Source organism: Anopheles marshallii, chromosome 2, assembly GCF_943734725.1.
Source record: "Anopheles marshallii chromosome 2, idAnoMarsDA_429_01, whole genome shotgun sequence".
Lineage (NCBI taxonomy): Eukaryota > Metazoa > Arthropoda > Insecta > Diptera > Culicidae > Anopheles > Anopheles marshallii.
The window spans coordinates 56518407-56590495 of record NC_071326.1 but is presented as its reverse complement, the minus strand read 5'-3'; the positions used below and the strand labels follow the sequence as shown (position 1 = coordinate 56590495).

At 42.1% G+C, this 72089-nt stretch overlaps 6 protein-coding genes across 6 annotated transcripts; 4 read left to right on the top strand and 2 right to left on the bottom strand.

The window, feature by feature from the left end:
- The first annotated feature begins 21637 nt into the window (after positions 1–21637).
- Positions 21638–25088, top strand: LOC128708108 (CD151 antigen). The gene is made up of 4 exons (XM_053803066.1): positions 21638–21700; positions 23910–24149; positions 24223–24618; positions 24717–25088. Exons 1-4 carry the CDS (start codon positions 21638–21640, stop codon positions 25086–25088), a joined length of 1071 nt encoding a protein of 356 aa, XP_053659041.1.
- A 135-nt stretch (positions 25089–25223) lies between these two features.
- Positions 25224–26494, bottom strand: LOC128707817 (elongator complex protein 4). The gene is made up of 3 exons (XM_053802775.1): positions 26344–26494; positions 26133–26248; positions 25224–26063 (listed from the first exon to the last, which is right to left on the bottom strand). Exons 1-3 carry the CDS (start codon positions 26492–26494, stop codon positions 25224–25226), a joined length of 1107 nt encoding a protein of 368 aa, XP_053658750.1.
- A 599-nt stretch (positions 26495–27093) lies between these two features.
- Positions 27094–29411, bottom strand: LOC128707430 (origin recognition complex subunit 3). The gene is made up of 4 exons (XM_053802382.1): positions 29385–29411; positions 28710–29308; positions 27269–28642; positions 27094–27190 (listed from the first exon to the last, which is right to left on the bottom strand). The coding sequence occupies exons 1-4, from the start codon at positions 29409–29411 to the stop codon at positions 27094–27096; spliced, it is 2097 nt and encodes a 698-aa protein (XP_053658357.1).
- Positions 29412–30213: 802 nt separating this feature from the next.
- On the top strand, positions 30214–30927 carry LOC128719789 (transcription factor MafK). Its single transcript, XM_053813425.1, has 3 exons — positions 30214–30252; positions 30430–30465; positions 30562–30927. Exons 1-3 carry the CDS (start codon positions 30214–30216, stop codon positions 30925–30927), a joined length of 441 nt encoding a protein of 146 aa, XP_053669400.1.
- Positions 30928–33369: 2442 nt separating this feature from the next.
- On the top strand, positions 33370–36687 carry LOC128718207 (glutathione S-transferase). Its single transcript, XM_053811874.1, has 6 exons — positions 33370–33520; positions 34431–34598; positions 34977–35119; positions 35226–35390; positions 36090–36306; positions 36377–36687. The coding sequence occupies exons 1-6, from the start codon at positions 33388–33390 to the stop codon at positions 36685–36687; spliced, it is 1137 nt and encodes a 378-aa protein (XP_053667849.1). The 5' UTR covers positions 33370–33387.
- A 607-nt stretch (positions 36688–37294) lies between these two features.
- LOC128718206 (enoyl-CoA hydratase domain-containing protein 3, mitochondrial) lies at positions 37295–38271 on the top strand. Its single transcript, XM_053811873.1, has 3 exons — positions 37295–37321; positions 37402–37820; positions 37890–38271. The coding sequence occupies exons 1-3, from the start codon at positions 37295–37297 to the stop codon at positions 38269–38271; spliced, it is 828 nt and encodes a 275-aa protein (XP_053667848.1).
- Positions 38272–72089: the final 33818 nt, after the last annotated feature.

Sequence of the window (72089 nt, the reverse complement as noted above, 5' to 3'; positions counted from 1 at the left end):
TGTGAAATAAAAATCATCTCGAGCGCAACATCTCTCTAAACTATCCGGAAGATACAGGGTTTGGCAATAGATAGAATCTGACGAGTGCAACTTACTGAATCGCGAAATCTTATAAGATAAACTGGGAGCTTGATAGTGAAACACAGCACAATTTACTGAATCGGAAAAGCTGGATATGGAGTCGCGGGCACAATTTAGAGAATGTCAAATCCGGCCGGGCCGTTTCCGTATCTGCCGGTTTCATGAGTTGAGATAGAATATTCAAAATTAATGTATGACATTTTAAACAAAGCATGTGCAAAATGTCGATTAAAACATAGGATTAATGATGATTGTAGTGTAGAACACGGATTTTCGCAAACAGCACTATGTTTAACGAAAGTTTAAACCTCGTGGTCTTCTGGATTGTTCGCAACTCCTCTTTTATTTTTCATGTAACTGTTAGCCCGTTGGCTCTCAACCCGTTTACGTCATGCGATCGACGAGTTTGACGTATGCGTTTACACTGACCGATCCAAAGCGTAATAATTTACACAACAATGATAAATACTTGTGATTGATTTCCAACTTCATTTTGTAGTTCATCACTTGAATCCGCCTGTACGTAAACAGGCTGACCGATTTGGCACTCACTAAATTGCGCATGCGATTCCATATCCAATTTTAGCGATTCATTAAAGTTTGTAGTTTTTGTGTCTATCTTGTCTGTTCATGTGATTCAGTAACTTGGATTCGCCATATCCTATCTAATGTAAAACCCTGTAATGTGTAAGTGGCAAGTGTAAACCTTAATGTGTAAGTGGCCCTCACGCTATCATAGTTTCAACCAATGTGGCCCGCGGACTGAAAAGTTTGGAGACCCCTGCTTTAGAGTATCGTTACAAACAAATAAATACAAAAACGCACAAACGGCAAGGTTCAACTTCTGCTGCAAGTTTTTGTAATTTTACAATAGTCTGCGCAACTATATCAGCTCAACAGATTGCACTGATCGAATCGCTATCATCAGAAGCTCCAACAGCTAAAAAGCTAATGCGTGCGTGCAGTGCCCGTCTCCGAATAGCTTCCACGCAATTATCTCGTATCAACTAAACCATCAAAATCAAGCGCGCTCAAGTGTCGATAATCCCCCACGAAACCCCAACATCGTCGGACACTTCATGGCACATTCGTGCTTTGTTTTCAACAGCGCTACCGCTACCGAAGCAAACGCAGTGAGGCTCTTCTCATCCCAAACGGAAATCCAAACAGCGCCTCTACTCGTCTGTCCTGGTGGCCCCACCGCTACCATGTTAATCATAACTCGTCGCGGTTGCATCGCATTCCTTTCTCGCTTTTCCTCGTAATGTTTTCGATGGTGTTCTCTCCTTCTTCCGTTTGCTTACTCACTTGTTTAACCGAGCTTATCTCTCCGGCACGCGGCTATACGCGATCTTCTTTCAGTACCACATTCTAACTGTTTTAACCGGCGAACTTCAACGATCATTATAGAATCTGAAGCTTTTAAAACAGGCGAATAATTGATCGTAAAAACAATACCAGTTGTCACAGCACGGACATATTGTGGCTTGTGTAATCACATAACCGTGAGCACATGCACTTTATATTACGAGTACATATTTTTTGGGAATGATGAGAGTAGACGAGTAAATAACAAATATTTAATTCGAACATTTCCACACAAAATCGAACATTTTAATCAATGCATCTTAGATAACAGCAATAATTACTAATTTAATCATGAACTGTTAGTCGGATCAACAGTTTCAATTATTAGCTTAAAATAATATTCACGTGTGTTTCTACATTCTTAACATGTCTTCGTCCAATTGGAGTTCCTAAATGTCAAAAAAAAAATCTATTGTTTTAATAAACACTCCCGCATGATCATTTGAAACAACGTTCGTTATTAAGTTGTTCGTTTTTAAGATGAATGTGGATTTTGTAGCATCGATTTTTAAAAACTTTATTCCATTCACGACATCAGAACGACAATGCTTTGGTGCGCACGTAATGATCAAATTTCTGCAAGATAATTGAACCATACCAAATTATTAATCCTGCCATGCGAGCTTGCGATGTTTCCATCGCTTCAGACCGTTGGCTTGCGTAAGCCTTGCGGCCGGTAGCCGACCTCGCGGACATCCACCCGCCCACTGCGATCACCACTCCCGTACCTACGCCATTTCATCTACACTTCGTCCAAGGAACGTTGCCACAAAATATCCCTAGCACACGTTCTGTTGCGTACCAATCAGCACTCTACTGCACTACTTGATTGCGTTTGGCAGCGAAAACAACACATACAGAAAGGCCACACACACTGGACACCGTGGCACGAGTTTCTTCCACCACCTCAGCGGCCGCGCAATTATCGACTGAATCGGCACAATCTTTCGTCGCTGCCGTCGAACAATTTCTTCGTAATTCCGCTTCGTCGTCCATGCCGTCCCGGTTGTACGCGCTCACTGTACAATGTACATTCCGCTCGGTTCATTCGGTCGTTCGTTTCTCGTCAACTCTACGCTCATCAGCTCTCTCGTTTGTTGGGGATGCCTGTCTTTCTGCCCGCCCGTTCCACCAAACATTCACCTCACATAAGCCACCCTTCTATTCTGCCACCCCTAAAAGTGACTCGTGCGTTGCGTCCACTCCATCCAAACCAAAACACATCTGCTGGTCTGACGCTGCCTATATGCTCTCGCACTGTACAAAAACTGCTGTTGCTGGTGCTGATATTGGTATGAAGTATGGAACGTACGAAACGTTTCGGCAAGTGAAGGGAGCTGGACGCGAAACGACGATGAGATATACCGTCGTATTTTTTTGTGGCTCCTCTGCAGGGTGTTTCAAGCTGAATCGGTAAGCGTTTCTTTTTTCCCCGTTACGTGTAACTCGATGGTCCTAAAAGATCATTGAGGAGAACTGAACCTTTCTAGTAATTGTAAGTAATGTAATTCTTGCCGCATTCAAGCCATACTGTATTCAATTCTAGTTTAAAACATTTTTGTTATTATCTTTGTATAACAATAGTGACAGACTTATGAAAATTAATTCACTATCATTGTTTTATCGTTGCGAACAGAACTAATTTAAATCGTTATACCGAAGTTATACCGAGAGTTATACCGAAAATATTCAATGAACAAAAGGAATGAGAACAAAAGATTACTTATTTGCATTGGGCAAAGTTGTTCGTTGCAAACATTTTTCATATCATTTGATGTTTCTTGCTCAATGTTAAGTGAATATTTTGGACAAATCGTCACTCTACTATAAATAAAATTATGAAATATCAAAGACGACCTTAGAAGACAACCATAACTCAGTAAAAATAGGAAATGGAAAAATCATTACTAAAAGTAAGCCACGATTCGAATAATTAGTACTTTCTTAATATAGCTCACATATCAAATAATAGTGTTTGCATAGGCTAAAGATTAAATTTACGATGGCATCTGACTCAAAAAAACAGATAGTCCAGCAGTTAGTTGCAACCAGATTGTATGTAGCATTATGAAAAAATATATGATCTTTACAAAATATGTGATCTGCTATTATGCCCTCAACCGTGTAATTCATTTTAAAATTTCCATGAAAATATAAAGTAAATTACATATATTTTCAATGAATGCATAATGAATGTTCATTTGGAACAAACGCTTGTTAATATTTCTAGGATACGGGAAACATGAGCTAACCTTGTCAAACCACTTTGCCCATTCCCTTGATCTGCATGACGAACCCTGCACCTTACACTTTGCCATGAATTAAACTTCGGCTGCTCTCTAAAAACAGTCTCCCCGAGGAGAATTTAAGCTAAATTCGCTCAAAAACTGTGGCTCTTGTTGCTCGATACGTGCGTCCAACTGAACGAAAAGGGATAGCAGCCCCAAACCCATTAGAAGAAGCAAGGTGCTACCATCCACCGTGGCGGACTGTAAAGGATGGTTCGCTAGCTAGTAACAAGAAACGAAACATTACTAAAAAAAATAAGAGAGAAAGAGAGAATGACAATGACAGGGCAGCAAGTGCGACATTAAATAAATGTGCTGAGCACAGTAAAACACACCCCACACCGTGGTAAAGATTTGGCATCCACACTTCTAAAACCTCAAGCTCACGCACTCAAAATATTTCACGGCAACAGAGGGGGCCTGTTGAAACCCTACCCGTGCCTGACACTGTTTAAAGGAAGTTCAGACGAACGGAAGAACCAAGCCACCCGGTGAACCGGTTGGTTGCAGACTGAGGCTCGCCAAATCGGATGTAATAAGATTGGGGCGACGTGGGACCATACTGTTTCGTTTTACTCGCTGTTGCCGGGAGATGGTACAGTATGTCCAGTCAGCACCAACGCTTTCCAACTGGATAAAGCATCTCTTTGCATTCCCACAAGTTAGGAGAAGCTACACCGGACATCCAGCCGGTGTCAGATTCGGCCGTTATCAATATTACCACTACGACGCGTTACAATTTATTTAACGCCTATTTTATTCTCCTAAACGCACCTTATCTCGTTCCGATCCGAAGTGCTGCTCGGTTCTTTATGTTCTATTATTCCTTTTCGTATTTGGTGCGGTTGGTACCGCGCTCACTCAATCGAATTCATTTGCAAGCGTCATTTCTTTGGCGTAATGTACTCATGTTTAGCTGCACTTCTACCAGCTTAACATGACATTCGTTTAGTTAAGATCGAAAAATACATTCAAACAAAGTTCCTGCTTCATAATAGCGACCGTCACGATTAATTAGCCAAAACGTTATTTTTAATCAGTCAGACCCGTTTGAACATCCTCATTCACAGAAAACGTTATCAGTTGTATGAAGAAATTATAATCCTTGGTCCATCAGTTTAGAATGCAACTTGTTATTTGATCGAAAACTTAAATATTATTTATAAACTTTGTTGGCAAAAGTATAATTATTCGTCTATACTGTTTTTCAATATTGATTAGCTTTTAACATATGAAAAGTAGATGAAAAACAATATTTTGTCTTTTTTGTTTACACTGATAGTTAAGATACTTTTGATGTTATTCGTTTCGAGATTAACATTTTCGTTTTTCATTTAAATTTTTCCAACAGATCCTCGTAACCAAACTGCTATGGTAACTTTATTATATCTAAAGTTTACAGTTTATGCATTTCGGTCGAGACATTTTTTTCTCCGAACCTTAAAAAAGCACCTTATACCGGGTGCACTCGGCTCGCTGTGTCATAGTTTTTGTAAAATATAGTGTGAGTGTTTATACAGCAAAAGTACGGAGAGGGAATGAAGAATGGAGCTGTATGAAGTACAATATTACATATGGATAAATCTTGTAATACCATAAGTGATGAACTGATGTAGCATTTTGCTAAATTGTGAAAATTAGTACAAGAGTCGACAAATTTTTTGGGGCAGTACGGGTAGGCATGTAGACACGATTTTTAGCAAAAACACTTCTATCAATGCGTTGAAAAACCCTTAAAGCGTTTTAAATCCACCGAGAATAAATTGGGTGAGAAAATTGATCTTAAGAATCCGTAAAAAAGAATAGTATGACGGATATTACGTGTCCAGAAAAAAGACAGAGACAAAATCTCGTCCGGATCAAACCTCAGCAGCAAGGACTGACTATCCCGTTACGTGGAAAAAAAAATTAGATACGGTCGTTCTATCAAAATTTTAAAAAAATATGACATGTCTGTTCAGGCAAATTTTGGCGCGGTATGAATATTTTTTTCGTCTTTCTAATCCATTTAGGTGTTACAAATCATAATACCTTTCTTAACCTAGCATACATGTACTAGCATAATAAACAGTCCCGTCTAACGTCGAATTGTGATTCGTTTCTTAATATTTGGACTATTTCTTGATTGTTTTCACGTTGAAGTGAAGCATGTAGAAGAACCTATGACATCTTTTATTTTCTCTCTAGCTTTTGTAAGGTGGAATGGATTCTATAGAAAACTCTCAGAAACAGAGGCAGATCATCCAATGCGCGACCTAAGCAGCCGCCGAAGTCCTGGAGAACTAATAAGGGCCGGAATCATACTCTAAGCCAGATTTTTATATGCGTTTTGACGTTTTCAGGCTTATCCGCTTTCAGCTCACTATAAAGAAGACAAGCCAAGTGAAGCCTTGGAAAAAAGATTAGATTATTTTCCTAACGAAGGCTTCGGTCAGCAGATCAACAAATAAAAAAAAAAAATTTTGCTAGCAGGTCTGAACCAGATTAGGCCATGTTTCGCATATGCTAAACATGTAAAAAGAAATTAATGAAAACAATGTCCTTTACAAATCTGTACAGAATGATACAGCCCGGTACTTGGATTATTTGACAGATACAGGCTGAAAACTTAAGCTTTCTAACTTATAGTATGATCTGCCCCAATATCTGAAGATACTGCCACAACTGCCAAACGCTAAGGGCCTTAACATCCATTTCGCTTAGAACTTCCAAGAAGCTCGAACTAATTCATAATTACTGAAAAAATATTTTTTTACATTCATTGTTTTCATTAAAATTATTAGACGTGTCAACATTATTACGTTGGGCTATTCTTAGATAAGGAACAGGTTTACAATACAATTTAAATACCTTGCAATGGGTCTAAATGTTCCAGTTTAACTTTCGACTGTACCTCTAGCAATCTGATGCTCTTGTTTGCGGTGGTATTAGTATGTACAACCTTTTTCAGAATGCGATAGACTAACCTAGGCACCTCACTAAGCACGACGAAGAAACAAATACGCAAGTGGGATAAAACATCTCGAGCGTTACCGTTGGAAAAGGGTACTCTACTGGCCAAATGTGCCCGAAAACACAAGCACACACATCTAAATCACTGGACAACGAGAAGATTCCTTGTTATCCTTCTCCTCTGGCTGATCCTACGGTTCTCCCTCCAGAGCCCGGCACTGTTCTCGAATACATTTACGACACCTGTGCACTGTCGCACATTAATGCACACGTGCGAGACTTTTGAAACCAACAGGGACAACCAAGCACGCTAACGCACACATGCTTCAACACAGCTGCCCTATGCAACAGAAAAACTAACACAGACTATGGTATGCATTTATCGTGCTGCACCACGAACGCGTTCTTGCTGCCACAATAAGCATACAAAACGTTTTAAAAATCCAATTGGAACGAGAAAATGAACAGCAAAAAATAACCAAAATAATGACAGATGCATTTCTGTGGTTTCTTCCGCTTCTTTCTATATTACTGCTGGCAATTCTTCGCATATCTTTTTTCCCTTTTCTCTACCATTCTTGCACATTTGCTCATTCCAGAACATTAATCTTTCCGTCGTGCAGCACCTTATTCGTAAAAATCACATATCCTTCAAATTATATTTATATTAATAAATCATGGGGCAACCTGGTGGCTGCGGCGCGGGTCTTCATACGACAGGACTGGTCCAAAATCCCTTCCGAACCTATCCCTCGTGCGCAGGTCTCACTTTCCGGCTACGGGTAAATAAAGTCAAAGAAAGCGTAAAATGGCAGGTCCATAGAACCCTATTGAAGTTGTTGTGCCGTAAAACAAAGAGTGAAACATGAATATATCATAAGAGTTCAATGCAATGAATAAAATAAAAACCACACATAAATTCGATATGTTCAGATAACAACTTTAATGTATTGCATGTATGTAACTAATTTTCAATATTATTTTTTTATTTCACTTATTTCGATCAGATGGTAGCCTTTTTGAAACAATGATGATATATTATGATATCGATGATATCGAGATATCTTATTCAACATCCATAGATGCGATGCTTACTGAGGTATCCCAGTGAGAAAAATTGTATGCAAACTCAAAACTTTTATTCAATCGGCGGTGTGAAACGTATAGAAACGGTGGGTTTACATACAATTTTGCCCTCTGGGATCCAGCTTAATCACCAACGAAATGTCACTACGATTTTATCGTACTCGGAGTCGCTACTTGTAATAACTATTGCCAATTTGTGCCTACTGTTTGTGTACTGTGAACACTGATTTCAGGAACAAAAATTAAATTGGAACATTTTAACATAGTGCATTACTTTGTACCGCTGTAAGTAGGAACCTACCCTATACATGATAAATTTAAAGTTTGCTTGAACTGTAAATTTCAAAATCTGCGTACATAAAAACACCCAGCAATTTGGACGGGACTATTTATTCTTTTTTGTAGCACTAAAACTTCAAAAAGTTTTGACGTTCCTTTCAGGAATTCTTTGGCTTTATTTGATCATACCATTATGGACAGTTCTGCGTAAGGGCCTACGAGATTTTGTTCCGCTCCTGTGCTGTGAAGATCGGTGCCGCTACTACCTACACAGCTAAGACGCACGAATTGAGGAACTCTTATGCAAGTATAAAACGTTGCTTGCCTAGTCATGCTTGTGTATATTATGCAAATCGCAGTACAGATGGTAAATACTAGCTCAGCAATGATGTACCCCTGCAAATTGGTGCGCTTATGCGGAGTCGTACCCTTCGCGGGACATATGTCTCGAATTCAGCGGCGACAAAACTTGCGTTGTGCGCTGGCTCCTACTCATATTATTCCAAAGCTATCCCAAAACCGGACATCGATTGACCCCAACATGACCGGCCGGGCCAGCTTTGTCTTTACGAAGGTACAAATAGAGTGGATAACTGAAAATGTTCATTGACCGCCATTCGACGCTCGTTTGATTCGGTCGCGCTCTTTACCCATAGTTAATTCCAACATGACTACGAAGACCACCAGACAGCCATCGCAAAGAACACTCCCGGAAGTTGTACGCTGGCACCCAATCGAAAGGCGACCGATATGTACGACACGTAGGGTTTTGTTTGTACTTCTTTCCTAGGCAGAAACAACAGGGAAGCATCCAAAGAGCGTTGTGAACTGTGACGAAAGCAGCTGCATACGCCTGCGATCCCACTGAATCGTCCTATTCGCTCACACTTACAAACTATCTCAGCAACGATCTCTTTCTTGAATCATGAGGCTTTCGCCTTCCTGGCCCTGTTAGCGGGCTTGTGCGTATTTAATGCGTATTGTGTATCAAAAGCGTGCACCATAATGATGGAGTGTGAGTTTAAAAAAGTTAACACTTATTCTTCAGTGTAAAAACATACGAAAAATGCTCGGTAAATAGTATACTAAGTATTGTATCCAAACGTCTGGGCTGTTTTCCAAATTTATTACATATCCGAACATGTTCAAATAGTATGGAACATATTCTGTTTGTCATACACGTCATGTTCAACATCTATTAGATAATTTTTACAAATGTCTTATGCAATAAAACAAAGTCGATAAAAAAATTGCTGCTTTTTACTTTTAGTCACTTCATTTCATAAAATAAACTAAACATATCCTTAGGTTTTTTTAACAAACTATTTTGAAAATTACGAATATGATGACCTTAATGATGAATACTCGAGTTATCTTGTATGTACATAAAAATATGTGTGTCTGCATGTTTAAGTATATGTAACAATCAGTCTATATTATCTACTATTGTATGATAGACAATTAAATGTCAGTCTAAAATGTAGTAATCATACTGCTATTACTACTTTCGTGTAACTTAGACCTTTTCTCAGCGTAGTCCATAAGCGATAGAATAGTTTGAAAGCACTGGTAACTTCCTTCCACTTTCCCCTCAAGATAAAAATGGAGCTACTTTATTAAGCGCGTAGTTAACGTACATCTTCCACCCCCTCCCTCCCTCCCACTACCTCTTTTTCAGTCCATTCAACCCATCCAACCCACACCAGCAATAGCACATAGTAATAGAAAAATTGAAAAAAAAACCTCAAGAAAGAGAGCCTAAAATCATTACAACTTCAAAGAGATCATGAAACGTTAATACGCCTTATTGATAACGGTTAAAACAAAACGATCACGACTTACGTTTAAATGATTCATTTTGTTACTATGTCGCTTGACTTCATATTAAGTAACTTTTTATAGAAATTAAAATACAGGCTGTTAGTCTAAATATAAAACTATATATGGGCATGAAGAAATGTCTATACATAATTTTGAAAATATTCGTATTTATTGACAAAACCTGCAGCACATAACAATTACCCAAAATGGGGTATCGTAACGTAAGCAATATTGCGTCAATTAATGAAGTAAACTTGTGAAGATGAACAAATAAAGCGCAAGAGATTGTCCAGTATGGTGTTCAAAAATCAAATCTACTGTATCAAATCGCTATCCACGCATTAGTTTAACATTATTCCTTAGACGGAATATTGCATTTGGGAAATCCGTTTTTCAAAAATTGCGATATCGCCGTGTATCATTTTGTTTATTGTCAAACTATTATGATAGCAACCGTGCCCTCTGAAATTGTTCATGAATGTGAAAACTTGATGAAATCAACAAAAAATTCCCTGTATCTTTTCCTCTAGCCTACTAGTTTGGTACAAAAATAATTCATAAATATGTTACACTTTTTCAATTAGATAATGAGGGTCAAATTACGTCATAACGTCTAATATGCGTTACAGGCTAGTATCTATATAACTAATTAGATAAAGTTTCCATTACCGCTAGAAATGGCCGTCAAAACACATGGTACATTTGTTCCAAAACATTCATATTTTTATCATCTATTTTCATCATTCCAATACAGCCTTAGATGAACTGCTTTTCTTTTGCCCGCTTTACCTGTAACCTGCAATATAACCCACCGTTTACTACATATCTAGAGAGAAAAGTGATCAAGAAAACTGAGCACGAGACAGATGGGAGAGTGAAAATTCCCTTCCGGTAACGGCAAACGTACACCCATACCGGCCACTACTTTCCATTCTGCCTTTCCAGAGGGGTGAAAACGAGCTGTATTTGAGCTGAAAATCGTTGCTAATCCCTCTCGATGTGTTAGTACGGTTGTGGCACAAGCGAAGAAGCAATGCCACAAAGCGACTCTACACCACAGGCTTTCGTCGTGTATCGCCGACCATATGTAGCCTTTCAGTGCAACACAGTGCTTCGTTAAGTAAGGAGTTCGAAACAGGATTCCGAACACCATGCCGAAAAGCCCAGGAAACACCGGCAGCCGGGATGGCAGGATTTATAAATAGGGGACACATTGCATAGGAAAACTTCAAAAATACCCACTTGTTTTTTCTAACACAAGCGGCCATAGTCACCAATACATCAATATGCGGGCAAAAGAGGGGTGAAAATTATCCAAATTAATCTGGTATTGGTGTAAGACTCGTACCTTTAAAATCAATTCACTAAAACAAAAATACCAGTTTGACCTGTAAGGGTGGTAAACGATGCAGTCGATAAACGTAAATGCACTTTATCGCACTGAGGATGGCGTTTGAACAATGTTTTTTTGTATAAAGATAATACAGTCTTTTAAAATCAATGGGGCAACTAAAATTTCCAGATAATTAATTGGTGTTTTTTTTTACAAACTAGTTCATAAATTTATATTTGATTTTGAAATTTGGCATCAGGAGATTTGACCAGCAGAACCATAAAAATTATCGTCCAAGTTTACGTTTTGTTATAGACTTTATAGATCTCATTGTAAGGATAAATCAAAATGTAGAGAAATACACAACCAATCTACAGCAAACTAACAGCGCCAATGACAAAAACCTTGTCTCGTTCCCACACTTGTGCTGCTTCCCAATCGATATTGGATTTGTACGACAATCTTCAAATCGGTGAACGACACTTTTACTCCGGTGGCCTTTGTACCAAAGCTTTGGTTTGGTACGAGCAAACTAGTACATCGGGTGTTTTAATGGTACTCCTTGTTAATGGTACTTTTGGTCATTGATAAATGTATAAACGCAGTCAGAATATTAAAGTGGAACAATATTTCATAAAGTATTCAAACACATAAGGATTTCCCACAAACATAATTATTGTAGTACGATCTATTGTACCCAAAATGGTTTTACTGTTTTTTTTAACCCAGTAGGGTAGATGCAAGAAATGCCTTCTGCATCGATGTATCAACCGGAAGAAGTTGTAATATACACAAGTAAAGCAACACTTTCCATCATGCAACAAGCGGCAACTGGGAAAAAAAGGTAAAAACACTGAACAAATCTTCCCCAACCAACGCCAACAATGAGCACACAACGAGCTCTTTCACTTCCGCCCGTGCGAGACTAAGGCTCGCACGATGATCTCATTTCTTCGACTTAAGCAAAAAAAAAATCCATTTCATTCATTCTGCAGCTTTCTCACCGCAGGAAGACACACAACCCGGGGCACCAACAGGGAGCATGGTTTACTTCAGCGACCTCAGCGTCATTTTGACTGTATCGGCCGTACCTCACGCAAAAAAGAAGGGAAAAAATCGAAGGGATCTCCACCCGCCCTCGGTGAGCTTTTCGTGAATCGACGTTCGTTCCAACGTTAAAATGAAAGCAAAAATGTACCTTAGCTTTCGTCACGTGTGAGTGTACGCCGAGGCGTTGGAGCACATTTCCAAGCGGATTGCTTTTTGCTTCTCCGCTTCGGCAAAGCACATTTCTCCTGCTGATTGGCTGACTTATATGTGCCGTTGCCGATACACGCATTATGAGAAAAAGACAGTTAAACCTCATCACCTCATCGGCTGTCACTCTCATTAACTCTCGTTTTGATTCAAAAAAGCTCATTGTACACTATCATGCACATGTGCATGAAAATAGATCCGTCGCAAAACTCACATTAATTTCACTGTTCGACTTCATGAACAAACAATAAAATAGCATTCCCTTATAAAATAACACATTACCAATGAATCCCGCCGAATAGAATTGAACACTTTTCTTAAAGTCTTACAAACCATTGAATCTTTTGAACTGCCTAATTAGTCTTGAGCTAGAATGGGTTCAAATAAGAATCCAGAACGGTAATTCTGTAATACGCAATATTATTTGGTAACACGAGGTAAAACATCCAATAGATGGTATTAAAAGTTCAAAATCGTTAATGCAATATACCATTACCGATCTTATATGCACATCTCACCTTTGGTGTATACTAATAAGGTAAAAGCAATTATACGAATTGGGCAAAGACTTTTACAAACATCTTTCTAACTTTGCAGTGCAAAAGCATCCCTTTTTATCAAACATTCGGAGCCCAATCAAACCAATCGGTGGTGCTTTTGGCAAATGTACGCGGTGTTTGTACCGATTTAAACGTCCACCATGTAACAAGCATGATTGGTAGTAAAAAGCTCGACCGCAACTGCTCGAAAGGTCGTGCCGGAGCGAACGTTTTCGAAGGCTACCCGTGACGTCGAAGTGCGCTGTTGCGCATTGCGCATCAGCCTCCAACTTATCGAATTTCGGGAACAGTAGACACCAAACGAAAGTTATTACGGTGGTAAAAGGTGAAGTACGACAAACCCGAATCGAATTGTGGACGCAAAGGATCTAGCGATTTGGTTTGCGTATTCTTGGCAAAGTCTGGCGTCATTTGGGTGAGCATGTATACTAGGAAAATAAATATATTCGGTCAGAAAACCAACAACATCATACGTCGATTCCTTCCGATGCCAAACATGCCATTTTAGTATAGTAAACCTTGTATCATTTTACTTCTTATATGTAGATGACATTATTCGATCTTATAACACGGCCTCAAATTTGAAAACATCGAATCAAATTTTGACGACACTGTTTGTTATACACTTTTCTAAAACTTTCATGCAGACAACTCGTTCATGGGACTTATCATCACTTAATAATACATAGCATCACTCATTAATATTACGAACACAATACAATCCACATGAAGGGTGATATAAATTTCCAATCCGCGAAAAGATAGACTAAAGGGCGGATTTCAGACAGGACAGGACAGATTAAATCTATTAAGGATGTAGTAGAGAGAAAATTCTTCGCTACTGAATTTACCGCTATTGATCGTAAGTCCCTTACCATTCCTCTAATTGTATAACATAACAGTAAGAACAAACGTAATAAACACCATAATTACAAATATACATAATTAACATATGATAAATATAAACATAACGAACATACAATGATAATCTTCGCATAACTCGCGAAATGCATGAACTTTTAATACAGAAAACATTTTTGCATTTTTTATCATTTTGTAACAACACATGGAAAGGACCTCAACAGAGCATTGAAGAAAACTTCACTATCAAAGAACATTCAGATGAGTTCTATGCAGTAGCTTGCACTTTTCTGCAACGTCTGGACATTGAGCAACAGTCCACAAACAAACTGGTAAAATTTGGTACAGCGAAATTTATCTAAGCTGCAAAATGAAGTGACTACCATTTCAGAAAACCTTCAAGCTTAAGGAATTTGACAAACAGAAACGTTATACTAATTACGTATCGCATAAGTCTTCAATCATGCTCTGTAAACACAAAAGCCAATGAACAACATTGAATATATTCTGAATTGATAACAATTCTAGATAAAATAATTTCGACAATGTACTGTAGATAAAGGATACAACATGCCACAAAATCTAATTGCTGCAAAAATCAATCGAAATACAACAGAAAATATTTCGCACAATGAGCATGTACTCCTTTTTTGTTGTTCAGTGTTGAAAAGTCGAAAGTTTGATATGCTTTGGCCTGATAAGGTATGTTCAGTATCTGCTCAGGGCAATACCACCAATTAGGAATTGAATTGGACCGAGGATTGAAAATTAAATTAAAGCGTTTTTAACGGAGCACATGGAGGACCCATCCCTTTAAGAACTTATGGAGTAAATGATGTTATGACATACATATTTACAACAGAAGATAAAACAAATTCGACATTCGCGAGGTATTGAATGCATGGGATGTTGTTTCCTATATGCATGATTCTGACGATTCTTGAAATAACGAGTGACTAACGATCATGAGCAAATGTTGTTTCTCATTTTCAGTGTAAACATAATAAAATATTCGAAGTTTGCCATCTCATTAGATTCCCATATATCACGAAAATAATAACAACAATCCAGAATAACTTCGTTCACCAGATTTTCTTAGCTTTATTCTTTTATCATGATGATAAACAACTCATATGAACTATTAATGAGCATTTTCTTCGATGCCGAACGGATTATTTCGCTTTTGACACAAATTATAAGGAAACGTAATTATTTTCGCACAACGAAGTAAATATTGGAACGATGGAAACTCGTTCAAAGAGGCTTTACTGGATAGGATTTTTTATCTTCCTGAATATGATATGAATTACTTTACATCATACAATTTCATCAATATTATAATGTTTGAATCGAAATATATGACCGTTAATCGTTATGATCCAATACCTATGTGCGAGAAGTTTACCTGGAAAAATAAAAGCAAGAGCTGCTAAAAGCGCCAACAACCGAACGGGTATTTAATGATCGTCAAGGAATACGCTAGAGGTTGAAAATGTCTCAGGGATTCATTTTTTCTAAATTGTGTGCGCCTTGCGGTCTATTAATCCAACAAATTTCTCCATATAGGATAGAAGTCACTATCGATCAAGGTTAGATGATCTTTCTGTAAGCATCGTACGATTTAACGAAAAAAAAAAAACTAATTGCGAATGTAGCCATAAGCGAGAAAGCATCCAAAGTATGAATAGCTAGGTTTATGCTTATGCGTATAACGTTCATGTTTACACTTCGCAGTATACACCTACACCAAGCCACTTGGAAACGCACAGCCACGAACGGTGCTTTACGGCGCACCGAAGCGCTTTGACGGTTTGGAATATAAAAAAGTAAGGAAAAGATTTAACAACTAAAAATGTATGCCCCGATGGATGATAATTGTGTGTTGGTGGATGATGTCGTGGAGATTCAGTAAACAAGAAGATCATTCCTAAGAGCTACTACTCTCTCGCTCTCTAGCATTGTTTTCTTCTTTTCTTTCCGATGCTCTCGTGTCTCTTTTCAGGTTACGTTTCGCTGTTTCGATATGTTCCTACGATCACTGCTCGACTGCAACTTGCTGTTGGCCGTATTCAAACTTAATGCTGGTGCTCGGAATAGTTTTTTTATCCTCTTTCGTTTAGCTATGCCACCATTCTGACGGTCGCTGCTGCTGTGTTGTGCCTGTTTTGCCGTTATGTACATTTTTGTCGAAACCCTTGCGGTGAACTTAGACGTTTGATTCGCTTTGTTCCTCGATTCTAAGAAAACACTGAGAAAGTGTGGTGTAAGCTTCGATTAGACGAGTGCACTAAGGAATGCTTGGAACGGTGCGTATGGAGATCTTTTCGATAATAAAATATTTCGATCCATTGCGACGAAACTTCAAAATCCTTGAACTAATATTTGTTTTGTTTATGAGTTGGTGTAATAATAAGGTGAATTTGATATAAACCTAACTTTAATAAATTCGCTAGTCCGAAAGTTTGATTGTTAATACAAAACAAATGTACACGACTCGACACAAGACTTTTCATTCAGTTACATGTGGGTAATTGAAGTGAGAGGACATCTACAAGGATTGTGTAGATCCAAATAGAATGAAGGAGTGTATAATACACTAATTGAATTTTATCTTAATTAAACACTGCATAACTAATCAATCGCTGTACAAAGAAAATAATTTTCTTCGAGCCATCGAGAACCGCACTTCGATCAGTTTATTGATTTAAAAATTCAAATAAAAAGGAATAACATCACCATCAACTGACTTCAATTTTGCATTTGTCATAGTAAATTTAATGATTCATTGCGCATTTGTCGGTAAACATAAACGGGGAGTTTTTTGAGGTCCAAGCGTCACTCGGTGCATTGACCAGGTGTAAGCAAGTAAGGGTTAACGCTAATCCACATTGTAACCCGGAACGCACATGTGTGCTGTATATACAGCACATTGGAACCTGCCAATTGTTGCTGAATTTTGGGATATTTCAAACAATGCTTTGCAAAGCATAATCCATTGGATGGAAGCGAAAAACCGGGAGCCAGGTAACAGCCAGGGTACGCCACCTCGGTGCCACCGTGTGTGCAAGTGTGTGCGTTTGGGTGTGTTCCAGTCGTTTGCACAGTGAACGCTCCACGAAACAGATGAACAAGGCATAGATCAAGGAAAAAAAGGTCGACATGATCGCACATTCCAGTACTGCTACTCCTTGGCATATGTGCGGGCGAGACACAGGCTACGAAACATGCCACTAAAATTTCGAACAAAAGGGACGTGGAAAACAAGCAACGCGGTCCGCACTGGTTATGATGGTGGTGTTTCCGTTCTGCATTCATCGACACAGCATAACACATCACCTTCGCGCCAGCGTGTGTGATCAATGTATACGATCATCGCCCACCCAGTCAATCATGTTGAAATGATCTACTCCGGTAAAAAATAAAAAAATAAAAGTAAGAATGAAAAACAAACGGCATTGCTTGTCTTTAGGCCGATCTTTTCTTTCATTTTACCATTTGTACCGGCAAGCATTTTGGCATTGTAGTTCAGATCCATCCATTTCACAGTTTGTATACAATTTGGCTAAACCCTTGTGCAATTAACCTGCTTATATCAATCAATGCCTACTGTACTGCCTATATCTGTTCTTCTTCATTAATTTATTTCCTTAACAAAGTCATCGGACTCATGCGGTTTATATGAGCATACAAACTACCAAAATTCCGTACGCAGGACCTACCATCCAGCTACGAGTAAATAAAGTCACAAAAAGCCAGAAATGGAAGGCCTAAACCACTTGAGGATGTTGTTGCCGATAAAGAAGAAGAAACTACCAAAATTATGGACGTTCCCAGAATGTTGATAATGGTTTGTTGAAATTAAAATGCTCTGCGGGACATTGCATTTGCAATATTTTTTTTTACGAGCCACGTGTTTAATCGATCTACTGACAACTAACGCTCGTAGTTCTTCGGGATATTGAATTAGTGGGCTAGATAGGGATCACTTACCAATTTCTGAAAGAAACTCAGGAGTGAGTATGGTTAATTCATTCTATTATGCTGAATATCATTACGTCATGGATGGCCGGTTTAGAATAATTTATACTTGAGTAAGTATTTAATATGATTTACACATTTCACGTTGGTTCATACGTTGCACAACACACACGGTACCACATTTTAACAGGTTAAGAACCTCTATCTGACAAAAAGAAACAATGATTGCATACATTTTTTTTCCAATTCATCCAAACACTTTGCACTTCTCTAACGCACAATTCCCAAATTTCGACTACACATAGGAGCGTGTGTATGTGTGTCCCATCGATACATACACGGATACGATCAATTACGGTTACGGTCAACACTAATGATGCACCAACACCTTACGTTCATTGTAATATTCCATCACTAGCCGATTTGGTTGTGTTCCGCAGCTCTCCGATCACTTGGATCTGTCATGTTTATGTTTCGTTTCGTCATAAGCCATTTTTCGCAAACGGAAGCAATAGCAAACACAAGAATACATTGGATAAAGCACCGACCACTTCTTACGCACAAAATGGCTCAAGCCGTAAACAAAATCGTGAATAAAAAAAAAGAAAACTATTTTGAAAATATGTGCATGATTCTAACATCAAACCGGTGTTTTTTCACTACACGCTTTCAAACACGCACACATGTATTCGATGCAAAGTGTCGCGAGAATGGGAGAAAAGCACACAAAATCGAGGGCGCAGAGAAAAGTGAACGGTAATTGTATAGGAAACGTTGTTGTTATATTATTTTATTTTGTGCTATTTGAGGCACACACACACAACCGCGCGTGTACGACGAATTGATCAAATGGTGATTTGAGATTTGATCAATGCTCTCATCAAACTCCTACCAGGAAAGATCCTTTTATTCACAGTTCACATCGGACGCACTAGTCCACATTGTCATTTGACCCGAGAGCGAGCGAGTAAGAGCCCTGTATTGCAAAGGCTATCCCGCTTTATCGCTCCTCGGTCTCTTTCCCTTTTATTTGCTCTTTCTTTTTCTTTCATTCAACACTCTGCCTTCCTGCTACACTGACTGCATGCCAACTGAAATCGGACGCCTTCTGCCGGTGTGTTCGGCGCTGTACCATTATTGTACTAGATGGTATCATTTGCAGCCTTTTTATGCGCTAGCACCTTCTCACTCGTCCGCAGGATCAGCACCGATCTCACTGGAGGAACCGGATCAATCACTAGCGCGGTGTTTCGCACACGACGCAACAAGCGCACGGCTCTTTCGTTCGCTTTGGTGTGCGTGCGTATTACAACGTAATCGTCGCTTAACGTCTTCTGCGAACCGTGGCTATCCGTGCGTGTACTTTACCACCGGTGCGTTTTACACTTCCATCAATTGGGATTCATTTTCCTACGAAAACGCGCACTGGTGCACACACATGCAGCATTATCAGCACGTTCGAATTCAAAGCGAGTAATCACTATTCGATCGTCTGCTAACTTACACGACACGAAACTGCTGCGGATGCTAGAGGAACTGCACGAAAATTATGCTACAGTCACGTACGATACAAATTTAGCGATTGATTGAAATATCAAATAAGCAACAACACATCCAGTACGTTTGTTGTGTGTCCCTAGCTGCCAAGCACACTCACACTACTGCCGTCCCCTACTTCTTTTTGCAGGCAGCGTACGCACTCACACTACACTGTGCTTCTCCCTTTGGTACGCACTATCCTTGTCGCTCCAATGTCGCTTAGAGCACACGCAACCTACACAACCAACAACCGTTAAATAACCCACGACTCTATGTACCTTCGCTCCAACAGCAACTCACTCACTCACACTATCGGTGACCCTCGTATACCTTTTTCCCTTGCATTTTATTTGAAGCTTCTTCTTTCAAAACATTTTTCAACCTGTATACTGCCTGGTACGTCCATGAACCACAACAGGGAATAGTGTAGAAGAGGTTACACCACGAAAACTGAAAACGGGTAGCCATATTGAATTGCTTCGTTTGAATACTTGGAACATGTACTAAAAACCGTTAATTTTAGCACTAACGATATTTTTGTAATCTTTCGTTACAAACAGAACTATGTTTGCCTTTGTGCCTATCAAAGCATTTTTCGAACTATCTAAAACATTGTTTATCATTGTCAGAAGGTAATTGAGTTTTGTAGTGACGTATACAAATGTGCCGTATATCTCAGTGGGTGAGACATAACTCATCAAAAATAGGAATCTAAATAAAAATCAATTTTGTACATTTACGGGTGTTTGATTATCACTAGACTGTGTAGTTTTTTTTTTGCAACCAGTTAAAGATTTGATTTCAATATTTGTGGAGTACAACATGCTGTATCTCAGGTTGGAGAGACAAAAACCAAGTTGGTGGTAGCACCACTAGCGGCCCTGCTAACAAATCCTCATTTACGCAGGGGTGACGTAGAAATAGGTGAGCCCTCTTTCGAAGTCACCTATCTTGGGTCAAAAGTCAACACCGACAATAACATTGATGTTGAAATACGCACTAGGTCGCTGGCTGCCAACCGGTCATACTACAGTCTGAGAAAACTTATCCACTCAAAACACCTGTCGTGACGAACGAAGCTGGGACTATATAGAACCTTTATAGTTCCAGTACTCACATACCTTTGAGACATAGACACGCCAAAACTGACGAAACCCGCGTTCTGACCCGCGTTCGAGAGGAAGACGCTCAGAAGGAATTTTTCCCCGTATATGTGGAAGGACATACCTTTAGTTGTAAGCAATACGGCCTGGCCGTTCTTGTTGAATAAAAAAACAATAAATAAATAAGCTACAATGGTCTTTTTTTGGATGGTTTTGTTGAAAGTTTCAACGTACGATGAACTTACTATCTCATAGCAAATTGGACTCGCCAGGCTCCGGTGGACTGGCCATGTCATGAGAATCTCAACCAGCAAATACTATTAAGATCGTTCTGAATCGCTCGATGTCCGCCAGAAAGGCCGGGATAGTGTACTGGTTATCGACGGCGCTCGGTCGTGGCTGATTTGGATGACTCCTACAGTAGGCCAAAACCACGAAGAAATTGTAGTGCCTGATGAATAAATAAGTTTGGCACATACAACAGGGTTCTAGAAACAGATTAATCAATGATTTTTACTAATTATCACAGTGATATTAAAGTACTATTTTACATGCAGGATTCTGTCAATGAATTGGAGCGTTTTAATGAACCAAAAAGGGTCATCCTGTCATCCTCCGTCGTCTGATGTTTTGCGTACGTTAACACTACGGTTGATGTTAATGCTACACCCACGTCCCAGCGCGTGCGGTTCCATGGTTCCACAAACAGCAGGGTAAATCACGTTCCAGCAGGCAAAAGTTGATTTCCAGCAACGCAGTTTTTTTTCTCTCTCTGAACGTCCGAACGAATTTGGCCGGTTTGGACTGCAACATTCGCACGTTGGCCCGGATCGGCGCATTGCGTGCGTTGTTCTTGCCGGCGATTCGGCTAACACCACAAATATGTAACGCTTCATGCGCACACACCTCACCGGACGCAAACGGCGATCAATATGCTTGTCCAGTGCGCGTCCACTACGATGTAGGCAGTTCTTTGTCAGCTTTCGTGGGGCAATGATCGTGCCAACTGAGGAGTAGTAGATCGCTATTAATTACGACAGTGCTATAAGTGAAGGCGGCCGAACGTATAGTGGAACGAGTTTTTATGGCATAAATACAACCGAAAACATTCTGTGGCCGCAAAGCATCACCATGAAATTGAGCAAAGTGTTTAATCACAAGTTTGTGCTAGCAAGCTGCAACCTAATATTCATGGTAAAACATTATCGTGTTAATCATACATTAGTACAGTACATTCCTTGTTTGTATTATTACCTACTTTTGCTGTCCATTTCAGAGGGTTTGTATGCATTCTATTGTTGTGCAATGGTTTGATCGAATTGTACCGCGTTATCTCATTGTACGGATGACATGTAATTCGAGAAAATCATGCCTTGCGATAGAAAACTATTGAAAACACAATGGTTTAAGTTAAATGAAATGTTCCACTTATATATTCCAAGCAGTAAATTTATTAGTGTTAATCACCGGCTAGGAATACTTTCACTAAAAGTAATGTTGAAATTAAACAAATCAATTTAGCCGACACTTTTAAGTTATTTCACACAACTAAGCTGAACGCAGTGTAAAACAAAATCAACTGTAGAATAATAGAAAATGTAGTAAATGTAGTACGGTTGAGTGATTTTAAAGCGTACCTGTGAAGTGCGTCTGTACGTCGGTTCCATAAGCATCTGCGCACATTGTCGTGAGCTGTGCCTATATACCGTCCATTCCACCCCAACAAAGTTTGCCCAAATCAACCCGTTGAAAATGGAATGCATTTGAAGGACTGGACAATGCAGGACGCAACATTGGGAAAAGCGGAAGGTTACAAAATTGTGTATAAAAACGGAACGAGCATAAAACAAAAATCAAAAACAGCAGACACCAATTATAAGTACGAGTGTTCATCTGTGTTCATAAATCGTGCCGGAATCACTAGTGCCGGCGATTATGTTACTACTGAATGGTGCAAGCATACGCGACGTAGCTGCAAACTGTTGGCGCATAATAAAAATGCATGATGCGCAGTGGGCTTTGGTGAAAATCAGGCAAAACAGAATGTGCAAAACCAGCAGATGGGAACTCAAACTTCGAATACAAACTTTATCCGTTCGTGACGGCATTTTCATCAATGTGATTTTCACTTCATAATGCGTGAAATTTTTATCGAGAAAACATAAACAATGGCGGCTTTCTTTCAACAAAGAAATATGTGAAAAAACTTAAAGTTATTACTTTTAGTAATAATGTTACTAGAAAATGGTTCCATTAATCTTGTGACCACTACAGTATATTGCAATTATTATTTTAGTTTGTTGGTCTATTTGTATGTTTCAAGTTCTGGTTATTTTATGTAGTGGATTCTGTCGTTAGAGCAACCTACAGCGTGACAAACACAATTTTCTTGTTACCTTTGTCTAACGGCATTAATCGAATCACCAAATAGTCATACTTAAATACAACAGAACCATAAATTCTTTCGTTGAGTTGGTTTTACATCATACTCAACAAAAAAATTAAATCAACATTTTCCAATTCCATTTCCATATGCTGATTCTATATGAGCGATCCTCCCCAAGAACTTACTAAATGTATGCATGTGGAGCAAACGTTACACCTGCCCGATCACGTTTTTCGTTTTTGTTCACCCGTTGCGGATGACATGTGTACCCAAAGCATAGCGTTGTCGGGTATCCGATGGCAATATTTATTAAACGGTAATTGTACAAAAACATTGTTCTATGACCAAATATACCACAAAAACTATGCAATGTCGGATGAAACTAATTTTAGCTGCCGTGGGTTAATGTCAATGGCCCCTTTTGTTGGCATTGAACGTTAATCACGCTGCGTGTTGCAATGAAAACACGGGACAATGTATTTTATTCACATACCCATATTCATAAATATGTTCCCCTAAGATCATTCCACTATTAGAAACGTGTAGCATTTTTTGTAAGTTGGAAACATTATTTAACTTTCCAATTGTGATGTCTGAACGGTGTGACGGTGTGTTTTGATATGACGGTCCATCAAAGATGTACATAACTCGTAAAAGCATGATGAAGATCGTCGTTATTCTAAGTTGAAACTCAAGCACAGCATGGTTGAGCGTTCTCAAATAAACTATCCAATTGAGTGAGTTCTGGTAACATGGAAACTGGAATTTTTTCTAACGGTTATTTTTATTTTTCGGTATAACAACAGATTAAAATAGTCGCAAGTGCAAATGTTCTTCAACTGCGCTCACAGTAGCACGATATTTACAACCCTTTAGCGTTCTGTGTATTTTTATACCTAAAGTGTTTTTGCTTCGATAGCATTGCAATTAAGATATATCGGTTATGTCCAACAAAACAACTTATCACGGCAAATTAATCCACAAAATCCGATTAACACTTCGCTTCTGTACTTTCAGCTCTGTGGTATAACGCTGCTTTCCACAGGATTCTATCTGTTCACCGACTCCCCCCGGATTCTACTATCGCGATTGCTAATATCAGCATCCGATCAACAAAGGACGCCTCTGTCTGAGCTAGAGCAGCCGTTATTTTATTACGTTGCTTTCGCCCTCACCACCGCTGGACTAGTGGCTATTATTGCCTCTTTGCTAGGATGTTGGGCAACGTGCATGAATACCTATTGCGTATTAACGATGGTATTTATACTTTTTACCTTTATATGCCTGCACCTGATTCACTAAATCGTACTCTTCAACGTGCCCCTGTTAGTACTTCCTGATCATCCTTGCGCTATTGGTAGCAGAATTTGGCGTATGTTTAATGATAACTGCATGGCCACAGTGTCTAGGCTTAAACCTCAACGAAACTGCAATGGTTAAATCTCTCCAAGCGAACTATGGAGTGCCTGGACATGAACAGTTTACCGCAGCGATGGATTTGGCGCAAACGATTTTCGAATGTTGTGCCATCAATACCAGCATCAACTATGACACATCGTTATGGAAGCTACAAAGTTTAGGCAAGAAAGAGTTGACCGTTCCTTTAACCTGCTGCAAGTTGGTGAATCGGTTCGAAATTACGGCGTACCTGGACCCGGTGCCGGTAAATTTGACGCTTTGTCAGGCACTACAAACGCAGGATTATGAAAAAAGTCGCCATCTGGATGTGAGTTTAGTTTAAAAAAAATAATGCAAACTTCCTGCTTTTACAACAATGATAATCTCCTATTTTTGCACATCTGCTTCCTACATCCGCTCATCTAGGGTTGCCTGCATAAAATTGAAATGTGGTACCGTGAACAATATTTTCTGTTTCTTTGTGCTGGATTAATTGTAGCAGTGGTTGAATTTTGTGTTCTGCTTAGCATTATTTTGAGTTGTACAAAGCTACCGCGTAAGAACCATGTCACACAAATGTTGCGCACACATCCATTGCCGAACATACCAATCCCACCAGTACCAGCGAATCGTCGTGTACGGGACAACATTTACGAGCACGAACTGCCTTCACCCATTTCCATACCAACCATCCGGGAAACGTACATGCAACCAAAGGAGTACACCAAACAACGTCCAGAGCTGGCTTTTAATAACAACTCTCACTATTATCAGATCTCCAAGAGTTACCTAGTTTAGGAACCCAAATGTTAAGGCACATTTTAAATCTTATATACGATAAGCGCGAATAAAACCAATAATAGTGTGTTAATTCAAATTAGACCAACTGTCTCTATTTGTTACCAGTAACCATATTCCATCGCTCCAAGATAACTAAAAATCAAGCTTGCTTTTCATTCCTCCACCAGCGCAACTAAGTGTCGGAACAGGATTTTTAGTGCGACTTTCGTCATCTGCAATATCCGGCGGAAGATGCAACTTTTCTATTACGAATTTGCTTCGTTTCAGCTTGAACGCTAGATCGCGTGTTTTAGGATGAAAGGAAGCCAAACTATTAAATGGTCCTATTTTGGTAATGTTCAACAAGCCGTGGTACTCTTTGAATACAGGATTCGCTTGTTCTTCCATTTGTCCGGCAAAAGCTTCCAGCTCGAAGGAAAAGTCAAATAAATTTCGCACTTTGTTGCACAGGTAAATGTCGTCCAGGTGGCGGAACAGATGGAACGGAACGGTTATCAAACAAACCGACAGCGTGTTTCGTACGATGGCTTTCAGTAAGACGATGAATCGTAGAAAATCGTCAGAAAAATACTGCTCGTACCACAACGGGGAGCCGATTGAGTTTAAACAGATTCGTAGCACATTTTTTGAGCTCTCGTCCAAAGCGGAATTAAACTGTTGTTCACTGGCTTTCCGCTGGATGCAGGACAAAAGCGATGCGAAGTGTGGATTCTTGAATGAATCCACGAATCCGGTATAATTTTCTGGCACTTCATCTCCGTTCCAATAGGTTATATCTTGTGCAAGTATCGTGGTGGAAGTTATTGTTTTGGTGAGATCGAAATAGTGTCCAAGGGCTGTGGATGACTTCTGTTCGGAATCTACTGGAGCTAGCTGATTGTATCGAAAAGCAATACGCATGGTTTCTGGTTCTTGCTCGGTGCCCCTTTCAGCCAATGTATTAGCTTCAACAGGTTTAGGTAATTTTTCGATCTAGAAACAGCAAATCGTCATTATTCAGCATGTTGTACGTTGAACAGATGAACTTTTAGTTTCACTTACTAGCTGTGTTGGATTTTCTTCCATCGTCCCAACCAACAGCGGATGTTTGTTTACGATTCCTTCTGCGAGAAAATATTTCGATAACACCCTTGAATAGCTTCCATGTTTGTCTTCCTCTGTAGCAGTTTCCAATAAAGAACAGGATGCATTAGAAACGAACGGTACTATTCCCTGCCGGGACTGCTGGGGGGTATGAACGATAGTTACTCACCGATACCTATGATGGAACCGATGGGAAACCCACCTCCAAAAACATGGTCCAGTGAGGGGTTTCCTGAAGAAGTTACCGACTGTCCCGTGTGCACTGATAGCCGGGTTCCGCTTATATTTAAAGCCCGTCGACGCTTTACAAACCCAGACATTTGGCACGTGTTTATTTAATTGTTGTTGCTTCCCTAGATCCGCTGTGGTTTTTCGATTATATTGTGCTGAAAGTACACAACTCCAGTAAGGTTCATACACATTCTATAACAACCTTGTGCAATCATTGACGATGTCAAACTTTGGGCCACATGCGAAGCTTTATGGTGAAATGCTCAATGCACAACCCAGTGAAAATACTACATCAGTCAATGAGGTGAAATATTTAAAATCAACAGTTTGAACGAGGGTGGTCGTTAGCTGAAGGGAATATTATAGCCACCAGCTAGAAATGACGCTCCATGACGCGTTCATTTCTGGAAAATTATCATCAAAAGAAGATAAAGTTGCACAACGAATGATCATCTTTCATTTATTAGTTGTTTTCTCAACCTGGCTTACTGTATTCAATAATACATACAAAAATTAATTTGTTTTCCATGTCTAATGAACTCAAATTTATAAAAAAAATACTCATACATTTACATTAAACGTGAAGCGAATGATAAATACGATACGATACCACGGTCCCACAAGGGAATCCATCCGAATGCGATATGAACACAATGTACGGATGCACATCATTTGCAATTCAATATTTTTACCATGTAAGTCTTGTAACATGATCTGTTTTAGTTTTGGATGTTTTAATGAAGCCAAGAAACTGTAATTCTGCAACTACCCGTGTAAAACGAGCCCTGTTTAACAAAAAAAAAAACAAACAAATTAATACTGCAAACGAACTTGCACCGGCGAAAGGAATGCGATATACTTACTGAATTATTGGATCAACTTGCTGCTCCGTTTCGTCATTTTTGTTATCATCGATAATTATGCGGAAAGCTTGAAGCCAATCGAAGAGATTTATCATTCGGCCACATTCTAAATGCAGTTTGTACGCTATTGAGAGATCCGGCAGAGAAGGAACAATGCACGACGATTCATCAAGACGGCAGCAATCACATTGTGTGTAGTATTGAGGGTTGTTAAGGGCAATGTGCACCGCTGCTCTAGGAGTACCAACAATGTGCTGCCGAAGGTAGGTGCTGTTGTTGTAGAGAAAAAGTTCCACTAATGGCACTGTTTGGCTGGTTGCAGGACGGAGATATCGTTGAAAAATATTTTTTACGCAGTAATCGATTATCTTTCCAATAGCTCGGCTTACAGCGGACTCGCTTTTGGAATGTTTTGCAGCCGTAAGTAACTTTTCACGCAGTTCTTGCCGTCCCATATGAGGTTCGAGAAGACATGACGGTTTGTCGCTTTGCTTTTCCCCTAAGATTCGTTCGTGATTTGCGGCTCCTAGTTCATCAGACAATAGGACCAAACCGTTTGCCATTTCTTCCAATGGCGCTACGTCGTACACTAAACAGCCTTTGATACTCAATTGATCGTTTCGATTCACCCACAACAACAGCACATCCAGCACCTGTTTGACCTTCTGCAGCATTTCATCTTTCGAGAGAAATGATAATAACTGGACACATTCCTTGAATTCGGGCAGTAATGTCACATCTGAAGCAACACATAGACAATACAGCTCACGCATTTGCTTGCCCAATGGTGCTTTTGGAAGATCGCCTACTAGTGTTTGCAGCATATGCATGGCACAATAAAAAGTAAACCAATAATTGTGCACCTGCATTATCATTGGCGCTAGTGATCGCTTTAGGTGATCGTCGTTGGTAAGCAGATCTACGACATCCTGCGGGTTTTGTTGGGATTCCACGTATGGCCGAAAAGAAGGCAGTTGCCGTATTTGGCCCAATTCTGATGGCGAAAGATCATTGATCATTGTTTTCAGCTCGTCCTCATCGTTGATAATTGCGCTTAATGCATTGATAGACTTTTGAAAGTAATGATCCATGAAGGCGTATTTGAAGCCCTCGATGAATCCATTAACAGAAAAATCGTAAAACAAGAAAATATCCAACAGCAGCTTGAAAACTTTGCCTGACAGATGGAGCGGGCTGAACGGTGTCAACAATACCTCGTTCAGGATTTTGTTGAGATTACCAGCAGATGATTCTGATTGGAAAACAGATATCTTGATTTTGCTTGTTACATGATACGGTAGCACATTGTGGATGGTTGACACATCAGTTGCTACTCCAAATACCAGCACAAATGGCAGCTTTGCAGCGTACGAACTGGAACGTTAATAAAACAGTTTTATTTCATATGTGCTTTGGAAGTGTTTTCTGTGACAAAACTTACTCTAAAATGATTATCAGATCTTGCAGAATGACGGGATTGAACAACTCAAAGTCCGGTACAATAATGGTAAGATTTGGTCTTGTTTCACCATTCACTTGCGTTTCCAGGTACCAAGCCTGTAAAACGTCTAGATTGAGCTGGTTTTTACGAAATCGTTTTTCGTTACAGCTATCTTTGCGTTGGCTCTCAATGCACTTCTCGACGATTGTTTCGATGGCTTGCTTAAGGTTTGTGCCATCACGGGCCTGTAGTAATACCACTATCGAGTGAGTGTTGTTGTGGATATCGTCTGCTAGCTTCTCGAACTGGGACAGATGATCTGTTTGATTGATGCCTGTCAGCAGTGCTGCGGTGGGAAGGAATCCTTCGTATTTGTTTGACGTTCGACTATTTTCTATAAACTTTAACAAATCATTAATAATTTTGTCATAGCTGCTTGTTTGCAGCTTCAAAATCATCTCTCGTGTTCGTTGCCAGTGTTTTTTGTACATGCGAAACCAAAGCTGGTTGGTTGTGCTTGCATCCAGAAAGCTGTTGCAGTGTTGGACCTTTCTGGGTCCTTTCGCACGTGTTGCTCCATTTTTAAACACAAATACACCCTAAAATTGATACCATTAGGCCGACAGCTGTAACATATGATGGTGAGCATTTATGAAAGGGTCAACAAATACAAACCTTCGAAACTGAATTCGTAGCGTCCATCACAAATATCGTGTTGTGCTGTAAACAAAACAGATGGACTTAAAAATGGCGCGATTCTGAACTGACGGTACTAGACGAACGTGCTCCGAATTGTTTTGAAGCGAAGATGGTTGTGTTTATAACACCGTGTCCGGATTTCAAATTAAGTTCAAATGCTGTCTAATCAAGAATCATTCATATTCCAATAGGCTTCTGAAAGCAATTCAAAATGTATCTCTTTTTATTATTGCAATTGCTTGTGCGTGGCGTAAATTGTGAAGTTTAGTTATTCGAACCCAATGTGGAAGGTTTCCTTTTTACGGAATATGATTTAGTTTTGGCGAGGACGCCAAATGTCAGAATGCTGCGGATGACACAGCCTAGCGGTTGAGTGCCTTTGCTTACAAATAAGATCGCAACAAACTTTAGCCAGCCTTGATCCTGCACATAAAAAGCATACAAACGTAAATCCAGAATTTCGGGTAGTGTAAAGCATAATTTATTCATATTATAGTAAAGTTTACTGTTATTTTGGTGAGTAGTGGAGTTGTAAATAGTCAGTGAAGCTGTGCACCATTCGTGTGCTACCGTGCATGGATTCCAGCTAAGGGTAAGGGTGCACCTATAATGAATCCAAAATGACTTGCAGTTTGCTTTATTTCACGCGATGCTAGCATAACTTATACTTTTTTTCTCCTTCCAGTGTCAGGCGTCCAATATAACTTGCTACCCGTACTAGCGTATCACTCGATTCGATCGATAGTTGTTTGTTGTGCGTCTAGAAAGAACCATTGAGTTGCCAGAGTGGAAGCAATTACTAAAAATGCCCCAGGAAATAAAGCGCGAGCGGAAAAATACACAGGTAATATCCTCTTCGCAATTGTACGAATCGATACGAGTCTATTAAATTAGATCGCTTGTATGAAAGATTTGCTACTATGTTGCTAACAGTGAACGTGCAACAATTACCGCCCATTTCATCATGTACTAGAGTGAATTTCATATCCATTCCAACATGTACCCCTTTCTGTATTTGTAGTCAATGATGCGCCCGAAATCTATTCACTGGAATGAAGTAATTATCCGAACCTCGATCTTCATCGAGTACCATTGCTAACTGTTCTGAATTAAAATAATTCAAAGCATCCGTGTTATTCAATTACGATTGCAGGCACCCTTATCTCCCTGTCCCATTCCGGATATTAGTGACGATGAGCTGGTGTCTATAACAGTGCGCGATCTAAATCGCACGCTTAAAATGCGAGGGTTAACCCGCGAGGAAATTGTTCGCATGAAGCAACGGCGTCGTACGCTGAAAAACCGGGGATATGCTGCCAGTTGCCGCATCAAGCGCATTGAGCAGAAGGATGAATTGGAGACCGAAAAGTCACAAGAATGGCGTGATATGGAGCTAATGCACGAGGAAACTGGTCGATTGCAGGACGAGGCAGATTCGCTGCGGAACAAATATGAAGCATTGCGGAAATTTGCTATTTCGAAAAAGATACCACTACCACCAGAACTTGACGTGCTGTAAAGTGAACCTGATTTCAGCAGTACATCGGCACAGATGTTGTGATGTATATAACATGTTTACATTTGCCTTTTTGTTTAGTGTATTCCTCTTAATATAAGAAAAAATGAAATATCCTTCATAACAAAAATAAACTTCCAATAGCGTTGTACCACGTATCATAATCAATGATATCTGCGTGTATTTCAAACAAAAATGACATCATGGACATGTCGGGAATGGAGAAAATAAATTGGACTGATGATAAGCACATGGTCCACGTGTATTAAGATGGGTATATTATCTCAAAAGATCGTACGAGGGTTGAACTGAGCTAAAAAAAAATATCATTTACTGAGACCACACCTAGTATGCCAGTGTAAAAAAACCATCGTATCATCTTATCAATGTTTGATAAGCTTATCGTGTCACATTGTAATAAGGTTGGACCGTTTATTAAAAACAAGTTTGCAATCGCCCGTTGCTATCATTGCTGTATTTTCGCTTGAAATGATGAAGAATATTCTAATGAAGCAAATATTGCAAATGCAGTGTGAGGGACTTATAAAATGCGAGCAAAATAACAGTGTACATTATCGGTTTCGCGAAACATTCGCTGTTTTTTTGGTGCTACATTGCATAATGCGTTCGAGAGACAAGTGTGTACATGGGCAAGATCAGTTCGATTTGAACAAAACATCGCTTGCTGACCAAGAAAATGTTATAGAGGACGTTCGAAGCTGGCAAGTGTCGGTATGGGGTTACTGATACGTAAAAATAAATCTACGAAACAAGCACAGTACTATGTCTCAGCATTAAAACAAACGCAAAAACTAATTCACGATCAACGCATCCGTGATGTAGGCCATACCCATACCACGCGTGTGATTGATTCATCAGTTCGCCGACACCATTTACTGATCTTTGATATGGTCGAATATGTATTAACGCACATTTTGTCACAGAACAACGCGTTGCAGTGTGTGTTTTTTTCTGTCTGCCAAACGATGATTAGTTTCGGGACAAAACCACGGAAACATTAACAGTAACCGATGATTAAAATAGGTCCAGGAAGTTTATGGGCTGCTCGGTTGAATGTTTCGTACTCGCATTGAAGATAAACTCGCACTAAACGCATGTTTTGAGATATCGAAATTTTAAGAGGCTTTCACAGAAATTGCAATCCCTATCAATGTAACTAAAGTTTGTGCTGAATGTTAATTAATGTTTTATTTTCTGACTAGCGTATGTCATTTATTTGCTAATTTTCCATAATTGCAGGAGTGTTTTAGAGTTTACCATCACCATTAGAAAAATTAATTTATTGCCATGTTTTACTTTTGGACGACTCCGTAGTGAATTTAGTAGCGACGCCGGTTCTCATACGACTGGACCGGTCCAAACTCTCATCTGGACCAATCCCACGTACTGGGAATTTAAGTCAAAGAAGGCCAAAAATGGGAGACCTAGTTGTTCTGCCGGTTAATAAGAAGAAACAGTTGTGCTTTTGTCGAATCATCAAACAAACACATCCTATTGAGACGAGTTCGGGAACGGAACGAGCCCTTGCTCGTCACGATAGCGCACACAATACGTAGATAAGGTTGCCTGTATGACCAACCACCACATGTGTCACGGTGACGAGTGTGCGCAATAAATGGTGTTCCGAATACGCACGAATACTACACTACCGGGACCTGTTTGGGGATAAATAAGCGAGTGGTACGTGCGCTTGTTTTAGTCTGACCATATTCTTAGCTCAAGTTCGTTCAACAGGTAAGAGTGCGTGTCCAAGCAGGAAAGCGTCAGCGATGCTGTCGGTGAAAAATGGTGCAAAAATACCCAATGATCATACAAACGCACAGTGTTGTTAACTGGTGAAGAAATGTTTCGTTTACTTCGAGTTCGGTTCTGGTGAAGCTGATATCAACGTTTTATCATATATTTGAACAATTGTTCAGCATTTCCGATGCGAAACACTGCAGAGTGATACACACAACGTCATAGAACTAGTTTAGAGGACAAAAGTAGCATCACAATTGCATGATCAAGGTTAAATCAATTATCCGCCCAAACTGTTGTGCCGGTGTCGTGAACAGGATACATAGCTAGATTCATTGGATCTGTATAAGGCAAGCGGGGTGCGGTGTTTTTGTTTACGAAAAAATCGTCTGTACATTATTTATTAAAATTGTATGAATTTAACATATGTTGAAGGTTCCATCTTAAAAACTCGATCAAAACACATTGTAATTCCAATAAGAGAATAAACAAAAGAAGAATTATTAGAAGAATTTTTATAATAAACACACTGCTTTGTTTGAAGAGTGACATAGTTCATAATGGGCATTGAATGATAACAAATATAGACAATCTGCGTTGTGCCAACGCGCTGCGGATGGTTTTGTTTGCTTTCTTCATAATTTATAATACATTTTTTATATAATTTTCGTCACCTAAAGATCTTCACCAACCGTAAACATCATGCCGGATTACAAGGTGTATTACTTCAATGTTAAAGCTTTGGGTGAACCTCTGCGATTCCTGCTGTCCTACGGAAATCTCCCGTTCGATGATGTGAGGATCACCCGCGAAGAATGGCCAGCACTCAAGCCAAGTGAGTCACCTTACAAGCTACAATCTGCTTTCCTCCCGTACACTATCGCTAACGTTTATGCACTAGCGTATATTTTTAAAATTATATATTTCATCCAATCGATAGCTCATCGATGTCTCATGAGATTACTTAATGTCGTCCCTAATCTTTGCATGCTTTATTCTACCAACCGGTACAAAACGACTCCTTGCATTTTTCGCAACCATTCACATTTCCCGTGATGAAAAACCGATGTCACGATTGGTGGCACGGTTTGAATTGACCTTCTAACCGAGATAGTTAGAATAGTATCGTTGTTTCGTGTTCTGCAAAGCCGTCATTGTCGTCGATTGATGTGCTATAATTTTAGCTATCGCTTGATCTCATTCGGACCTATTGCGTACTCGTCTTCTTTCGGTAACTATTGGCTAAAATAACTCGCGAAGATCACGCGGAATGTGATTAACCTGGTTTGGTTTTGGTACGTGTCAGTTGGCATATTGTATATGTTTCTAACCACCTGTGTCAAATGCAGCAAAGAAAACAAATGTGTCATAGTTTATAGTAACTAGAAAATACAAGCCGAGCAAGCGTTTAGTGTAAGATTGAATTTTAATACTGGCTGGATTTTGAACCTTTACATTTTGATATGCAATTTTACATTCAACAAAATCACATGCACATACACGTAGTCGAGGTTATTGGAAAACCTCAACCGTAAGCAGCTGAATCTGGAGACCACGGCAAAGTGTGTTTATTTTTTTCCGGGGGGTGGAATGAAGGGGTCTGTTTTCCTCCTTTTTAGTTCGCTTTATTCATTCATCCATTTCCACCGCGATTTTCATTCGTATATGCCATCGATTCCTTCCCGAATCGTGCGAAGGGTTTCATTCCAGTTACCATGAACCAACAATTCCATCTTTCGTTTCAGCAATGCCGATGGGTCAGATGCCGGTGCTGGAGGTTGACGGCAAAAAAGTACACCAATCGGTCGCAATGTCCCGCTATTTGGCCAACCAGGTCGGTTTGGCCGGCGCTGACGATTGGGAGAACTTGATGATTGACACCGTGGTCGACACGGTGAACGATTTCCGTCTAAGTAAGCGTCCGCTTATACGGTGTCCCTGATTTTTCCGAAAGCATTGCAAAGTGCTCTCAAGTTGGATGGATTATTCTACCGGCCAAATGTTTGCAATCCTTTTTGCGAGGACGGTTTGTGGCTAGAAGGTGTGCATAACATTGCAATGCATATAGGCCCTTTGTGTGTAAGTCAAGTTCCAACTTCTGACGATTTGTGTTTCTTGAATATCCATTCTTGAATAACCTAAGCCATTAAGCAACAAACGTTTTCGAACGAAAAGGATGCAAAACAGAAGAAGAACAGAAGATGGCCGATTGAATCATTCCTACCAGAAGGGACATTTAGCTGTACGATTCCCAATCTGAATTTCGCACATTAAAACTTGTAATATTTTAGAAATTGCCGTTGTCTCGTACGAACCGGACGATGATATCAAGGACAAGAAATTGGTTACTTTGAACACCGAGGTCATTCCATTCTATCTGGAGAAGCTGGACGACATTGCCCGCGAAAATAATGGATACCTGGCAAATTCTAAAGTAAATGCTTGATCGAACAGTATTCGATTACAGACTTAGGCAAACCGCACGCTAACATTTACCATTATCAACTTTCAATCTTTTTCTTTCCTAATTTCTTTTCCAGCTGAGTTGGGCCGACATTTATTTCACCGCAATTTTGGACTATTTGAACTACATGACTAAGTCTGATCTGGTCGCGAATCATCCGAATCTGCAGAGAGTGGTTGACAACGTTACATCGATCGAATCCATTCGAAACTGGATTGATAAACGACCAAAGACTGAGATCTAAATCGGCAACGCATGTCGATATGCAAGTGCATGATACCCCTACGAACTGTGTCATCGCACTGTACTCCAACAATCGATTTCATTATCGCGATGCACTCAGAAAGTTCAGAACTTTTTATCATGAAAAGAATCATGCAACGAAATAACTAAAACTTATTTTACAAAAGAGATGGAAATAAACCTGTGCGTGATGGTATGGACAAACAAGAAAAGCAAAATCATATATGCGCTCCTCACGAGTGCAAAGAAGCATGTAGAAAACAATACAAAACGATCGTTCCGTTTTCCTTGCTGCAGTCCCACAGGTTGTCATATTTCGTTTTCATAATCTTATCTACTAACAAACCAGTCTACTCAACCTCGGAGCCTGGGCTGCCGAGTCATGCAAGCTTCGTGTCGATAGATCCTTCTTCTGTGTTATTATTTGAAATTTGTTTATGTGTTCCCTTGTATCATTTCTATTCACTCGTCATATAGTTTTGTGATAAGATGAAGTTTAGATTTTCTTTGTGTTTCTTTTTCTTCAATTGTGGATTCAAGATTCAGCTGCTTATCTCAAACAAACACACTGAAACGAACATAACAAAAATTATGTATGACGTTGAAGAAAATAAAAATTCAACGCAACAAAATTCACATCCCGTACAAATCCAGCTACTATTAAAATTTAAAACCGCTATTTCTCTTCTTCTCTTTCCCTTCCGTCTGCCCGTTACCCGTCCAATGGTCCGTGTTTCTTTTTCTAGCTATGCCCATGGGCCAGATGCCGGTGTTGGAGGTCGATGGTAAGCGTGTTCATCAGTCGTTGGCCATGTGTCGATATGTTGCCAAGCAGATCAATTTGGCCGGTGATAATCCGCTCGAGGCACTGCAAATCGATGCAATTGTTGATACGATCAATGACTTCCGTCTAAGTAAGTATTGATCGGTGCTTGCATGCGTACCGCCATACAAATGATGATTCGTTTCATTCTCTCTTCGTAGAAATTGCAATTGTTGCCTACGAGCCGGACGATATGGTGAAGGAGAAGAAAATGGTTACCCTGAACAACGAAGTGATTCCGTTCTATCTGACCAAACTGAACGTGATTGCAAAGGAGAACAACGGCCACCTGGTGCTCGGCAAACCGACCTGGGCTGATGTATATTTTGCCGGCATCTTAGACTATTTGAACTATCTGACCAAGACTAACCTGCTTGAGAATTTCCCGAACTTGCAGGATGTGGTCAATAAGGTGCTTGACAATGAAAATATCAAGGCTTACATTGCCAAGAGACCTATCACCGAGGTATAGACGAAGTGATAGAGAGTTCTTGTCTGCATATTAATTTTCTATTTGAATGCAATCATGTGAATTTGATCTGATTTTTTTTTCAATTTTGTTCTTTGGTGAACCAACATTTGTCCCGTTTGTTTCGACATCAAACAATAATTTACTCATTGGTTTCAAACGTTATGCACTCGTTAAGGCAACTTTATAACTATGACGTGCGTTGTGTACAGCGTTTCAATTTCTACTCCCAAGGATAAGCTTTTGAACCATGAATAAACGGTCATTTATTCGCGATTTCATTTCATGCATGTGTTCACACAAAACATCATAAGTCGTATTAACTGTGTTTCTAGCATACACGCCTAAGCTAAGCTTGATTATGGATAAGTATGACAATAAATGGCGATTCAGAAGGTCGAGATGACAAAGTCTGTAGTTTCATCAATGAGTATGAATTTACAAATTACGAATGAAGTTGAAACTTACGATTCAGCGTTCTTTCTGAACTTCATATCGCTTAAATGGAACGTTGAATTCTTCAATATAAATGCCTCCGCAATGTGTCATTTGAATCTGTCGTACGGAGAACGGTCGCCAGAATCAAAACAATTGATCATACGATCGCAAAATGATAACAAGAATTGGACGTGTTCTGGTAAGTTTGCTTAGGGTTGCAACAACGCGAAACAAATCAACCATTATATCTCATATAATTATATTATCTGTAAAACACAGCCTCACTTTAGCAGGGTTTCCCAAAGATACCTGTCGACATACACCTTTAATGATGGAGTTGGTACTATTTTGTTGGACAATGAGAAAACACGCAATTCACTTTCGCTGGACATGATGGACAGTATTCATAAGCATATCGTTAGCAACCAGCATGACACCGAACTGCGGTGCATTGTTTTAGCAGCACGAGGGCGTGTGTTTTCAGCAGGACATAATCTCAAAGAATTAACCGCTGAGCAAGGACCAGACCACCACAAGCAGGTGTTTCACAAATGTTCGGAATTGATCGACGCCATCCGGTTAGCACCGGTTCCTATCATTGCCAAAGTTGATGGCTTAGCTGCCGCAGCAGGATGTCAGCTAGTAGCGTCCTGTGATATGGCTATTTGCAGCGATACTAGCATATTCTCTACTCCCGGGTAATACATAGGGTAATTATGCTTTCTTTCCAAGTACATTCTTGTTCACGATGGTTCATTATTTCGTAGGGCCAGCTTTGGCATATTTTGTTCAACGCCGGGAATCGCGGTGGTACGTGCCATTCCTCGCATGAGAGCCGCCTATATGCTATTTACCGGGCTTCCCATTACGGCAAACGAAGCCCTTGAAGCAGGACTTGTAAGTAAAGTAGTTTGCAAAACTCAAATCAATGAAGAGGTGGACAGCATTTGTAAAGCCATAGCATCGAAAAGTCGTGCTGTGATTGCACTTGGTAAGACATTTTTTTACCAGCAAATAGCAATGGATGTTTCTACAGCGTATGAACTAGGTGAGCAAATAATGGTCCAAAATTTAGCTACAATCGATGGACAGGAGGGAATAAAGAGCTTTGTAGAAAAGCGTCGGCCTAAATGGCACCACAAAGAATAAGCCAATAGGAGCCATGAGCTGCATTTAGCTTATCGTACCGTTGTTAACAATACGTATATGCGTCAAGTGATGTATAAGGAACAAACCTTAGTGCAATCATTTAAACACGCCTGATTATAAACAGCTTCAGGAAGGAATGAAGATAGAGGTGGTTATAGAAGCATCTACCACTATCCGAAATCGATTGATAATACAGGCAGTCCCCGAGATACGCTATTATAGCGGACCGCTATAACCTCGTATCTCGAATTTCCGCGCAAGTCGAATACGGGAGTAAAATAGTTTATACTTCAACGTTGGATAGTTGCCTTCCTTCTCTGCACTTAATTTATTCAGCAAACCAGACTACTTTTTTATAGAATAAATTAAAATAAATGAAAACAAATGTTTTATATGGCAAGGGAAGGTATTCTTGACCAATTTTTAACCTTTTTGCTTAGGTTTTAAGCAATAAACTAACTTAGCTGTCAAATTTCCAAAAACCGTGTATCTCCGAATCCGCGTATAAGAGGAACCGCGTATCTCGGGGACTGGCTGTACATGGTTTTACATTGTAGAAAACAAATCTATCCATCTTGACTACTAAACATTCAAACAATTCAACAGTTTGACTTGAACACAAGTTTTTCCGCATGACCCTGTTATGTCTTTGCTTTATGGGAGTGTCCGAATAGTACAGTGAACGCTTGTAAAGATTTTAAGACATAAACGATACTTTATTGCTAAATACACACCGAACGCTTCGTTATCTTCTAACCGAATCGACAGCTCGACCTAATCGACAATCGACTCGATCCTGCGGAACCTGCGCTGACCCGAACCGCAGGATCGGGTCAGCGCCCCAGGACACTCACGCCCAACATCGCACACATGACAATCGCGGGACATGACTGAGTGGCTGTCAGTGCATGGCTCCGAATAATTAGGTTGCACAATAAAAGTGCACCTAGCGGTCTTCCAAGGTACGTTGGCCAGCGTACCTGTCATTTCGGTCTCCCGCAAATCGTGGGAAGCTCCCAACGTACCTGACAGCGTACCTAGCCCCATGGTAAATGACAGGTACTTTGGCTAACGTACATGTAAAGACCGCTAGGTGTAGATGCACTGTAACATCTCCCCCTTTTAAGTAAGATGGTATGCGTCGAACCTACGCGGGACTCTTCTAGGCCTAGAAGAGCGGCTTGGTAAAATACCGTAGTGTTTCTATGTATGGGGATGTATGGCCTAACGTTTGCTGCTGCTGGATTTGAATGTGGTGTTGGACTTTGCAGCGACGGCAAAGGCTGGACAAGTCGCAACAACCTCCTGGACGTCATTATCCAGGGATGGCCAATAAACGTAGCTTCTGGCTAACGCCTTCATCCGTTGAATGCCTGGATACCCTTGGTGAAGCTGCGTCAAACATCTGGCACGAAGCTTTTCAGGGATTACCAATCTCTCCCCGAACATAATGCAGCCATCCGCCGTAGACAAGGCCGATGATGGAATAGTGCCAGCTCCGACCCGAAAGATGCGTTATGGGGCCTTCCGTCCGTTACATAATGGCTGAGTTTCCGTAACAGTGAGACTTCCCGTGTAGCTTTCTGCATATCTACAAAAGTCAGAGGAAATGAATTAATGGCTTGCACTGCTACAAACCTTAAATCATCCTCCAAACTCAAGGTAGCGATGATGTATTCCTATTCAGGCTTAGCGTAGTTCTTGATCAGTCGAGACAATACGTCGGCGTTTCCAAACGATCCAGTAGGCACGTACTCAATTGAAAAATCATACAACTGTAACGTTAAGGCAAACCTCTGCAGATGGTTCGCCGAATAAACTGTAATGCCCTTTTTTTTTTGGAATCCGAAAATACGATGCAGGGGCCGGTGATCGCTTTGCAGGTTGAAGTGTCGGCAGTATAGCATTTTGTGGAATTTTGTGACCGCAAAGACGATGGCTAATCTTTCAGGATCCATTCGGCTATAGTTCTGCTCGGCTTTTGACAATGCTCGTGAAGCATGCTGAAGAACTACCTTCACTGATCCATCCGGAAACTTGTGACTTATTGTTGCTACAAGCTCACTGATGAGACATCCGCTGCGATAATGATTTCCGCTGCATGATCATAATGTGTATGAAGCAGGTTTGATGACAGGACTTGTTTGAATTCACGAAAAACATTTTCGCATTGCTGGTTCCAGATGAATTTGCCTTCGTTCTTCAACAGATTGTCCTGTGGATAACGAAGGTCGCGCATTTTTTGACAAACTTCCCATCATAATTAATCGCGCCTAAAAATGAGCGAACACCGCTCACATCTGTTGGTGCAGGAAGATTAAGAATTGCTTCTATTTTTGCTGGGATTGGTCTTAAACCATTCCGATCGACGATATAGCCCAGATATTCCATGCTTGTAGCTTTGAGCGCACAGTTTTCCGCTCGAATTGTGAATCCATAATCCTGTATTCTCTGAAGCAGTCGGGACAAATTATCATCGTCCTCCTTGCTCATTCTGCCTCCAATAACCACATCATCCATGTATCCGCTAGCTCCCTTCAAACCGGCCAACATAGCGTCCATGATCTGTTGAAATGCGGCTGGCGCTATTTTCACTCCCGGTGGCAGCTTGTTGTACAAGCCACGATGTGTATAGTAGTGGCCGATACTGCTCCTCGATTTTTACTTACAGAAATGTGTCCGAAAGATAAATTTTAGTTAAATATTCACAATGGGCTAGTTTTGCAAATATGTCTTCCAGTATCGGTAGTGGATGTTCGCGTGATTTAAGAGCGAAATTTAGTCCAGTGGAGTAGTCGCCGCAAATACGAATGTTACCATTTGCCTTGCGAACTACCACTATTGGAGCTGCCCATTGTGAATAGTCGGTCGGTTTTATAACGCCTGATTTTTCTAAGCGATCTAGCTCCTTGTCCGTTGTTTCTTGCATCGCGTATGCTACTGGTATTTTGGGCTTGAAAACTGTTCAAAATCGTGTTTCAAATGTAGCTATATTCAATTCGGTTCTAGAGCTTGTTCGGTTCAGACGTGTTTTGTATCGAGTGCTAACGTTACCTGAGAGAATAGTAATAGTAGGCCAATACACTTAAGCGCGTAAACTGGTTCGAAATGCCGGTAAGCAGAACATCCACCATCAAGGTGGACTTCTCCAACTTCCCAACTATACCGCCGCCGGGAGAGGTGATCGATTTTATCACCACAAAACTTGGGCTTAACCCGGATCTTCTGAATAGAATCCATCTACGCACTTCCTCAACATGCGCGCATGTGGAAGTTAAGGATACAAACATAGCTTTGGACATCGTCGAGAAGCACGACGGTAGGCATGAAATGCCATGCCAAGGTAAAATGTATCCCATTGCTATTTCAATGGATGATGGATCTACTATAGTAAAGATTCATGACGCATCAGAGTACGTTACAAACACTGACATTGCCGAGTATATTGGCAACTACGGTCAGGTAATCTCTGTAACGGAAGGTGTATGGAGCAAAGCATTTACATGTGCTGGTCTACCGAAGCCAATTTCGGTATGTAAGAATTATTATTAAAAAGCCGATACCATCATACATACACATCAATGGAGAAACAACGCTCGCCACGTATAGAGGGCAACAACCTACGTGCCGTAGATGTGATAACGCAGTTCATCACGGTATGACCTGCGTGCAAAGCAGGAAGCTTACCGTTCAAAAAACGAGCGTAAATGAGCGCTTGAACACGTATGCTTACATCGCTTCTGCAGATAATAGAAAGAGTGTAATCGAGCATGAAGATAAAAGCACACGAAACAACGAAACAAGCAGCAATGCAGAAAAAGAATACCAACGAACTATCTCTACCGGGTCCTTCGAAGCCAAAAAACGACCAGGTGCCGAATACAGCCATGCAGCTAACCAACACTACTACACTAAACAATGACGCAACTACTTCTCCATACCGACGCAAAAATACGACAAATACAAGACCGTCTCGCTCGTTATCAGCAAAACGCCAAGCGGAAAAAAACTCACGGATTACGTGAGTATAGTAATAAAAAAAGGGAGAACGCGATGTACGTATTCTCAGGACTCAGACCTAGAGAGCAGCAAAGGAAAACGTGAGAGCTCATAATACTTTAGAATTATTAACAAGTTAAATACAAACCATAGACGATTCAAATATCAGTCCATGCAAATAGTTTTAGTGTGCGCATCGCGACGCTTAATATTAATAATATTATCAACAAAACTAAATTAGACTCACTGCACAACCCCATACGAATGCTAGACATAGACATCATTTGTCTACAAGAAATTAAAAGCAAAGATTTCGAGCTCCATGGCTTTGACACTTTCACTAATGTAGACTATAGACAGAGAGGAACAGCAATTTGTATAAAAAAGGAATCAAACACTCACACATAGAAAAAAGCCTAGATGGGAGATTAATCACTGTCATGATCAATAATAAAGTCAAATTAGTCAATCTTTATGCCCCTTCTGGAACACAAAACAGACAAAACCGTGATAACTTCTTTAAGTATACACTGGCATACTATTTAAGACATAGTCCAGAACACACAATTATAGCAGGGGATTTCAACTGCGTCACTAACCCTAGCGATGCTACAGGTTCCTCTAACTTGAGTAGTTGTTTAAAACAAACAATACAACATTTAAATGATGATGATACTTGGACGTTATTGAACAACACGGATTACACCTACATAACCAGTAACACCGCCTCACGTTTAGTCAGTCATTTTGAATTTGGTTGAAAACGAATTGAAATAAATACATTTTGGTAGCACTGCCAGTGACAGCGCGATTGGTGTAAGTCAGTCGCGTGCAAGGAGGCGTAGTGAAAGGACATATAAGCTTGAAGTAAATGTTGGAATTCAGGAAAAATAAAAGCACAACGTAGGGCAACATAATATAGTTTGTCTAAAGAGTTACAATCACATTGAAAGAACAGCTAGAATATGCTAAGCCTAGCATAATACGTGTTTATTTAAGTGGAAAAACAATGAACATTACAAATCCTTCAACTACACATACCATTCACTTCTCTCACAGCTAAACCAAGCATACAATAATCTATTACAACATCCACAAGAAATAGCCAACATAAATAGGATCAAGGCAGAAATACTTAACTTACAAAAGAAATTTACGAATAATTATATTAAAACCAGTTCGTCCTACATACCAGGTGAACATATTTCTGCTGTAAGGTTAAATATACTTTTCGGGAAATATATCAAACACGTTGGATACGCTTCAGAACACTTTATTTCGATCTGAACTCTTTTACAGATGGATGGCGAATGAATACTTTTGACCATATCATTTTCAAGTAAATTTGGCAGTGATGCCAAACTGAACCATTTTACGTTTTGGGACGTATTACTTTTCAACACCCCAACTCGGGCTAAAACGTAAATTCAATAATTTAGATTAAGCGCATGAAACATACATTCCTAAACCAGCAATGATTAAATCCATTCTGGGTCCGCTTAACCCTTTGGTAAGGCAATCAGCAAGATTGTCTTTTGATGGAACATATTCCATTTTAATTAGTCCTTGCTTTACAAGATCCCGAACAAAATGGAAACATACATCGATATGCTTCGTTCTTGGGCTAAACCCTTCCTTTCTTGTCAGTATTAACGCACTTTGATTGTCACAGTACAGCTGTACGGTTGATATATCACGGAACTGCTTCATGAAACGGAACAACCATACCGCTTCCTTAGCCGCAAGCCCAATCGCCACATATTCAGCTTCTGTACTCGACACGGCAACACATTGTTGACGCTTGCACGACCAAGCAACCGCACCTTCTGCCAACTTGAATATATAGCCGGAGAAAGATCCACGTTTATCCTGCTCGTTTACCCAGTCTGCATCCGCGTATCCATTTACAGCATCCTTCGATCCACGTCGATATGCACTACCATAATCGGTCGTCCCTCTCAAGTAGCGGAGAATCCTCTTCACTGCTGTCCAGTGAGTTTCATCATGTTTATCGTTGAAACGGCTGAGTCAGTCACCGTCTTTTTGTCTTTTTTACAGTCAGCAGACTGTAAATGCTAGGTCAGGTCTTGTACCTTACACTAAAAACAATAGCGCACCAACAGCTTCGCGATATGGAACATCTTTCTGAGGTTCTGTATCCGATCTAGCGGTGAGTTTCTGACTTAGGTCGCACGGTGATTTTACTGCGTTTGCGTTCTGCAATCCAAAACGTGTTAATACCTCCTCCGCATATCGCTTTTGGTTGATACGTATAAAATCATTATCATATTCGATGGTCATTCCTACGCAAGTTTTTGCTTTGTCATTGCAAAATGTCTTTCATTTGGTAGGCTTTCGTCAAACTAGACTTCAAGTCATCTCGAATGTTGGCGTCTTTCCAGAAAATTAGGATATCATCCACGTAGATTGCGATGATAAGACTGCTGTCTTTATTATAATACACGCATAGATCCTCTGCTGATTTCTTCAGCCCAAAAGATTGTAGGGTTTTGTCCAAGCAAATGTTCCAACATCGTCCACTCTGCTTTAACCCGTACATGGCTTTCTTTAGCTTGAACACTTTTCCGGAACCATCATCATAACCATCGGGTTGTTGGATGTAAATATCTTCGTCTATAAAACCTTGAAGATAAGCCGATACAGCATCCATCTGATCGATGCCCATATTTTTCTGTGCTGCTAAGGCTATTAGTATACGAATCGATTCGTAACGCACGACTGGGGAGAACGTTTCATTGTAATCCATTCCTTGTTGCTGACTGCAACCCTTAGCCACTAGCCTAGCCTGATGCCGCACGATCGTTCCATCTTCCGCACGTTTGCGTTTAAACACCCACTTGGTTTTCAATGCCTTACGATCTTGTGGAAGATCAACCAGTGTCCATGACTCATTGGTTCTGAAAGAATTTAATTCCTCCTTCATTTCCTCCTTCGCACTTTCACGGTCCTTCGGATCTTCTGGTTCACAATCTCGAGTGAAATAAGAAATGAAATCCTCTCGTACTACTGGACGACGTATACGTTGTGACCGCCTTGGTTCTCTTTCATGAGTCGTTATCGCGTCTACGAAGTTTTGCTCCTCATCATCCGACGATGCATTTGGCGTTTCTGCCTTCTTCACATTTGGTACGTCCGCAACCCCAACTGAAGTTACTAGCTGGTCGCAATCATCGGACATATCAACGAAGAATTGTTTGTTGGATACAATTTCTAAGAAACTAGCGTCTCTACTCACATATATCTTTCCTTCCATCTGGTTATAAAACCTGAAGTTTTTCTCTGTGACCATGTATCCGACAAATAACATTTTCACGGCTGTTGGGTCCCACTTAGTACGTTTCATCTTGGGGACATGAACCATCGCTGGCTCCCCAAAGATCCCCAATTTGGACAGGTCTGGCTTTCTGCCGGTCCAAATCTCTTCAGGACAATGATCGCCCAAAGATCGGTTTATCGAACGGTAAATGACATGAGCTGCATAATTTACTGCCTCGGCCCAAAGCTTTTGATCAACCCCGGAGTCAACAAGCATGCATCGTGCTCTTTCGATGATCGTCCGATTCATTTTCTCGGATACTCCATTCCGCTGAGGGGTATATGGGACTGTGGTTTCGTGAATGATTTCAAACTGTTTACATAGTTTCACCATTTCCGCATTCACGAACTCCCCCCCGTTGTCCGATCGAAGACGCTTTACTTTGGCTCCAGTCTGCTTTTCCATTCTGACGATGAAATCTCGAAATGCAGGAGCCAACGCTGATTTCTCTGTTAAAAACGAAACAAAAACCTTTCGCGAGAAATCATCAACAAAAACCGCAAAGTATCTTAGTTATGGTGAAAATAATAGGGTGATACAACCTGGAATCTTCACCACGGCTCTCACAGCGTGAGTACCTACGTCCCGTGAGATGCTGTGGGGGTTCAGGATCAAGAGTGCGAAGATAAGATATCACTCTCTCTCCGGCAGCGCTTTAAGATAGAATAATAAAGTTACTGTGTTAATCGTACCCGCGTGCACGTCTAAAGGATTTATTATACTACACTGACGACAGACCTTAACAGTGGCGACGAGTTTTTTGTCTTTTTATAAAGTTTAATGTCTGTGCAAGTCATAGTGCGTGATTTTTTTTAATGTGTTAAACTGTTAGTGTAAAGAACTCCAGCTTCACGCTGAAGCGGCGAAAAATGAATAACGGTCATGCAACGATGGAAGTGCCGATGGAAGAAGAACAGCGACGAGCATCGTTAGGGCGCTCCGATCACCGTGGCACGACGGTCCAACAGCTCGGTGCAGTTTCTACCGTATATGATCCGCCGACCCTTGCTCAAATGGGTCCGCCTAGCTACATGATGCAGCCATCGCAGTTAGCACCGACGCTAACAGCCGTACCGCCGCCATCGCAAGGAGCACCGGCGTCATCGCAAGCAGCATCATCGCCATTCATGCAAAATGGTCAGATAGGTCAACAACCTCCGGACAACGCCGTTGTGCTGCAAACCTTGCACTTGATGCAACAGCAATTGCAGCAGCAGCAACAGCTAATCTCGCAAATGTTACAACAGCAGCAAGCAGCGCCACCGCCCCTGCAACAAACCACACAGCACCAACCGCCCGCCGCCCCAAGTAACCCAGAGCTGATCCTGGATGCTTTGAACAACAGCATTACAGAGTTCCGGTACGAAGCTGAATCTGGAGTTACGTTCGAAGCCTGGTTCACACGCTACGAGGACTTGTTCGTTAAGGACGCTTCGCGGCTAGGCGAGGAGGCGAGGGTAATATTACTGGTGCGTAAGTTGGGAACCGCGGAACACGCGCGTTATACCAGCTACATTTTACCCCGCTCACCACGAGATTTATCGTTTGAGAAAACCGTGAACAAGCTGAAATCGCTTTTCGGATGCAGGGATTCTCTTCTTAGCAAACGGTATAAATGTCTTCAAATTGCTAAGAAGCGCACGGAGGATTTGATCGCATTCTCCTGTCGTGTAAACCGTGCATGCGTTGAGTTTCAATTTGCGAGCATGAATGAAGAGACGTTTAAGTGCCTAATGCTGGTGTGTGGCCTGAAAGATGAAACTGATAACGATTTGCGAGTGAGACTCCTTGCGCGGATAGAGAAGCAGAACGATGTTACACTGGAGCAACTATCCGTCGAATGCCAACGCATTACAAGCGTAAAAGGAGACAGCGCAATGATAGCCGGAGAGACGAGTGAGCGTGTCCTCGCAGTGCACAACAGAGAAAAGAGAACGCAGGAGAGAGAAGCCCAACAAACACACAACAAGCGGTTTACGCACAGAAAATATCCGTTTCGCCCAAAGGATGCTGAGAGTCCGTCTACGAGCAAGCCGTCGAAATCCTGTTGGTTGTGTGGTGACATGCATTGGGTGCGAGAGTGTTCTTACAGTTCGCACAAGTGTCTCGATTGTGGAAAATATGGTCATCGAGAAGGGCACTGCAATGCAGCGAACAGGAGGAAGCAGTCTAATTTTCGGCGACGGAACTGTAACTACTTATGTATAAATCATTAATTCGGCCAATACTCTTATATGCTACACCAATTTGGTGTGACAGTGCAGCAACACATATACACAAGATACAGGTTTTCCAAAACAAATTCCTTAAAAGAATATTGAATCTTCCTCCATGGTACATCACTAGAATAATCCATAGAAAAGCACAAATCGATAGGGTACCAGAACTGTTTGGAACAATCAATCAAAAATACAGAAAAAACTGCATGAACAGCGTAGAGAAAATTCTACGTAACCTTATCATTCAAATCAAACCATAATGTTTACACACTAAGTGTTGTAAACAAAACGTGTTTACACTAGAGATGAGAATAATCACTCTTTTCAATGATTTGAATCGGAGTCAAAGAGTGGGTTTAAAGATTTGAAACCTTTACTCACTCTTTTGAGATTCATTAAAAAATATTACACTGCATTTATGTTTTTACCACTCTTTTGCGTTTATACTTACTCTTACTCTTTGTGCCGACTAGAAACTCACTCAGGAGTGAGTAAAACTGTTTTATCACTCTTTGGATTATAACCACTCTGTAAGAGTGATGATACTCTTTTACTCACTCTTACAGAGTGATTATAATCCAAAGAGTGATAATACTCGTTTACTCACTCTTACAGAGTGATTATAATCCAAAGAGTGATAAAACAGTTTTACTCACTCCTGAGTGAATTTCTAGTCGGCACAGAGAGTAAGAGTGAGTATAAACGCAAAAGAGTGGTTAAAGGAGTCATAAAAACTCTTTGTGCTGATTTATATTCATTCACTCTCTCGAAGGTTTCAAATCACTCACTCACTCTTACTCAGCGTGCACATCTCTAGTTTACACCGACCGTCGCTGTCACTGCGGCTCCTTATGTCGACTGATCGACCAGGCCGTCAAGGATTATGTGTATGAACCTTGATAGTCGTCGGGTTTGCGATCGGCATAAGAGAGAATCGTGGTGAGTTTAGTAAATGTGGAGAGAGAGCGACCTTATAAAAACGGCGACAACGAACACGAACGGCATTCACTTGTAAAATAGGAGAAGGAATAAAGGGACTAATTTTTTGGTTCGCGTGAGCGTCCCTAATTAAATCTTTTCGATTTCTTTTTTTTACACTAACATAAGGTTAATATTTAAAATTAGATTAAATTATATTTAAGTTCTTTAGTTATAGTTTAGTTATAGTTAATCATTATTAAGGGGTTTTTTTAGAATTTTTCCCCAAACAAATTTTCCGCCCAATTTCAGAAACATAATCAAAATAGCCAAATGCTACAAATATCATACTATTCGAGTTAAGGAAACATCCGGCACCGATTGAATACCAATACTGTTAGTGACTACATATATATTATAAATAATAAATACGAATGAATGAATGAATGGACGAACACCAAATAGCAAACGAGTCGAGACAGCATTGAAGAATGCCACAGTCAGCAGAAGTTGAAATAGGAAGAAAGATCTTAATGTCATCAGCATAGAGCAGATGACCATTAGGCGGTAAGACACTACATACGTCATTGGTAAACAAGGCAAACAACAGAGGACTTAGTACACTATCTTGAGGCACACCCGACCACTTCTGGACATGCTGGGAACTTCTGGACATGCTGGGACCAAGCTTTACTCTAGATGAGCGGCCTTTTAAATACGAGGACAGCCAACCAACAATCGAACTGTTAAAACCTAGCTTGAGTATTTTGCCAGTAAGTAGGAGATCGTGGGAAATACTGTCAAAGGCTGCGCGTAAATCAGTGTAAATCACGTCCACTTGTAATCCCGCCTCGAAATTGCGAAACACTGTGAAGACAAAAGACAAGTTGTAGTTGAACGACCAGGTATAAATCCGTGTTGATTTAAGCTGATAGCAGAGCTACAGTAAAAGTGAAGAACTGGATAAATAGGGAGCACAAATGTTTTTCCCAAACATGTTCCAAATGTTGAAGATCGGGAAAAGCCAGCAGGTTTTCCAGATAGCAGGAAATACTCTAGTCGATAAAGATAGATTAAGATTTTAGCAAGGTATGGAGAGAGGGTTTTACGACAATTGATTAACACAGAAGCAGGTATGCCATCAGGACCCGGGGTAAAAGATGGTTTAAGGTTGGACAACGCATCGTCAACCATCTCCAAGATGTAATCGCGCAAGGAAAGGCAAATTAAATTACTAGGTGTATAATCCAAAGCACGTGTAAAACGAATTGCATCACTGATCGAATCCTCAAACATACTAGAAAAGTGGTCAGCAAACAGCTCACAGATGTCAGCTGGGCAAGAAGCAGTAAGTGAATTGAGACGCATTATTTTGGGCAAAGCATTACAGTTTCTACGAGATTTTTCTACGTAAATATGAATCATAACGCGCTCTATTATATAAACGAAAAGCCGAGGCTGCAAATTTAAATAGACGCAGGGTATAGAATGAAGGGGATCATTTAATTTGTAATGTAACATAAACAAGTGACCACATATGGCTACACGAACAACAAAAATAAATGTCTTGTATTTTTAATTACATCCTGTGTAACATATCACAATTTTTGCGAAGGTCTTTTATCACCACATATACATAACATTCTAAACAGAGATCTAAATCCATGCAGGTGCGTTGCAAACAGCACAAACGTGTATCCTGCCCGATTCTGGTCACCACCTACTTGCACAGTATCTTGACTGGTAGAAACTGGAGGTCAGCACCGCTCGACAAGTCACGAATGCATCCTTTATCATATCGCTAGAGGACATAGGAGCGTCTAATGCTAGCATTTTGCGGTCCAGTTACTGCCTTCTCACGATCAGTATCTCTACATCAACATCCGTGACCATCGTGGCAGACTTCAGCTTGCCGATACTGCTGTCCGTGGTCAGAAACCTTGCGTTCCCACCGGTGGTCTGCCAAGTGAACCGTGGACTATCGTGTACATTGGTGACAAACTTGCACTTCAGGGAGGGATAGGTGATGGTCTGCTCCGGCGGCTTTGGCATGACGAAGTTTTCCATCTCTGAAATCCGATGTATGGTTTGAGTTAGACTTTTCCAACCACTGCGAAGCAAAAATTTCAAACGTTGGAGATACCGCTTCGTAATCCTTCACGAATTTGTTTCACATTTGAGCCGCAAGTGGCCACTTTGCTTTGTGCGCATTAGTAGACAGCAATGTCATGCCACAAGATAGCAACATAAAGTGTTGGTACTCTGGCACACTCGGGATGGCAGTGTCATGTCTGCCTTCTTAAAGAGCTGCAAAACCACATTGATGGATCGGATAGGCGTTATTGACACCCAGTAGCGGATACCTTCGACGATCGACATATTGACAAAAGACCGGTCGGTGTCCCCTTCGATGCCGTTGCCGTCCGAAGACCTATCGCTATCGCGTCGGATCTACCGATCCAGGCGATCCTGGCTCCTGATCCTGGCGATAGGAACTAAATACAGATCCGTATTTCTAACCGACATACACACACACACAATGCTTTAACTTAACAATTCGGTTAGGGTTAGCTCGCTGGCCATCTTCTCCGGCCACTTACATCTTCTGGAACTAAGCGGACCGGTGATAAAATCAATCGGTGTAGCGTTCGCGATTCAGATCGTCGGACATTGTAGCGGATAGCAGTGGAGTAAAAAACAGCGAATAAAACTTGGCATGCATCCTTAGGATATGTATAATCGCAAGCGTTCGGCTAATCACGGCGCGTCATCGTAATGCTTGTGATTAATTTACAGAATAATCAATATAATTTAGTTTAAAATCGAATCCCGTACCGGAATTGGTTTAAATGCCGTGCGTTTCAGACGCTCAGCTGATCGACACGGTTGTGTGACAGAGACAGAAAGTACGTGCGAGCAGGACACACTCAACTGTGCACAGGCTATCGAAAAATAAATGCAATCCGATCGCAATTTCGAGAGCTTGAGACACCCACACATACAAACCCGATGCTCGAAATGTGTAGGAGAAGAGCGGTGTGGCCGTCTGCGGAATGAGGCTACTGTAGTGAGCGGTTTCCGTGCCGTGTGGGTGCAAGCAGGAGGTAAATAGCTGTTAGAGCGAGCACTCTCAACTTTTGTACGGAGAATGCTCGAAGTTGCTTCCTTGGGTATCGCTTGCTGACGATTGATTCGGCGGTTCCGAACAACGACTTCAGGATGCACACTGTTTCCTCGAATGACACGTCGCGCGGAAGACTTGGCAGGATGTAGTTGGAATAGCGAGAGTGTTCCATCGTTCCCAGCTTCCTTAGTAGCAGGCGAACTTTCGCCGCATCGTCGAGTCGGGAGGCGTCCTGCTGAAATAAATCCTCGTAACGAGCAAACCATGCTTCGAACGTTACGTTGGAATCGGCCTCGTACCGAAACTCTGTTAGGCTGCGCGCCAAAGCTTCCATCATAAGCTCGGACTGCTGCTGGCTAAGCCCTGCCCTGCATCAACTGCTGTTGATGCTGGGATTCCGGATTACGATGGGTCGTATGCATTTGCATCATTTGCGCCATCATTTGCTGCTGCTGGGACATCTGTTGTTGCACTAACTGCAACATTTGGCAAAGCGCAGCGATTTCGGGATTCTGCGCTGATGATTCCGCTTGTTGAAAAGACGGCGTCCCGGGATGCTGCGATGATGCCGACGGTACGCTCTGCGGAGGGGCGAAGAGATGAGAAGGGCCACTTTTTAAACTGTATTCGTGCTGTGCGGTCAACTTCCTGTTTATTTATTTTCTGTTTGCTGTATTGTAAAACTAATCTTAAAAATCAGCTTAAAAGGGGTGTCATGAGGCCCATTGTATTTAAAAAATAAATAATAAATAACAAATAAATCACAGTACTCATTGAAAACTGCATCGTTAGCGATAGGACCTGGCAGTAGGCATTGAAAGGGGAAATTTTGCAGGAAAAATGTGAAATGGTGAATGCACCACACAGAAAATGATCCAAGAGTGCGGAAAAACGATGTTACCATGGAAACGTTACGGCTAGTGTTGGGTAAAGTGCCGGTGTGCGCACAGTGCGCACAGCACACCTTACTGTGCACACAGTACAGCACAGTGCTTGAAGTGTCGCACAGTGCTCGCCTCAAGCATTGTGCGGACAGTGCTCATCACCAGCACTGTGTGCACATTGCTCGTCTCAAGCACTGCGAGCACAGTGCTCGCTTTAAGCACTGTGGAGCGATGTTCGTACCATGACTATCAGCCCAATAGTTTTTTTTGAGAATAACTCAAAAAGTTTAAGAAATAAACAAACACGTTGTTCTACAAAGTTGTTCGGAATAAAAAAAAACGCATCATGTCATACATTTGTGGCGACCAGGATGCCACCTGGCGCAAAACACGCGTAGCAGGGAAATAAGATCCTTGGGGAGTAAGGAGACAGGGACAGCAGGAATACTTAGAATAGTTCAGCTAGGGGGTGCACGTTGCACTGTGCGTATAAAAGTGTTGGCGTGCTCAACCAAACTCTCTCTCTGCTTCTTCCCACGTTCGAGCTCGCCGCTACTATTGTACATACCACTTCGCACCGCGTGTTACCGCTGAGGTAAAAAATAAGGTAGAAATATACGTTTCAAGTAAACCCTAAACATTATTTGCATAATTTTGTGCATGGTACATTCCGTACCATGACATGTTGGTTCAACGATCGTGAAGATTCACGACGTCTCAGTGTATGTTACTTTTATGTTCTTTCGTCAGTTGAACACAAATTTAAGTAAAGTCGCAAACATTTGTTATTTACACTTTTAATTAAAATAAAGAACTAACATAAAACCTGAGCCTAGCCTAACCGCACGCACCCTGCTGATCGCTTGCCTGCTTGTCGCCGTGTGTGCTCATCCGCACACGCGATCGTGAATATGGCTGCGCCCTGACGTCGCACGTGGACCGATGACAGCCTAACGTCTGACGGTTGTCAATTGTAGCGACAACCCAGAGTGGCATGTCGCGCGACGTTCTGTCCACAACAGTTACGAACACTGATAGGCTGGGCACACACGGGACGTCCACGTCCTGCCCACGTCCACATCGAACTTCGTGCAAATCCGAACATAAACGCCTATCCTTTACCGTACGCACGAGCGAGACACAATAGTCGCACGATCAGCTCGTATGCTCCGTACGCGTCTTTCTAATAGAAGCATATGTAAAATTCAGAGAGGATCTATTATCTTACCTCCTAGTTCCTTTCATAAACATTTTCTTTGAGTTTTGAGAGCCAGATCTGATGTTCATTTTGCCTAGTCTAAAATTTGTTCATGTAATTATATTTTTCATGTAGGTTTAAGATAAACCATTGCAAATAAAGAGTTAATAAAAAAATAATATTGTTCCAAAATATCGGGAACCGCTTCGCAATATGTTGTGGTGTTAAAACATTTCATCACAAAAAAAACCAATGCTTTTCTTCCTAGTTCTCACAACGGTTCGATCACAACCCATCTTTTTGCAATCCATCCTTTTTACTCTACAACAGCAAGGCTGCGTAAGCGGGTAAGAACAAGTCCACTGATCTGCTCTCGAGAGAATTATTTCCGAATCCTCTTTCACTTCGTGCTTTGTGGACGTCTTGTGGACGCGTCCACGGCAGGACCCAATTTTTTTGAATTTTTGTATGACTTCGTGGATTTTGGACGTCCAGTGGACGTACGTGTGTGCCCAGCCATATAGCCAAATACATACCCAAGCGGCAAAGTTTGCGACAAAACCCGAAAGTTGCACGATTTTCACCCCGTTTCAAGCCTTCCTCCAGCCCTGAGACCGACACCGCCTCCACGAACTCGGTTGTCGCGGCGGTAGTCATCGGTTGCAAGCTATGCGCATCCCACTCTCACCCGCAGCTAATTTTATTCCCTCTCGATCATCGCTGGCATGGTCATTATTGGGCATGCGACAGAGTGTCTGTTTTCGTTGGATCGCAATACATACACACACGCTGCGCTCTGATCGATTAGGTGTTTTTGAATTTGATCGATTAGGTGTGAACCCAAGCGGCAAAGCTTGCGACGTTGCAAGAAGTTTTGTATGAAAGCAACATAACCATTTTTATCACCAAATCTCTCACCCATAGCAGCAAAAATGGTTATATCGCCGTGACGTGTCGCGTGAGTTCGTGTTGTCTTATACCCTCTCTCCCACTCCCCTACTTCTAGGTTTTCGGATGGTACGAATAAAACACATGCACACATTTCCTAATGCTCACTCTCATTATTTATTTGTACTCACCCGATACCTCACACATGATTCGCTATGTCTTCCTGAGCCGCTGGTAGGTGGTTCTCCTTCCTCGTTACGCTCTACCTTACTGCTTCTAACTTCACCGCATCTTTCGATCGGGGGGATCAACCGCGTGCGCCTAGCCGTTCACGCTCCCTCTCACCGCGCATACGTCCTTCTTAAACACATGCATGGCTTTCTGCGGAATAGCGATGTACGGTGTTAGCGGCGTCCATCGAAAAACTGTAGGGTGATGAGAAACAAAACTTGTTTAGTGCACACTTTCCATCTTATTTATGATCATTGCAAGCTTACCTCAACTTTAGACAGTCAAAAGTTCTAACTGAATTCACCGACCGGCTGATGATTACTAACGGCCTCTCCGTCTCGGATGCTGCTGTTCGTTGCGGCTGAATGTGCGGCGGCAATTGATGGCTCGAATGTGATAAATAATAGATGATAAAATTTTAATTCACTTCACTTCAGTTCACTTCAGAAGCACTTAAATTCAAATAAACTATTAAAACTTACCCTTCATGGCATGTTCCGGCTACTGTACATCCCATTCGGCCCGGGTTTGACTTGCTGCCTCTCCGCTCAACGTATATTTCCACACGTTGAATTTACACATTTATTCGGACACTTAATAGAAAATTAACTCACTTATATCATTCAATATTTATGCCTTCACAAAGAACGGAACTTCTACCGCAAACTGATTGTCTTTACTGAACGAAATTTTCGAACGCGCAAACACTCACTTTCTCTTAGCAAATAACCTACGGAACTATGGGGCACCACGAATAAAGGGGTCATATTTTTGCCGCATATATTATCGGAAAAAGGCATACTTAAAAGTTCCCTCAAATGAATGGTAAAAAGGTGACAAGAACTAAAAAATAATTAAAGCTTTTATTTATTAATGCTTCGTAATTTAAGTTATAAAAAAGCATCGAAATGTCCGTTGCTTTTGCAATCTGTAACAAATTATGATCCATGCCAATTCCCCATAGTGCCACTCTCCGCGATAAGACGCCATCACTGGATCGAAAATTCTCTAACACCTAATCGATCAGAGCGCAGCGTGTGTGTATGTATTGCGATCCAACGAAAACAGACACTCTGTCGCATGCCCAATAATGACCATGCCAGCGATGATCGAGAGGGAATAAAATTAGCTGCGGGTGAGAGTGGGATGCGCATAGCTTGCAACCGATGACTACCGCCGCGACAACCGAGTTCGTGGAGGCGGTGTCGGTCTCAGGGCTGGAGGAAGGCTTGAAACGGGGTGAAAATCGTGCAACTTTCGGGTTTTGTCGCAAACTTTGCCGCTTGGGAACATCACACAGAAACACAGAGCAGACAAGACAGTCTCGATCACTGTCTGCAAAAAGACAAGCCGACAAAAAAATAACCGATTGCTATGGAATAGTCACGAAGAAAGGAAGAACGCGCTACACGAACCTGCTAGCATCAGATGGAGAAAGTGAAAAAGGTAGGAGAGAAAGTGCTTCAGTAGTTTATGCTAACAAAAAGAAACAAAAAAAAGGGAAAATGGACACTAACATCAATATATCGGATCGCCTCTATAAATATTGCAAAAATCTCTAACGCGACAAAAAGCGAAAGCCTGATGACCACTGCACAGAAATTAGATTTAGACATTATTTGCATGCAAGAAGTAAACGAAAACTCTAGAGCTCTACACAGCCTCAGAGGTTACAACATCATAACTAATATTCGTAATAATAATCATTGTTGGTAAAGAATCCTGGTCACGGCACCAAATTTTATGTTGGTATAATGTTCTATTCACGACACCAATTTTATTTCGGAGCCAAAAGAAAAACTTGGACCTACGTTGTGTTATTTTATTTTTTTTTTACTTTATTAGTCTGAGACGTCTTTGCCCGATCGCTTCTGCTATGCTACTGAACGCTCACTACAGGAGCACGATGCCCCAAGCCCCGCACGAGCTTCCTTTCTATTATTTACTGTTAATTCGCAGAACCGTTCCCCTATTTGCTGCTCAACCTGACTTTAGTCAGAAAATAATTCTTATTAAATTCAGTATGCCGTTCAACGTCCAATACAAACAAATTCAAACATACCGGCCGCCTTAAAAATCTAATTTTTAAGAAATGGATTGAAAATCAAATAAACCTGACGAATCTAATGCACTCAACCTTCTACATCAAATTTTTCAAACGGCAATACGCAAATTTTGGAAGTTGGTTTCTTGTAAATTCCCTTGGCCGTTTTAAACGATACAACTTGAACCACATTGTCCCTACCAGGATATACGTCTACAATTCTACCGAGATACCATTCGTTTTTTAATTTTTCTTGCTCCTTTAAAATCACCATCTGTCCAATTCGTAAACGTTCACCACGCGGTATACATTGAGATACATTATGAAGTTCCGTTAAACATTCGTTTCGCCATCTACGCCAATGATGCTGAACTAATTGCTGCAGTTGTTCATAACCCTTTAGACGGTTAGCAGGAATCTCACTACGATCTACATCGGGCAGCGCCAACAAGGGTTGGCCAATTAGAAAATGACCTGGCGTGAGGACATCCAGTTCTCTAGGGTCATCAGATAGCGGCGTTAAAGGACGTGAATTCATCTGCGCCTCGATCTGTACCAATACAGTTACCATCTCCTGGAAAGACAACTGTCTGCATCCCAAGATTTTGCATAAAGTCCGCTTAGCCGATTTAACGGCAGCCTCCCATAGGTCACCGAAGTTAGGCGCTCTTGGAGGAATAAAGTGCCATGTTATTCCTCTTTTTGATCCATAATCTTGTACAGTCGCCTGAAATGAATCTTCATTGATTAGCGCATACAACTCACGTATTTCTCGACCAGCCCCTTTGAAGTTTAATCCGTTGTCCGAGTATACCTCAACCGGTATGCCTCGTCTTGAGACGAATCGCCGAAAGCACGCCATAAAGGCAGATGTAGATAAATCCTCTACTATGTCGATGTGAACTGCCTTGGAGAAAAACCATACAAATATGGCTACGTATGCTTTGTGGCAGGTCGATTTACGGTGCGGTGGTTTCAGCATCATTGGACCGCAATAGTCAACTCCCACGATCGAAAATGGTCTGGCAGGGGATGTTCTTTGCTCAGGGAGCTGCCCTGGAGGTTGTCGAACTGCAACGGGATTTGTCTTGAAGCAGATATGGCATCTTCTGCAAACGAAGTTCACTAGCGTTTTACCATTTAATGGCCAAAACTCCTGTCTTAAGGCAGCCAGTGTTAGTTGTGGTCCTCCATGTAAAATCATCTCATGATAAGCTACTGCCACTGTTCGAGTGAAGTGGCATTTTCCAGGCAGAATCATGGGATGTTTTGCAGCGTACTTAATGTTGGCGTTTCTTAATCGACCACCAACGCACAAAATTCTATCCTTATCCAAAAACGGGCGCAACTGTTTCAATTTCGATCCAGCTGGTATTGGTTGCTCCTTTGATAAGCACCTAATTTCTTCTTTAAACTCCTTATGCTGTAATGCTTTAATAAGAGTTCGTTTAGCTTCAGTATATTCATTACATTTAATGAATCCATTTTCAGTTTCCTTGTGTTGACAGCGCCGTATAAATCTCAGGCAATATACGGCCACTCTTAAGGATTTCTAATATGATGAGAACTTTTGAAGCAAAGGAAACTGGCTTTCTGTCGAGGGTGTCATTAATACCACTTTCTTCCTTTCTGGAATTTTATCAGCTGAAGTCCGTTTTCTGGGTTCGTCGTTAAAAACTGCTCCAGGTTGCTTTAACCACAAAGGTCCATGAAACCAGCGGTGCCGATTGATCAAATCTTTTGGCAGCAATCCTCTCGAGATATCGTCTGCTGGATTATCTTCTCCTTTAACGTGCAACCACTTACAGCCCTTGGTCAACTCCTGCACCTCTGACACTCGATTTGCAACGTAAGTTGTCCAGCTGTGTGCAGGTGATGCCAGCCAATCCAGTACGATCGTCGAATCAGACCAGAAAAACGCCTTCGCTGATGTTAGTTTTAGCGCCTTAATAGCTGCATCGCATAATCTCGATCCGATGACCGCAGCACAAAGTTCTAACCTTGCCAGTGAAACACGTTTTAAAGGCGCTGGTCTTGATTTCGATGTAAGCAGCTCTACTTTTACGGTCCCGTCAGCATTAACCGATCTAGCATAAACGCATGCTCCATATGCTGCTTCCGAAGCATCGCAGAAACAATGTAGCTGTAGCAACACACCATTATTAAAGAAAGCATGACGAGCTACCTTTATGCTGGTTAGTAGATGTAGTTGCTGTAGAAATTGGTTCCATGTATTGTTGGTTTCATCTGATACAGGATCATCCCAATCGCTCTTAGCGATCCATAGGTGCTGCATTCTTATTTTGGCCCACGATACAATCGGTCCAATTATTCCAAGTGGATCAAAAAGCTGCGCAATTAACGAATATATTTTCCTCTTGGTAAATAATTCATCTGATGCCACCTGAACCTTTACCGCAACATTGAGCTCGTCCGTAGTTGGGCTTCAATAGACTCCCAACGCCTTAACTTGGTTTTCCGCTCCCAAATCTACGAAATCAGAAACTGCCTTTTCGTCGGACGACAACTCACTCAGCACAGACGGTCGATTTGAAATCCACTTCTTTAAGACGAAACCCCCTTTCAGCAATAATTCACACAGCTCTCGTACCAGCCGCGATGCTTGGTTTTCATCGTTAGCACCTCCTATGTAATCGTCCACGTAAAAGTTTTCGAGCAGTGCCCGCTTTCCGAAAGGCAACGCTTCTCCTTCGTCTTCAGCCAATTGTTGTAACACTCTGGTAGCTAGTAATGCTGAAGGACCAAGACCAAACGTAACACGTTGCAACTCGTACGCCTTTATAGACTCTGCTTCGGAGAATCTCCACAATATCCGTTGATATGGCGTATGTTCCTGGTGCACTTTTACTTGGAGGTGCATCTTTTCAATGTCTGCTACAAGTGCTATTGAATGGACACGAAATCGGAGTATCAAATCGAACAACGGATCTTGCACAGTAGGACCAATCATGAGACTGTCATTTAACGAAAACCCAGAGGTGGATTTAGCAGAACCATCGAAAACCGGCCTTACTTTGGTGCTTGTACTGGACATCTTTATAACGGGATGATGCGGAAGATAGAACGAAAGGTCAGCCGACCTGTCCTGAACCTCTACAAGAAATCCCAGCGACATATATTCTTGCATGACTTTTGCGTACTCACGTCTAAGGCCTTCCTCATTTTTGAACCTACGTTCAAGCTGCGAAAATCGCCTTAATGCGGTTTTCTTGGAATCACCGATCATTTGCAATCCTCCTGCCTTGAAGGGCAGTTGTACAATGTATCGCCCTTGTTCATCTCGAGAGTGAAATTGCCGAAAATGTTGCTCGCAATCCTTTTCTTGTTGCGTTAGTTTCGATGCAACATGAATTTCTTCAATGTTCCAAAATTTTTCAATTTGCTTCTCTAAGCTGGCTTGAGAACATAATGTTGCAACGTTGTCTGTTCCTTGAACCTGTTTCTTTGAGCCAATCGCCAGCCGAAAACGGTGTTCAGGAACACTGGATTTCCGTTATCGTCTTTTACGATCTGCGGCCGGCCGCCATCCATTGCCAAGAATTCAAAGAAGAACTCCGAACCTAGCAGCACGTCAACTTCACCACCTTTGTCTATTTCAGGATCGGCTGCTACCAAATTATCAGGAAGTTCTTTCAATGCAAGCGGTTGCATTGGAAGAATAGTGCCTGTTGTCCACTGACCCGACCAGAACAATACTCCGGCTTTTTTAGCTTTTGATTTGCGTTTATTTTAGAAATATATACGCTCCGTACAAATATGCTGCGCTAAAAATTCGTCCGCTTCGTTGGCCGGTCGGGATCAAAAAGGAAGCTCCTTATCAGTGACACCTCCTGAACGTCATTCTTCGGGTCCTGGCCGAAAGCGTCCGAAGTAGCGCCATCTGCGGGGAGCTAGCGCAACTTAAACTCTAGCGTTCTAGCGTTCTTAAAACGATCGCGCGGTCACAAGGTGACAGTGCCCATAATACTTTCCAACACTACAAAGTCCATCGCTCTTGAATAGCTACTGTTCCTTGAACTCACGATTGTTGTTACCATTGCGCTTCCCCCTACCTCACACTGACCGATTCCCGTTAACTTTATGTCGCACGTACGCACTGGCAATTTTAACTTACGACACAGCCGCTGACTCAGCAAATTCAACTGGGAACCACTATCCAGCAAGGCTCGAGCCGCAAGCACGTGGCCATTGTCTGTCGCGATGTGAATAATAGCTGTCGATAGTCTACCTCTGGCTGGAGATGCTTCAGGGCAAGCCACACTGCTAATCATTGCTTCTTTAGCCGGTTCAACATAACGCGCATCAATATGTTCGTTCTTGGATTCATTCTGCACTGGCGACCAGGAATGGAGCAGCGAATGATGGTTTCGATTGCATGCACGGCAACGCCCCTTTGATATACACTTGTCCTTAAAATGACCTGGTGTCAAACAACTACCACACAGCCCTTTGCTACGCACAAAATTGTAACGGTCTTTCACAGCACTATTTACGAACTCCTTGCATTTGGAAATATTATGGTCACCATTGCAGATTACACATTTTGATGAGCTTGCTCCAGTGGCAACATGCACTATCGCTTTCGATTGGTTCGAAGCCGTTTGTACGGGTTTTTGATCTGACTTGTTCTCATTGGAAGCTTCCATAATTTTCACTTGTCCGCGAAGAAAACTTATCAAACTCGTATAATCCGTGCTGCCTTTTTCCTCAACCGAACGTTCCCATTCGCGCTGGATTGTATCATCGAGTTTCGACACAAGCAGTTGGACTAATAGCACACCCCACAACTCTGGCCCTTCACCTAACTGCTCTAGCAGCTTGGTGTGACGCTCGAAACCTTCTATTAACGCATTCACGTGGATAGCACTGATCTTTTTGATTTTTGGCCAGTTTAGCAACTCGTTGACGTGACGTTTTTTCTGTAGATATGGATTAGCGTACCTGTTAACTAACGCACTCCATGCGGCTTCGTAGCTCGCTGCGCATGTTTTAAAAGCTTCCACTATTTTCAAAGCCTCTCCTTTCAACGAGCTCTTTAAGTAGAACAACTTTTCCACTTCACTCAACTTTGTAGAATTATGTATCTGCACGAGATACATATCATGAAATTGCATCCAAGAGTCATAATTACCAGCGAAGTTCGGTAATGTAATCCGCGGCCACTTCAAATTGCCATGCATTTCCTTCATTGACACGGATTCCGTTTTTACATTGCATTCGATTCCCGCGAGTGCCTTTAACCGCCCCATCAAAACCGTAACCCTTTCGTCGACCTCGTCGAGCAGGGCCTCGTCTTCTTCGACGCTTACTTGGCCACTCAAACGGCGTACTTTACGCGTAACATTCTGGAAGCTTTTCCAGCACTCTTCCAACCGATGTACACGCGAAATCACTAGTTCGCGTGATCCCGCTTGAGGATCCTTTGCAAACGCTTCTATTCTTGTCACGCAACGTAACAAGCTATCTCTTTCTGCCCTTGCGAGAGCAAGCTCCTTGGCGATCGAGCCAACCACTGTTTGCTCAGGACTATCCTCAGCAAAGCCATGGAAATTATCTTCGGATTCTGACGACGACATTTTCAGTTTGATTTTACAACACCGAATTACGTAGTCTTGTTCACTATGCACCGGAAAATGGTTATAAAGTCTTGATCCACGGCACTAGGTGTTTATGTTCGAAAAGAATCCTGGTCACGGCACCAAATTTTATGTTGGTAAAGAATCCTGGTTACGGCACCAAATTTTATGTTGGTATAATGTTCTATTCACGACACCAATTTTATTTCGGAGCCAAAAGAAAAACTTGGACCTACGTTGTGTTATTTTATTTTTTTTTTACTTTATTAGTCTGAGACGTCTTTGCCCGATCGCTTCTGCTATGCTACTGAACGCTCACTACAGGAGCACGATGCCCCAAGCCCCGCACGAGCTTCCTTTCTATTATTTACTGTTAATTCGCAGAACCGTTCCCCTATTTGCTGCTCAACCTGACTTTAGTCAGAAAATAATTCTTATTAAATTCAGTATGCCGTTCAACGTCCAATACAAACAAATTCAAACAATCATCATAATAATAATCATAACTAATACACGAGTAACTGTACTCGTGTGGTAACGGTCAACGTACGGAGCATACGGGAGCGTCGCAGATTCGTGTCCATCGCTCTCAATGGAACAGCTGTACGTTTGCAGCTAGATACCGCTTCGGACATCAGTGTCATCGACCGCCACACTTGGAAAAAAATAGGCAGCCCGCCGTTAGCACCGTCATCCGTCACAGCTAAAACCGCATCGGGAGCCAAACTAGTGTTGGATGGTGAATTTAGCTGTGCTGTTAGTGTTGGTAATCAGACGAAGAAGGCAACACTAAGCGTTTGCGGAGCAGCGAATCTACTACTACTGGGTGCCGATTTAATTGATGCTTTCTCGCTCTGGTCGGAACCGATGGATGCTTTCTGTAACCACGTCGAGGCAGCAGGACAACAATCGTTCCAGCGGTTATTTTCGAAGGTGTTCTCGGGAACAGGACTTTGTACAAAGGCGAGTATTACATTTGCATTTCATCATAATGCTCATCCTGTTTTTAGACCGAGCCGTCCAGTAGCCTACGCGATGGAGGAAATTGTAAGTCGCGAACTCGACCGTCTTGAGGAGTTAAACGTCATTACTCCAGTCGCTACCGCACAATGGGTAGCTCCTATAGTTGTCGTGCGCAAAGCCAACGGTATGGTCCGCATTTGCGGTGATTATTCAACGGGTTTAAACGCTGCGCTACACCCCCACGATTACCCGTTACCCGTACCGGAGGACATATTTGCTCGGCTAGCAAATTGCAAGGTTTTTAGCAAGATAGACCTTTCCGATGCATTCCTGCAAGTGGAGCTCAATCCAAAATATCGTGAGTTCCTGACCATAAACACGCATCGTGGCCTCTATACGTACAACCGACTTCCGCCCGGCATCAAAATTGCACCTGCGGCTTTTCAGCAATTGATGGACGGGATGCTATCGGGCATCCGAGGTGTTTCGGTCTACCTAGACGACATCATCATCGGGGGTCCTTCCGAGTCTGAGCACGATGCAGCCGCAATGGAAGTTCTAACTCGGATCCAGAACTGCGGTTTCACATTGCGAGCGGAAAAATATTCTTTCAGGGTAAACCAAATTAAATATTTGGGTCACATCATTGATAGCCGTGGACTACGCCCTGACCCGAAAAAGGATGAAGCTATACGCAAGCTTCCCGAGCCAGCCAACATCACGGAGGTTAGATCGTTTTTAGGAGCCATCAATTACTACGGTCGTTTCGTACCCAACATGAGAAATTTACGCTATCCGTTGGACGACTTATTAAAGGCTGGAGTCGAATTTCATTGGACGTCGGAATGCAGAAAAGCTTTTGAGAGGTTTAAAACGATATTGGAATCGGATCTTCTCTTAACGCACTACGATCCTCGACAGAAGATCATCGTGTCTGCCGACGCGTCTTCAGTTGGCATCGGCGCGACAATAAGCCATAAGTATCCCGATGGCTCTGTTCGAGTTGTTCAACATGCCTCGCGTTCGTTAACAGGAGCAGAAAAAGCATATAGTCAGTGTAGGCACACTGAGCGCGAAATGCGTTTAGACAGTAATTTCTTTATTATCACACTAATTCACGCCAATAGAGAATGATGAATAATGAAATAGGGAAAATTAAATGAAATAAAAAAATAACTTCAGAAAAGATCCGCCTTCGCTAGCCTGGCTCCTGTGTCCTAACCTGTACTAACCTTTTTTTACGCAACCGCGTGCGGCTACGCATTTACTCTCTCTTCCTCTTTCTCTCTCGCTGTTCTCTACGCACTCTTTATCCGGGCGACTGTCGGATCCTTTATTTCCGACGACCGATTTCGCCCCGTTGCAGGGTTCGCATTCGTGTAAACCATAACATCCCCCCGCCCGTGACCAACTACGTGTGGTCACCCTAAACTATGTCCAGTAATGCTAACTTGGCTACAGGTCGCCTAAACGTGCCGCTAGTAGTACGCACCCATGCCTGCCGTACGTGTCCATCAGCTCCTGTTATCGTTCGATCCACTATTCCCCGTTTCCACATGTTCCTTACGTTCCCGTCCACCACCAGTACTAAATCTCCTACCTTTAGCTCACGAACGTTGTCAAACCATTTACTCTGCCTAGTAATCACTGGTAAATACTCTTTGAGCCATCTCCTCCACATACCGTCCAATATGTGTTGCGCTAACCTATAATTGTTCTTCAATCCAGAACTATAACACGTAGGCAACGCTGGTCGTTGCTTCACGCCCGAAGAGGTACCTAGCAAAAAATGATTCGGAGTGAGCGCTTCCTGGTTCTCCGGATCCACGGGAATGTACGTTAATGGTCGCGAGTTGACCATTGCTTCAGCATCCAACAGAACCGTCTCGAACGTCTCGTCATCGGGCTTATTATTTATCTCCATCACCGTGCTGATCGCCGCCTTTACCGACCGCACCATGCGCTCCCACACGCCGCCCATGTGTGGAGCCCCTGGTGGGTTGAAAGTCCAACGAGTGTGCGCGTTGGTGAAAGTCGCAGCCAGATTTTCTTTGCGCTCCTCGATTTCCTTCCGCAGTTGCCGACTTGCCCCCAAGAAGTTCGTTCCGTTGTCGCTAAAGATCTCCACCGGTGCTCCTCGTCTAGCCACGAATCGTCTGACAGCCATAACACACGATTCGGTTGACAAATTGTGCACCACCTCTAAATGAATGGCACGTATTGTCAAACACGTGAACAAAGCCACCCATCGCTTTTCGTTTGTCCTTCCTCGTTTTACCTTCACTGGTCCGAAATAGTCCAGTCCCGTGAAACTAAACGGTCTAATAAACGGTGTTAACCTTTCTTTTGGTAATGGTGCCATAGGTGGAACTTGTGGTAATGACCGCCGTATCTTGCAAACCACACAGTTCCTGGCGATTCTGTTCACCAACGTTCTCAGCTTCGGTATCTGATAGTGTTGCCGTACTTCATTCACTATCGTTTCCTTGTTCGCATGACGATATATTCGATGGTATCGTTCAACTATCAGTTCGCCAAGCTTGGAGGTTCTGGGCAGTATCACAGGATACTTGGCGCAATAGGGAACTCCCACCGCTGCTCCTACTCTTCCTCGCATTCGTAACACGCCATCTTCATCCATGAATGGTGATAGTTTATAGATTGGACTCTGTTTAGTAACCAGTCTTCCCGATTTTGAGTCACCATCATCAACACGTAACGCACGAACTTCGTCTGCATAATATTGCAGTTGTGTTTGTCGCCATAGAATATTGTTCGCCTTAACGAGTTCTTCCTGCCTTAGAACTCCACCTTGTTCCGGTTCGCCTTGCATCTTCCGTTCCAAATTGTTCACATACCTGACAATCCAACCGACGGTCCTTTGCAGCTTCTCAAATCTGCTGAATCGCTCCAACTTTAGAGGTAGAATCTCGTAGTTTGATTCCTCCACGTGAAGGTATATTCGACGCAGTTCCTCTACCGTATCACTGTTATTGCCTCGTTGTGTCGGCCACTCGTCCTTGGGTTGAAGCAGAAAGTTCGGTCCCTGGAACCAGATGCTGTCCCAATCATAATTCAGCCTTCCTTTCCATTTCGTGGCTTCATCTGCCGGATTACAATCGGTTGGCACCCACCGCCACTCCTCCGGAGATGTGGTTTCTAATATCTCGCCTACTCTGTGGGCTACGAAGGGTTTATAATTCCTCGGATCTGCTCTTATCCACAATAACGCAACCGTACTATCCGTCCAAAGCACACGCCGTCTAATTCCGAGTGGATGGTGGTTTTGTATAAACTGTAACATTCGTGCGCCCAACACGCAAGCTTGTAGTTCCAGTTTAGGGATCGATAGTGGTTTCAGCGGTGCGACCTTCGCTTTCCCACCAATAAGCGTACATTGCGGTTCACCCGTAGCGTCGATTATTCGCAGATATAACGCACAAGCATATGCGTGTTGACTGGCATCAACGAACACGTGCCACTCACCGCTGTCGTACAAGGTCCTCGTTGCATCTGTAAAGTACGCGCGAGGAATCCGAATTTGCGCAATCACCGGAAATAAATCAATCCACCTGCGCCAATCTCTTAATTGGAAATCATTCACCTCTTCATCCCACTGTGTTCCCGATCGCCATAAATCCTGTATTAATATTTTGCCGTGGATCACAAACATCGCAAGCAATCCAAGAGGATCGTACAAAGACATTACACACCGTAATACGTCCCGCTTTGTTGGTACTCTCTGCGACCTTAACAAATCTGATGCAGCTGTGCATGCCCGAGTGCAGAAACCCAGTTCATCAGAAACCGAATTCCAGCGCATTCCCAGCACACGTTCCGCCTCACCGTCCGAAGATAGGCGTTTAATATCGTCGGTAATAGCCTCCCCAAGGTGGTTTATTACATTCATACTGTTGGAGGTCCAATTTCGCAGCTCAAAACCGCCGTTTCGAAATATCTCTCTCACCTCCACCGATGTTTGACATGCTTCTTCCACAGTTTCAAAACTATCAATGAAATCGTCCACATAGGTACTCTGCAGTATTCCCTCCGCCGCTCTTGGAAATCGTGTCGCATGCTCCCTGGCGTTCCTGTTCTTCACATACTGAGCTGTTGCTGGTGAACAAGCAGAACCAAACGTAACGACGTCTACCACATACGTATCCAACTCGGCTGACGGATCATTCCGCCACAAGAAACGCTGTGCTTGCCGATCTTCCTTACGGATCCTTATCTGCAGAAACATCTCTTTCACGTCCGCGCAGGTGGCCACCCCATACAACCGAAACCGATAGAGTACTCCAGGCAAAGGCAACAGATCGTCCGGACCCTTTAGCAGATGATCATTAAGCGACTTCCCATGCGCCTTTGCTGCAGCGTCCCAAATCAACCGAACCTTCCCTGGTTTATTTGGGTTTGTAACCACTCCTGTTGGTAGATACCATACACGTTTCTCATCACAATCCACGAGCTCCTGTTCCGAAGCCTTGTGGATATATCCCTTGCTGGCGAGGTCGCCAATCTGTCGATGCACTTGCTCTTTGAGAACATTATCCCGTTCCATGCGCCTTTCTAAGCAAACGTGTCTACGTTGCGCCATTTCTCTGCTGGGAGGAAGCTCGACACTGTCCGTCTTCCATAGTAATCCTGACTCGAAATGGTTTCCAACACGAACAGTGGTTTCATATAGTATTTTTTTGCGCGCGTTGATCATCCGGATGAACTTCCACAACGCGCGATACCCCTAATTGCTCGGTTTCGCAGAACTTACGCATCGCTTGATGGATGCTGTCCTCACTGTTGCACTCACATATATGCAACAGTTGTTCGCTCAAACCATTAAATGGTTTTCCATAAATGCACCATCCAAGGCGCGTCTTCACTGCGATAGGTTCCCCTTCCTTTCCCTCTTTAGTCCTGAGAGGGACCGCCAACCGCAGATTATCCAACCCTATGAGCAGTTTCGGTTCCGCCTCCCGATACTGTCGTAGCGGTAAACGTTGAAGATGCTTTCCCATTCCGACACCCAGCTGGAACGTCTGTTTTGACAGGTTCAGATTAGGTACCGTTCGTACCGAGTTCATGGTAAACTTTTTCAATGATCCGGACGGTCCCACCTTGAGGTCGACACGCCTGGACCCCATTTCAATACGCTGGGTGTTACCGGTCCATCTCATACAAAGTGGTTCCACCACCCCCTCAACACCAAGCTGCACCGCTACGTCCTCATCCATTAACGTCACAGACGATCCTTCATCCAGGAAGGCAAATGTTGATACGTTCCTAGCCGGACCATACAAAGTCACTGGTACAATGCGGAATATCGCCGTCGATGATGTGTATTGGTGATGGTTGCTCTCAGCAACAACTCCACCTTCCGATCGTCCTTCTCCAGCGCCACCACTCGATTCCGCCTTATCGTGCAACAACGCATGGTGTCGATACGTACAACCACCGATCCCGCAAACGGCTCTTTTTCTACAATTCCGCCAGTTGTGCTTCCCTAGACAACTGAAGCACACCGACAACTCTCGTGCCTTTTGTCATCGGTCCTTCACAGGCAGATTTTTAAACTTGTAGCACGTGGTCAATCCGTGCCCCGTTCCATGACAAAACAAACAGCTTCTATCCGCTGCTATTGACGTCGCATTACCGTCTGCCTCCAAATGCGTATTTACATAGCTCCTTTTACCCTTGTGGGATCCACGCATTGACGGAGAATCCACTGTCGTCAACCTAGCAGCATCTTCCGCCAGTTTCTCCATATAATCACTGAACATCACAAGGTCCAATGAATCCTCATCCACCCCTCGGATGTGGTGTGCCCAAAGCAACTGCTGGTCGTTCGGCAGCTTGCCGACCACCTCTTCCAATAGGATCGGATTTGTCAAATGTGCCCGAGCGCCTGCTGCCTCCATGTGATCTACCATACTTTGCACCGCTTCACCGTACTCTATGATGCTCTCCAGCTTGTCAACCTGCGGAGCTGGGATCTTGCGTACCTTCGCTATTAGAGTCTTTATCAGGTGCACTGGTCGACCATATCTTGACCGGAGCTTTTCGATAACTTGCGGCACCGATTCCGGCAACATTAAACGACTGCTCACCGCTTCCAACGCAGGTCCCTTCAAGCACTTTTGCAGCCGCAGCATATTTTCCCAATTGGAGTATCCACATCGCCTGGTGGTATTCTCGTAGTGAGAAATAAATATCGGCCACTCAGCCGGATCACCTGTGAAGGTCGGGAGCTCTTTTGGGACATTCTTCCTAGCGACCGCTTGACGAGGAGTTACATCTGAGTCTTCTTTACTGGTTTTCGCCGCACTCTCTTCCGGCTGAAAAGAGTTAAACTGGGGTGAAACAGTCGAAAACTCAACTTTACCAACCCTTAACAACTCCTCTTCTTCACACACGAATTTCAGCTGAAGTTCCAGCTCCAAACGCCTTTTCTCCAAATCCTGTCGTTGCTTCAGCATGACTAGCCGACGTGCCACATCATCACTGGCAGGGTCATTGTTGAGGTTTGGTACGGCTTTCCTTGCCACGTGGTCAGCTCCGTCCTGCGTACTCAACTCGTCGGCCCCTTCGATTGATAAACGATCTGGCCGCTTCGAGATCGCCGAACGCGTCCCTTGCTCACCTACAATGTCCACTTTCGTTTTCGCCTTAGCAACTCCTTTCGATGTACCTGGCATGGTCTCGACCGCTTGCCGTGCGGATTGTTCCTTTTGTGCTTTTTTTACGCACCCGTCGCATATCCACGCACACTGATTCGAGAGGTACCGTTATCCCAACGCATGTAAAGTGCCACCACTTATCACACGCATCGCACTGCACGTAAAGAGTATCTTCACTATTATCGCCACACGCTTGGCAACCACGGCAACCAACCCGAAGGTTGCACGGATTCGAGAGGTACCGTTATCCCAACGCATGTAAAGTGCCACCACTTATCACACGCATCGCACTGCACGTAAAGAGTATCTTCACTATTATCGCCACACGCTTGGCAACCACGTTTTTTCGGTCCCATGATTTTTACGTTTTCCCGGTACTTAAGACGCACAAATGCACGCTTTTCTGAAGGCAAAGCTGTAGGCACACTGAGCGCGAAATGCGTTTAGACAGTAATTTCTTTATTATCACACTAATTCACGCCAATAGAGAATGATGAATAATGAAATAGGGAAAATTAAATGAAATAAAAAAATAACTTCAGAAAAGGTCCGCCTTCGCTAGCCTGGCTCCTGTGTCCTAACCTGTACTAACCTTTTTTTACGCAACCGCGTGCGGCTACGCATTTACTCTCTCTTCCTCTTTCTCTCTCGCTGTTCTCTACGCACTCTTTATCCGGGCGACTGTCGGATCCTTTATTTCCGACGACCGATTTCGCCCCGTTGCAGGGTTCGCATTCGTGTAAACCATAAGGCTGGGCACACACGTACGTCCACTGGACGTCCAAAATCCACGAAGTCATACAAAAATTCAAAAAAATTGGGTCCTGCCGTGGACGCGTCCACACGCCGTCCACAAAGCACGAAGTTAAAGAGGAATCGGAAATAATTCTCTCGAGAGCAGATCAGTGGACTTGTTCTTACCCGCTTACGCAGCCTTGCTGTTGTAGAGTAAAAAGGATGGATTGCAAAAAGATGGGTTGTGATCGAACCGTTGTGAGAACTAGGAAGAAAAGCATTGGTTTTTTTTGTGATGAAATGTTTAAACACCACAACATATTGCGAAGCGGTTCCCGATATTTTGGAACAATATTATTTTTTTTATTAACTCTTTATTTGCAATGGTTTATCTGAAACCTACATGAAAAATATAATTACATGAACAAATTTTAGACTAAGCAAAATGAACATCATATCTGGCTCTCAAAACGCAAAGAAAATGTTTATGAAAGGAACTAGGGGGTAAGATAATAGATCCTCTCTGAATTTTACATATGCTTCTATTAGAAAGACGCGTACGGAGCATACGGGCTGATCGTGCGACTATTGTGTCTCGCTCGTGCGTACGGTAAAGGATAGGCGTTTATGTTCGGATTTGCACGAAGTTCGATGTGGACGTGGGCAGGACGTGGACGTCCCGTGTGTGCCCAGCCTAAGGCTGGGCACACACGTACGTCCACTGGACGTCCAAAATCCACGAAGTCATACAAAAATTCAAAAAAATTGGGTCCTGCCGTGGACGCGTCCACAAGCCGTCCACAAAGCACGAAGTGAAAGAGGAATCGGAAATAACTATTAGAATGACGCGTACAGAGCATAACGGGCTTGATCGTACGACAAATGCTGTCTCGCTCGTGCGTACGGTAAAGGATAGGCGTTTATGTTCGGCTTTGCACGAAGTTGGTGTGGACGTGGGCAGGACGTGGACGTCCCGTGTGTGCCCAGCCTAAGGCTGGGCACAC

Excerpts from the sequence above, each read along its gene's own strand:
- LOC128708108 (XM_053803066.1), top strand. The coding sequence starts at position 21,638 with ATGAAATTGAGCAAAGTGTTTAATCACAAGTTTGTGCTAGCAAGCTGC. Across the intron at positions 24,150-24,222 it reads CCTATTGCGTATTAACGATG|TACTTCCTGATCATCCTTGC; the intron begins GTATTTATACTT and ends TGCCCCTGTTAG. Across the intron at positions 24,619-24,716 it reads AAAAAAGTCGCCATCTGGAT|GGTTGCCTGCATAAAATTGA; the intron begins GTGAGTTTAGTT and ends CCGCTCATCTAG.
- LOC128707817 (XM_053802775.1), bottom strand. The coding sequence starts at position 26,494 with ATGTCTGGGTTTGTAAAGCGTCGACGGGCTTTAAATATAAGCGGAACC. Across the intron at positions 26,249-26,343 it reads CGGTTCCATCATAGGTATCG|AGGAAGACAAACATGGAAGC; the intron begins GTGAGTAACTAT and ends AAACTGCTACAG. Across the intron at positions 26,064-26,132 it reads AAGAAAATCCAACACAGCTA|ATCGAAAAATTACCTAAACC; the intron begins GTAAGTGAAACT and ends TGCTGTTTCTAG.
- LOC128707430 (XM_053802382.1), bottom strand. The coding sequence starts at position 29,411 with ATGGACGCTACGAATTCAGTTTCGAAG. Across the intron at positions 28,643-28,709 it reads GATCTGATAATCATTTTAGA|TTCGTACGCTGCAAAGCTGC; the intron begins GTAAGTTTTGTC and ends TTAACGTTCCAG. Across the intron at positions 27,191-27,268 it reads CAAGTTGATCCAATAATTCA|GGCTCGTTTTACACGGGTAG; the intron begins GTAAGTATATCG and ends TTTGTTAAACAG.
- LOC128719789 (XM_053813425.1), top strand. The coding sequence starts at position 30,214 with ATGCCCCAGGAAATAAAGCGCGAGCGGAAAAATACACAG. Across the intron at positions 30,253-30,429 it reads GCGAGCGGAAAAATACACAG|TCAATGATGCGCCCGAAATC; the intron begins GTAATATCCTCT and ends CTGTATTTGTAG. Across the intron at positions 30,466-30,561 it reads AATCTATTCACTGGAATGAA|GCACCCTTATCTCCCTGTCC; the intron begins GTAATTATCCGA and ends TTACGATTGCAG.
- LOC128718207 (XM_053811874.1), top strand. The coding sequence starts at position 33,388 with ATGCCGGATTACAAGGTGTATTACTTCAATGTTAAAGCTTTGGGTGAA. Across the intron at positions 34,599-34,976 it reads GGTGAACGATTTCCGTCTAA|AAATTGCCGTTGTCTCGTAC; the intron begins GTAAGCGTCCGC and ends GTAATATTTTAG. Across the intron at positions 35,120-35,225 it reads GATACCTGGCAAATTCTAAA|CTGAGTTGGGCCGACATTTA; the intron begins GTAAATGCTTGA and ends TTTCTTTTCCAG.
- LOC128718206 (XM_053811873.1), top strand. The coding sequence starts at position 37,295 with ATGATAACAAGAATTGGACGTGTTCTG. Across the intron at positions 37,322-37,401 it reads CAAGAATTGGACGTGTTCTG|CCTCACTTTAGCAGGGTTTC; the intron begins GTAAGTTTGCTT and ends TGTAAAACACAG. Across the intron at positions 37,821-37,889 it reads AGCATATTCTCTACTCCCGG|GGCCAGCTTTGGCATATTTT; the intron begins GTAATACATAGG and ends ATTATTTCGTAG.